General features: G+C 46.6%; 1 protein-coding gene across 1 annotated transcript; it reads left to right on the forward strand.

Annotated features, from left to right (window-relative positions):
• The first annotated feature begins 4,507 nt into the window (after window positions 1–4,507).
• On the forward strand, window positions 4,508–48,579 carry LOC130474705 (IgGFc-binding protein-like). Its single transcript, XM_056846402.1, has 20 exons — window positions 4,508–4,556; window positions 9,210–10,436; window positions 12,958–13,298; window positions 14,272–14,845; window positions 17,250–17,851; window positions 20,016–20,583; window positions 21,404–21,993; window positions 22,385–22,964; window positions 23,305–23,504; window positions 24,661–24,802; window positions 27,164–27,492; window positions 31,459–32,032; window positions 32,858–33,456; window positions 36,740–37,307; window positions 38,749–39,344; window positions 40,468–41,038; window positions 42,724–42,923; window positions 44,874–45,254; window positions 47,656–47,939; window positions 48,570–48,579. The coding sequence occupies exons 1-20, from the start codon at window positions 4,508–4,510 to the stop codon at window positions 48,577–48,579; spliced, it is 8,985 nt and encodes a 2,994-aa protein (XP_056702380.1).
• The last annotated feature ends 23,510 nt before the right edge of the window (window positions 48,580–72,089 follow it).

The following is a 72,089-nucleotide window of genomic DNA, read 5'->3' on the forward strand; positions in this document are numbered from 1 at the left end:
CTGTGGATCTACACCCCCCCTCCCCCCAGATTGGGCTCTAAGTCTCCTTCAGTAGTAAAAAAAAACAGGAGACACACAACAAGTCGAGAATTTGGTTGAAAAGGAGGAGGGTAGGAATAAATGAACAGCTTTCACAATGAAGGGGGCATTAACACTGGAGTCCCCTAGTGATTTCAATTCATGCTATTTAATAACTTGGGAATTATCATAGTGTGGAGCCAGGGTGAATGGCGAGACAGCCGAATTTTCAGATGACACTATTTGAGATGCTAAAAATCCTAAACTGTGGAGAGCAGCAAAAGGACTTTCCCAGGCTGGATGGGGAGAAGAAAGTGATGCCATCGTCTCTCTGCCTTGCAGATTGGACAGTTTGGCTTGCAGATTGGTCCAGCCAGTCACTTCAGGTTGCCAACTTCCTGGAGATTTGAGGAGCAGACTGGGAAAGTGGAGTTTGGGGAGTGCGGAGGGAGTTCTGCAGGGATGTGATCCACCCTTTGAAGCTGCCATTTCCTCCAGAGGAACTGATCTCTGTGAGTCTGGAGCTCAGATGTAATTCCAGGAGAATTCCAGACCCCAACAGGAAAGTTGGCAACCTTATGGGCGAAAACCCACGGTCGCTTTAGCCTCCTTTATTCCCTGTTTCAGCCAGGATTCAGCCAGGATCGAACACATGCGTTTCACCGAACGTGCGTTCAATCCTGGCTAAATCCTGGCTGAAACATGGAATAAAGGAGGCTAAAGCGACCATGTGTTTTCGCCCTACAATTCACATGATATTGTGTCAGGGGAACTCATAGTCTGAATTCAAAGTTTCAGATGTCCATTATGTTGATTTCATCTACAAAAATGAACCCAAAGGGGCGCACCAAAGTGTACACTCCTATCAGCACTGTGTGTGTGTGTCTGTAAAGTGCCATCAAGTCAGAGTTTTCAAAGGTTTTCAAGGCAAGAGACATTCTGAGGCAGTTTGCCATTGCCTGCCTCTGCATGGGCTGAGAGAGTTCTGAGAGAACTGTGACCGGCGCTTCATGTGGAGGAGTGGGGAATCGAATCCAGTTCTCCAGATCAGAGTCCATTGCTTTGAACCACTATACCACACTGGCGATGATCAGCACTTTGTGTGTGTGTGTGTAAAGTACCGTCAAGTCGCAACCGACTTATGATGACCCCTTTTGGGGTTTTCATGGCAAGAGACTAACAGAGGTGGTTTGCCAGTGCCTTCCTCTGCATAGAAACCCTGGACTTCCTTGGTGGTCTCCCATTCAAATACCCTGCTTAGCTTCTGAGATCTGACGAGATTAGGCTAGCCTGGGCCATCCAGGTCAGGTCAATCAGCACTTTACTACCTCTGAAAGGCAGTAAATCCATAAAAGATAAGTCCTTTTTAAGCCCAGATCTACACTCCTGTTCTAGTTGCCATGAAGAAGAATGGCAGGGACAGGACTTCAGAGAAGTGATAGACAATATAACCTGCCACTGTTCCCCTGGGTAACACGAGCATTCTGCAGTGGTCTTGTGCTATGGGACCGGAGAGTGATTCGCAGAACACTCCGATTTAAAAACCATCCTCTGACTCATGTTTGAAGGTTAACTCTGCTCCTGCCTGCCTCCCTGCCCTCTGCCCTCATTTCCACATCCTCAACACACACAGGCTTATATTATAGGTATTTACACATAATCATACTGTGATGTGCATATGTATTTTGTAGGGTTTGTCGATTGATACAGTTCTGATTAAAACACGAAAGCTATGTGTTATCAGCTTTTCCTGTTCATTACATTATGCAAAAATGTCTTCTTCCTTTCTGCCACCCTGGCTGGAATGACAGTGTAAACTATTATAAAAGCTAGCTACTCTAGGTACTGAACTAGGCAGGTGATCCCAGGCAGGTAAGTGCAATTTTCTCCTTTCTTTGCGGACCGAGTTATCATTCAATGATATGGGAGGGAAGGAAATTAGCAAGGACATAGCCTCCTTTTTGAGAATTCAGAAGCCTAATGCTAAATCAACCTGATCTCATTGGATCTCAGAAATTGAACAGGGTTGGCTCCGGTTAGTACTTGGATGGGAGACCACCAAGGAAGTCCAGGGTTGCTACACAGAGGCAGGCAATGACAAACCACCTCTGTTCGTCTGTTTCCCTGAAAACCCTACAGGTTGTCCTAAGTCTGTGACTTCATGTCACTTTCCACCCCCACCAGTTCTAAATCACAGACCCATACCCTTGCTCTAGTTTGTCAACAGATGGTGCATGATTTGTTAAAAAGAAATGATAAATCCTCCCCCTCCTCAGTTCTAGCACTATCTGTAATTGTGTATATTGCCAAAAACAAGAGCTAGTGCTGGTTTTGAATTTCAGAGTTTTGGGTTCAAATTCCTGCTTAGCACCGAATGCCTCTAGCCCTGAAGAAGTCAGTGGGCTTGGCAGGATATAACTCTGCTTAGGGTTGCAAGGAAGTTGGCTTTGGGTCAGTTTCTCCATCGTTGGGAGATGATAAAACGGGTGTAACCCCTGTATGTGCCATATGAGCTTGGAATAAAGGTGGGATTCAAATGGGATTTGTCATAAAGAAACACATTTGATTTACAAGAAGACAGCTAGCCTGTTCTAATTAATAAAATTCACATCAGCATTTTTGCAGCCTTTTATGCATGGCTGTTTCCCTCGCCGTCCCCCCTCCAACTACTTTGGGTCTTTATTTTGATTATGCATGCCATTTCCAACCGTCAAAGGTCACTTCGCTCTCCCCCGAGTTTCCCCTCATTTCCCCTGTCTCTTCAGATACCTGTTTTATCTCGAATTTGAAAACGTGAGCAAAACACGGGGAAACGCAGGGGGAGAGCCAAGCGATTTCTGACAGCTGGAAACGGCATGCATAATCCAAACAAAGACCTGAACTCATGGGAGGGGTGGCCGTGAGGGAAACAGCCATGCATAAAAGGCCCAAGTTCAGTTTCCAGTTTTATTTTAATCTTTGCACTCCAGTTGTACACTTCAGCCACGGCAGGTCTCCAAGCTGAATGGGATCAGGGGTGGGACTACCAAATATCTGTGGGCTGTGTAGGCAATCTGTATGGCTGAGCTTCCCCTAATGACAATGGGTTCTCCTGGGGCGAAGGGTACTGGCTTTTTCCTAAGCAATTTTCCAAGTTCCTGGTTTAGCACCACTGCTCTGAAAGTAAAACAAAGGGGACCATCCTCAAAAGATGCAAAAATTCTGGGATCTTGAAAGTCTATAATGAAAAGCCCTGACCTTATCATGTCTACTATTTTTATTGACTTACATATTTATGCCCTGCTTTCCCCCACAATGGGGACTCAAAGCAGGTTGCAACACCATTACCCATTCTTCTATTTTTATCTTCACAACCACCACCCTGTGAGGTAGGTTAGGCTCAGAGAGACCATCTGGCCCATGACCATCTGGCCTAAGGGTCATTGGCAGAATTTGAACCTGGGTCTCCCAGATGTTCACCATTCTAACTCTCGGTTTTCAAGAATCAAACTCCGGGTTTTTTGCATCTTGTCTCTTTTTTCATTTTCGGATTTTCTTGCTGCCACTCCCCCCTTTTGCCACATTGGAACACTGAACTGATGCACTTCTGTATGCCTGCACCCTTCACACTGACCCCCTGTAGAACTGAGCCCAGCTTCACATACACACATGGAGGTTTCCCCTTTCCTTGGGAGCACCAAGCCAAGAGACCCAAGTGCAAAGCAGAACACCACAGCTACTTCTATCGACATGTTTCCCATTATGGCAGCTGCAAAAAGCCGCCATACTTATGCATACACTTCTATGAAATCATAAATGAGAAACCCAAACACAACAGGATTTGGGCAAGGTCTACTTGAGTACAACTCCAACCTGCAGGATATGCAGTTTTCACACTGCTTGCATTGTTGTGCACCCATGCAGTATCAGAAGGGAATAAATGCACCAAAGAGAAGAGGGAAAATATTAACTTTAGCCTCAGATTAGATCGCTATATATGGCAGATGTAACATTATCCCATAGCATAAGCAGAAGGTGATTCTCTGCCCCAATGCAAGCTTAGATTTGGATTTTTTGAAAGAAAATGGAATAAAGGTTTGGGAAGCCAGCGTGGTGCAGTGGTTAAAAGTGGCGGACTCTAATCTGGAGAACGGGATTTGATTCCCCACTCCTCCACATGAAGCCTGCTGGGTAACCTTGGGCCAGTCACAGTTCTCTCAGAACTCTCTCAGCCCATGCAGACGCAGGCAATGGCCAACCACCTCTGAATGTCTGTTGCCTTGAAAACACTATGGGGGGTCTCCATAAGTCAACTGCAACTTGATGGCAGACACACGCAGCCCAGGTAAAGAAGGCATGGGAGCCAGAATTCCAGTGGTACATCTGCCATATATAATGTTCTAGTCTAAGCTCTGTAAAGGGAGGTGGGGACATTCAAGGGGTTGACGATGAGAAATGGAGGGGGACATCTTCCTCTATTGATGAATGAATTTTTTCCTCTTCTGTAGCCATGGCAACGCGATTGCTGCTGCTCGGGACCTGGCTGGCACTTCTGTCTGGTGAGTTTGGCATTAAAGGGCATACAGTTTGACTAGGGTTGCCAACCTCCAGGTAGCAGCAGGAGATCTCCCACCATTACAACTGATCTCCAGCCAATAGAGATCAGTTCACCTGGAGGAAATGGCCACTTTGGCAATTGGACTCTACGGCATTGAAGTCCCTCCCCTCCCCAAGCCCCACCCTCCTCAGGCTCTGCCCCAAAAATCTACAGGTATTTTCAACGCGGAGCAGGCAACCTATTTGTAAGGGCCATTTCAAGAAGGAGGAATGCAGTGGGATCTCTTAAGAAGCAAAGTTATTTTCGAATCCCATGAAGATCCCCCATGAAAGAGGCTTTCTGTACTTGTTCCTATGGAGCAAGCAGGGAGGTTAATCTACTTGGAGAAATGGTTGCCTGCCCCTTGCAAACTTCTCTCCTGGACAGGAAAAGGCTTCCAGTATATAACACTAGTGAAAATTGTGGCTACCTGGCACAGATCCAAGTACACTATGAGCTGTTAAAGCTCATGCAGAAAAAATTAAAAGGCAACATAACAACGGCAGCTCTTGGCCCCATAAGGCTTCCTACCTCCAGGTGGGGCTTGGAGATCTTGCCATAATGTCAACTGATCTCCAGATGACAAAGATCAGTTCCCCTGGAGAAAATGGCTGCTTTGGAGGGAGGAGTCTATTGCATTATACCCTGCTGAGATCCTTCCCTTCACCAAACCCCACCTCTCCAGGCTCCACACCCAAATCTCCAAGAGTTTCTCAACCCAGAGCTGGCAACCCAACAAGTCAGCTACTCCCAGATGGCTCTGTTCAAAGTTCAGCATCCTGAAGCCAAAATAGACACAGCTCTTCCCCACTAGGGGTGTGCATTTCGATTTACTGAAGTAAAAAAACAAAACCTGAAAAATACCTTTTCGGTATTTTTAGGGTTTTTTTCTTTTTACCAGTGTGGGAAAAGGCGGCAATAAAGGGAGCCGAATAAGCGGATTCTCAATAATGGCGACATTTTTGGCATTATTTTGCTGCTTTGGTGCTATCGCAATTTTCCGCCTGCCTCCCCCTCCCTCCCCCTTACTTTCCTGCCTCTGAATCAATTCCATTTTCCAGATTTTTTTTTTTTTTTAAATCCAGGTTTGATAAACCCGAACCCAAAAAATATCTTTTTTTTTCTTTTTTTTTTTGCACAGCCCTATTTCCCACACCTCCCATTGAGTAGTTTAGGGTCACCAGTACAGTCGTAAAAAATTGCTCCAGGAAAGTGTACCAAGACAAATAATATAATGGGAGGAAACCCCATACAAAGGGAAGAGTTCATTGGCATTGGAAGTCGATCTTGAAAGTTGTGCCTTTACGCATTTTATCTATCTTGGGGTGTAAAGATTCCCCCCCAAACTTAAAATGATTCTCAGAGTTGTGACACAAGATGCGATGGACACTTTTTCATTCACAACACAAATGGGTCTGGATTTTTCCCTGGGGGCCTTCACAAATACGTACAGGGAGCTATTCTAGTTTGAATTCTGATTTCTGACACTGTGAAGAGAATGAGTGGGTTGGAGGGTAATGTTAAACCTCACCCTTGAAAGAGCAGGGAAACTGGGGACACCCACCCACAAGTGGCTATGGGGACAATTCCTAGGGTTGCTAGGTCTTTCTTCACAACCGGTGGAAGGTTTCTGGGGCTGAGCCTGAGGAAGGCGGGGTTTGGGGAGGGATTTCAGTGCCCTAGACTCCAGTTGCCAAAGAGGCCATTTTCTCCAGTTGGAGGTTGGCAACCCTAACAATTGCATATTGGAAATTGAGGCTGATGAACATGACCAGTTTTATAGAGAGTTGTCCATGGCAGAGAGTACAGAGATTAAGGATATAAGAGAACTTTAACGATGTTATTCCTAAACCTCCCAGAGAGCATTACGCTCGGCAAACGCCAACCTACTGGTTGTCCTCAGCCTGAGAAGTGTCCAGCTGTCCTCAATCAGGGCCCTGGCTAGGACTGCCAACCTCCATGTGGTGGTTGGAGATCTCCCGCTATTACAACTGATCTCCAGGCAATAGAAATCAGTTCCCCTGGAGAAAATGGTCGCCTTGGCAATTGGACTCTATGGCATTGAAGCCCCTCCCCTCTCGAAACCTTTCCCTCCTCAGACTCCACCCCCAAAATCTCAGGTATTTCCCAACCGGGAGCTGGCAACCCTAGCCCTTGCCCCGACCTGGTGGAACTCCCTCCTCCAGGGCCCTGCGGGATTTAACGCAGTTCAACAGAGCCTGTAAGACCAAAATGTTCCACCTGGCTAGAGTTGTGCAAAAGACCAAAATGTTCTGCCAGGCTAGAGTTGTGCAAAAGACCAAAATGTTCTGCCAAGCTAGAGTTGTGCAAAAAAAATTTTTTAGTGAATTTTGGGTTTTATGGGCCTGATTTTTTTCGATAAATCCATTATACGCCGAATACCCATGCCGGTAAATTTCGGTGTTTGGCTTATTTCCAGGTTTACCGAAAAATTCAGGTCCATTATAGTCTATGGGGTTATTTTTGAAGCTCCTGTGGGGGCATTTTTGGAGGTAGACTCCCCAAATTTACCATGTGGCTGAAAGGGACTCTCCTTAGACAGTCACCTAAGTTTAATGAAATTTGGGCCAGAGGGTCCAATTTTATGGGCCCACAAAGGGGCTGCCCCCATCCTCCATGCATTTGTGAGCCAAGCTGTCCATCAGTTTTCAGGTTCAGAAGTTCAGCGTTGCTGAGGACTGGCAGAAAGAGCTGATGGGCAGGCTGGCACCTCAAAGTCTGGGGTATGATTGGCAGGCTGGCGCCTTCATATCTGGGGTGCATAGCATGATGTCCATGCAAATTAGAGAAAATTTGCTTCCTTTGGGAGCCCGACAACAAGTTCATTTGAAACAGACACTTGTTCCAGATGTCATGCAGCACTCTACTGTTTCCCTCAGCAAACATATAAACCATAGATTTTTATTTATTTATTTATTTATTTATTTTTATATTTCTACCCCTCCCTCCCCCGGCAAAGCTGGGCTCAGGGCGGGTTACAACACCAAAATTTCCAATATAACAGTAGCAATAAAACATATAAACCATAGATTTTTATTTATTTATTTATTTATTTTTATATTTCTACCCCTCCCTCCCCCGGCAAAGCTGGGCTCAGGGCGGGTTACAACACCAAAATTTCCAATATAACAGTAGCAATAAAATATATAAACCCATAAAATCACAGAACAACCTGATTAATTTAAAAGATGGTCGCCGTATATAAGTGCATACTGTAGCCGGTAAGGCCAACCATATTATATGATCGGTTTGGCTATCCACCCTCAAATAGATCATAAACTGAGAGTGGGGAGTAGGGGAGTAGGGAGGCGAGCGCAGATCTTACTTAATCTCACCTGCGGCCCTCCTCAACCATAGGTCTGACGGAATAGCTCTGTCTTACAGGCCCTGCAAAACTCCTTCAGGTCCCGCAGGGTCCTGATGTTATTCGGCAGAGCATTCCACCAGGCCAGGGCCAGGACCGAAAAGGCCCTGGCCCTAATTGAGGACAGCTGCACATTTCTCGGGCCGGGGACCACCAACAGATTATTATCAGCAGAGCGTAATGCTCTTCGGGGGGTATACCAGATGACTTCCCTGCTGCTGTCACGCACACAATACATTAGCTCAACAAAAAATGACCTCAGCAATGTTCACATCAAATGGAGAAGCAGAAATGGGATAAAGTGGGGTGGGGGTAACAAGAAGCTCTCCCACAGCATTCCCATGCAGCACCAAGCAAACCATTTCAGATGAGTTTCCCCAATGTACTTCTGACTGTCTGTCGGATGCCAGCATGGTATAATGGTTAGGAGCAGTGGACTCTAATCCGTGGAACCGGGTTGGTTTCCCCCCTACTCCACATGAAGCCTGCCGGGCGACCCTGGGCTAGTCACAGTTCTCTCAAAACTCTCTCAGCCTCACCTACCTCACAAGGTGTCTGTAGTGGGGAGAGGAAGGGAAGGAGATTGTATGCCACTTTGATTCTCCTTTAAAAAGGTAGAGAAAATCGGGGTATAAAAACCAACTCTTCTTCTTTTTCTTCCTCTTCATATCGTGCAGTTTGGCCCATCCAGAGTTTGGGTTAGCAGGAAGACCGAAGTAACTCCAGATGAAAAATGTGTCTTGGAGTCTTCTTGGGATCTTCTTGTATCAAAAAATGCCTCCAGAACATTGCTATAGATCAAGGGTACCCAACATGGTCCCCATACATGCCATAGTGCCCTCTGACTCATTTGCTGGCACCCACCAAGTGTTTCTAGGAAGTAGATGGGACCAGGTAGGGCTTTTGCCCAGCACGGCTTCTTATTGACTATTGGAGATTTGATTGGCTGGGCAGATTTTTTAAAAATGTTGCTGCCACCACAGCACAAGGATCTACACTGTATTATTAAAGTTAAGCTGTGGCGATCATTTTGTGGCTGGCTCCAAATCCTGCCGCAACCATTTTGTGGCAGCCATTTTGTTCCTGCGCCCACCATGCCATGTCAGAGTTCCAAATGTGCCCGCTAGCTCAAAAAGCTTGGGGATCCCTGCTACAGATTCATAGAAGGTCATTGTCATGGTTGCTGTATAGTTTTCTGTCCCTTTCATAATCTTTCTTTTCTTCTTTCAGGCCTGTGTACTGCCAGTTCGCGAGGAAAGGAATTTGTCACCGTGTTCATGCACAACACCTGGCCAAGCCAACCCGACCCTAAATTTGAGCTGCTTATCACCGGTTATCATCCTGCAACCACGGTCACCGTGACTGTGAACAAGTCCACCTTCCGCAAAACTATTTCTGTCAATCGGGGACAAACCATGACAGTTGAGCTCCCAACCTCTGTCGAGATGGAAGGGACAGACATCCTAGATAAGGCGGTGTTGGTCCAAGCAGACAAAGATATCTCCACCTTCTCTTTCAGCTCCAGGAGAGCCTCAAGTGGGGCCACCATAGTGCATCCCGTCCAACATTTGGGCACACTGTATTATGTGATAACCCCGGTGGGTGCATTGACCAACACTTTCAAGGAATTCACAGTTGTTACTTATCAAGCTCCTGCTAGAGTAGATATTCACTTAAAGGGGGCTGTGGTATTCAGAGGAAAGGTTTATTCTGCTGGAAGCAACCTTGTTACCAACCTCCAGGCCTTCCAAGCAATCCAGCTGCAAAGCTCGGTTGACCTGTCCGGTACCAGGGTCGAATCCACAGAACCCGTGGCAGTCTTGAGCGGGCACAGCTGTGCTGTCCAAAACACAGGCTGCGACCACGTTGTCGAGCAGCTACTGCCCGTTCCGAGCTGGGGGACTGCGTTCATAGTCCCCCCGCTGTCCTTCCAAAACAGATTCGACATCACCTATGTCGTTGCTTCCCAAAAAACCTGCATCAAATACCATTCTGGGGCCACAGAAACCACCCGTAATGTGATTGCCGGACAGGTTATCCAGTTGGAAGTGCACCCCTCTCGGCCACTTTACATCACTGCCGATGTTGGAATCCAGGTTCTGTTCTTCTTCACTGGTGCCGCAGTAGCAAACGGAGCCTACGACCCATTCCTCATTAATATTCCAGCTGTAACAAGCTACTGCAGGTTGTATCACATTGATGGGATGAAGACCTTTGATAATTACGCCGTCATCATAGCCAAAACCTCAGAATCCAATGGGATCACATTAGATAAGAGAGCCATTGCAAACATCCAGTGGAAGCCAATCCCCGGCACACAATATTCTTGGGCTCAATCCAGCCTGGGCACCGAAACTAAAGCCTCTCTCCTAGAGCATGCCAGCACTCCTTTTGGGCTCCTCATTGCTGGAGGTTCACGCTATAATGGTTATGGCTCTGTGGCCCTTTGTGCCTGTGGTAAGTATATTCTCTTTTAGTTAAGCTTTCATGCAGACAGTGAACAATTAAACTATTGGCACATGGCTTTTCGTCTCCCTAAAATCTGCAGAGCCCCGTGGTGCAGAGTGGTAAGCTGCAGTGCTGCAGTCCCAGGCTCTGCTCACGACTTGAGTTCGATCCCAACGGAAGTTGGTTTCAGGTAGCCGGTCCAAGGTTGACTCAGCCCTCCATCCTTCCGAGGTCGGTAAAACGAGGACCCAGCTTGCTGGGGATAAAGGGAAGATGACTGGGGAAGGCAATGGCAAACCACCCCGTAAACAAAGTCTGCCTAGTAAACGTCGGGATGTGATGTCACCCCATGGGTCAGGAATGACCTGGTACTTGCACAGGGGACCTTTACCTTTTTAAAATCTGCAGATAGGAGTAGGGTTGCCAGGTCCCTCTTCACCACTGGTGGGAGGTTTTTGGGGCAGGGCCTGAGGAGGGTGGGGTTTGGGAAGGGGAGGGACTTCAATGCCGTACAGTCCAATTGCCAAAGCGGCCATTTTCTCCAGGTGAACTGATCTTTATCGGCTGGAGATCAGTTGTAAAAGCAGGAGATCTCCAGCTAGTACCTGGAGGCTGATTGCAAGAAACAGCACCCAAAAAATCAATGTCATTGATTTGATACACTGAATTGTATGCCAGGATCGAAATACGGGGTTTGCACATCTGTGTATATCCCCCGTTGAATTATTGTAGGTGTTTGGTCTTTGTATTTCTTTGGTTTGTTTTGTGTTTTGTGGTTTGTTTAGTAGTATATACTGGGGTCACCATAGATCAGTTGGAACTTGACGGCATCTAAGTATGTTAAAGATGCAGATAAACCTTGGGGCTTGCTGATAGTCTATAAAGCAGCCCTTCCACTCATCTGTATACCTTTCTGGCTCATGGCAGTAGACTTTGAAAATTAAGGTTCCAGACAACACCCTTGAGTATCTGCAGAGGGACTCCAGGGATATTAATGATAACCTTGCCAGACCATGGTGAGCCATAGTTCTACCATTTAGTTGTAAATACTGACCGTAGTGGAACTGCAGTTTCTATGTCTGTATAATCCTTCCTCTGTGCCTCATTCCACCTTCCCTTTCTCACATATTTCCTTATTGACACATGCAGCACCTATTCATAATATTCACATACAATAGTCAGAGGTACATATTGCTCACATGTGCTGTTTGCATACCACATGCCTAGGGTTGCCAACCTCCAGGTGGTAGCTTGAGATCTCCCGCTATTACAACTGATCTCCAGCTGACAGAGATCAGTTCTCCTGGAGAAAATGGCTGCTTTGGCAATTGGACTCTATGGCATTGAAGTCCCTCCCTTCCCCAAACCTCGCCCTCCTCAGGCTCCCCCCCAAAAATCCCCAGGTATTTCCCAACCCAGAGTGGCAACCCTACAAATTTCTCATCCATGCAGCTATCCATACACAGTCCCTCAGCTGACCAACACAGCGGTGAAGGTACCTCTCTTCTTTGCTATACCCCTTCCCACACAGCACACAGCCCCACCTTGTGCTTGAACTACATCCACAGATATACCTTTTTTTTTAAGTCCAGAGCAAAATGCAGAATATTTACTCCATAAAACCTCAGCAACTGACAGAATGGCTAAGAACAACTCATGCCAAGCGCCTCTTTCACTGCCCATGTGTTTGATCCAATCCGCTTTCCTACTGCTGAAAAGGGGAGCAGGGCTTCCCCTTTGATTACCCAAAAGGATGTACAGAGGATCATGGGACCTCTAGGGAGAAAAAACCATGTGGGATGGGGGCCATAGTAAAAAAGGGGAACTGGACAAATTTGAGAGAAAATTTCAGCTGGATCCAACCCAACGACTACTACAGTTGCTCGCTCTGGGTTAGGAAATACCTGGAGATTCTGGGGGTGGAGCCTGAGGAGGGTGGAGTTTGGGGAGGGGAAGGACCTCAGCATGGTATAATTCCATAGAGTCCACCTTCCAAAGCAGCCATTTTCTCCAGGTGAACTGAGCTCTGTTGCCTGGAGATCAGTTGTAATAGCAGGAGATCTCCAGATCTCCAGGAGGTTGGCAACCCTAATGACTACAGAGGTTCCAAACTCTGCATTCTGCATTTCTCTCTTAATTTTCTTTTCTTTTTCATTTGTTTTTAGAGTCAATTGGCAAAGCCACTTTTGCAAATCCACAAGTCTAGCTTAGCTTTGGCAAGCTAAAGCTTAGCTTTAGCTCAGCTTTATCAAAGCTGCTAGCCACCAAAGCATTTGTGGCCTCAGAAAAGAAAATGACTTGTCACTACACTAACCAGGCCAGTGGCTGTTTGCAAGGCTGTTTTAACTTGAAACCTCAGTCATCTCTCCACAAATAGCGTAAGGCATACTAAAAGATACTCCAACACTGCCTTTCACTTCACAAGTACTTACATAGTCTAGTGTAGTTTAAAATGCCTCGTGTTTACTCTGACTACCTTCCACTGGTTACCAACATTGCTTGATTTGACAATGTTGTGGGACTCTTCTAGGCAAACCACTACCCAGCTGCAGTTCAATCCAATGCAGAAAAGAGGAGAAATGTGAGATTATCGATGGAAAGCCAGTCTGTGTGCCAAAGTCTGAATCAACCTGCTGGGCACAGGGAGACCCTCACTATCACACCTTTGATGGGAAGAACTTTGACTTCATGGGCACCTGTACCTACACCATTGCCAAGACTTGTGGGTCAGACACTTCTCTTCCTTCCTTCAGTGTTGAGGCCAAGAATGAGAACAGGGGCAATACTCGTGTTTCCTATGTTGGTTATGTGGCCGTCGAGGTCTACAACAACACCATTTTGGTTTCCAGAAATGAAATTGGATTTGTTAAGGTAAGGTTGAAAGATAAATAGTCTTCTCTTTCCCCAAAAATAGTTTTGTGTATAGCTGCTGCCCTTGCTTCTGTCTCATTGGCATGTGGCGATGGTTTCTGTCACTCTGCGTTGACAATGACCCTACCATTCTGAAGCTTCAGGTTGAAAATTGCTGCCCCCAAGCTTCCCAAATCTTAGGGCTTGACCCGATGCTTCAGGTTTCAGACTTGTTTTCATGGTCTCTAAGCCAAGAGGGCAACATTTCTGAGTGAGGAGCCAGAAGCAAGGTGGAAGGCCATCTTTCTTATTCTTTACAGTAGTAAATACATACATGGATTATCCTAAGAGTTCCACAAATTATCTTAGCTTGATATATTTGTATTGCCTCCAACTTCCTTGTCCATGAAGCTCCCCCCATACATTGCCCAACTCTACTGTCTACCACGTATAGATATTGGCTCCTTCCCTACTGAGGTGCAACCCTTGAGCTTTTATGCTCCAGCTCCTGTCTCGAGATCTGAACTTTCTAGATCACTGAAAACCTTAGGTATCCCATACTCCTTAGGTGTGTTTAGAAGAAGCTGAAAACTCTAAAACCTGGTTGCTTGGTCTCCATTTATCCCAGTCTCTTATTCTGGACCATCCATATTCTATGGAACAAAATGGGAATCTATAAAATTGGGCATACCACCAGCTCTTGTGATTCATTGTGGGGGGAGGGTTGGAGGGAGGGCTAGCAGTGTAGAATTAAGCCCTCTGTGAACTAACCTGAATTTTGGAGGGGTTGCAGCCCAATTTGAAAGGGGGTTAAATGACTTAAATTTGCCTTCAGCGTTCCCTCAGTACTACGTCTTATCTTTATTATGCTACAAATGTTTAGTCTACAAAAAGTCCCTACTCTAAATCCAAATCCTCCAGTAGAGTATATGATGACTTTCTGGAAGAAAAACATTCAACTTCTGCTGCTTCTTACATCCGGCTTATCTTGCAGGTGAATAACCAGCGTTCTCGGCTGCCCATCTCCTTGCATGATGGGAAACTGCGCATCTATCAGAGTGGGAATTCTGTCATTATTCAGACAGACTTCTCCTTGAGGGTCTCTTATGACTGGAACAGCTACCTGGTGGTGAAGATCTCCAGCAGCTTTTCAGAGAGTATATGCGGCCTGTGTGGTAACTACAATGGAAATCCGAATGATGACTTCCAGACCCCTAATGGGGTCTTGGTTCCAACCCCTGTAGAGTTTGGGCGAAGCTGGAAGGTGGAGGATGGGGACAGGTTCTGCTGGGATGACTGCCATGGGGAATGCAAAAGCTGCCCACCACAGACGGCCAACAAGTACAAAGCTGAGCCATTTTGTGGCTGGATCAGCAAAGGAACAGGGGGGCCCTTCGTCCAGTGCCATTCTGTCGTCGACCCCAGTATCTTTCTGGACAACTGTGTCTACGACCTTTGCTTGAATGATGGCTTCAAGGATGTTCTATGTGAAGCACTAAAGAACTATGCAGACACCTGCCAAAAAGCAGGAGTGACCATCTCTGACTGGAGGACACCCACTGGTTGCTGTGAGTATCCCAGAGTGCCATAGAGAAGGGTTGTTTCAGAGTTAAGGATAGCCAGGGTGGGGGATAGTTAGGGTTGCCAGCTCCGGGTTGGGAAATACTTGGATATTTTGGGGGCCGAGCCTGAGGAGGGCAGGGTTTGGAGAGGGGAGGGATTTCAATGCCATGGAGTCCAATTGCCAATGCTGCCATTCTCTCCAGGAGAACTGATCTCTTTTGGCTGCAGATCAGTTGTAATAGCGGGAGATCTCCAGCTAGCACCTGGAGGTTGGCAACCCTAGGGATAGTGATAGGAAATTATTACTTTATTTATTACTTTATTTATTGCCTTGCCTTTCCACCTTCATGAAGGCATCAAGGCAGCTCACAAATTAAAACATGCATAATAAGATAACATTCTAGGAACCATGATGACCAAGAAAAAATAATTAAAGGCTTTAAAACCAAAGCTAAAATATATACAAAAACATAAAAACAACAATTAAAAATATGGGTCAGCAAGATGGGGATCCCTGGTTCCACCCTACATACCATCAAATGCATAATGTAGATGATGACAACAATGATGGTTTTCATTTATGGTCCACCATTCTCACTGGGATCCAAGGCAGAAATAGGAAAGGCATTTCATCTTTTGTAGCTTTGGCCATATGGCCTCCATACCGATTGTAGCACAGAAGCTGAGTTCTTGAGAATAAAAATCCGCTTTTGTGGTTAAGATGATTACTAGTTCTTAGTATCATAGAGAAACATTTTAAATCTTCTCCAGTAATGGGTTGGCAGAGAGAGAGAGAGAACTTCTTTGCATGTCTACCTAGCGTTTCTATGGGTGTTTTTTTCCCCAAACAGAATTTTCTATTTGCCTAGAACTTGATGATTTCAGCTTTTTCCTTCTCCCTGAAGGAAAATTGTGAGATAGGAAGCAATATGCTGCCTCTCCAGAGACTTGCTTAAGGTGACTTGCCAGGCTAAAAACAATACAGCAGTAAACCCCATAAAAACAAAGCACAAAAATTCATAATGTTAAAAATTATAAAATATAAAAATCATAAAAATCAAACCATTAAAGCATAATCAAATGAACATTAAAGGTTCTAATTTAGAACCAGCAATAAAGCAAATAAAGAACCAGCTAGAGATCTAAATACAGAAAAAAACATAATTAACTATCTCTGGTTAATCTTTTAGCTCAGCCCTGTAATCACTAAAGGTAGAAAGCCACCCACTTTGAGCCTCAGTCCTGTATTTGCAACACGGGGAAAGCAGTACCCAACTCCTTTGCAGGGTTCTTAAGTACTTTTGAGTACAGGTTCATCCAAAATCGACTAATAATTAAATAAATAACTCATACTAATAATTAAAAACTGCAAATGAGATTAAATACCAAAATTGCATGGGGCGGTGACACTATGCTGGTATAATTTTTCTTTATAAATAGCAACAAAGGGAAGCTTTGGCTGGGGCTATTGCTCATGAGAAATGAGACATTTAACTTTCCTTCCCACGATGCTATTTTCCTGACCTCAAGCGATTGGCCCAGAACTGGTGTGGGTTCTGTTTTGGGGAAACATACCATAAAGCCATCCTCAATCAAGTGGGAAAATAGTGGCTCCTTAGCTCCATTTGAGATAGGTAAAAGAGCAGAGGGGGTGTTTAACCCCCCACCCCCATGCTGAACTCTGGTACAAGTGAAGACATCCAGTGGCTTTTGTTTATGAAGGGGAAATGCTCTGAAGATCCAATCAAATGTTCTTCTGGCATCTTGTCTGGTACAGCCCTATTACAGTGGAACAGCAGAACAAAGGATGTCCTAGAGTAGGGGAGTACTATTTATTACCTTGGTGTCACTCCAATATTTCTAACAGCACGGGTTGGTTTCCTCATTTGATCCACACAATACTTTCGAAAATATGTTAGGCCAAGAAAACCCATACCCTAATCTGGATGGCCCAGGTTAGCCCAATCTTGTCATATTTTGGAAGCTAAGCAGGGTTGTCCCTGGTTAGTACTTGAATGGGAAACAGCTAGAGTTGCCAACCTCCAGGTACTAGTTGGAAATCTCGTGCTATTACAAAAGATCTCCAGCCGATAGAGATCAGTTCCCCTGGAGAAAATGGCTGCTTTGGCAATGGGACTCTATGGCATTGAAGTCCCTCCCCTCCCCAAACCCCGCCTTCCTCAGGCTCCGCCCCAAAAACCTCCCGCCAGTGGTGAAGAGGGACTTGGCAGCCCTAGAGACCACCAAGAAAGTCCAGGGTTGCTACTCAGAGGCAGGCAATGACAAGCCACCTCTCTTCGTCTCTTGCTGTGTAAACCCTATGGGGTTGCCCTAAGTTGGCTGTGGCTTGAAGGCACTTTTCACCGCCATCAAGAGAAACCATGTCCTTTTATCTTGTCTCTCTGACAGCTTTGCCCTGCCCTGCAAACAGCCAATATAAGGCTTGTGGGTCCGCATGTCCCGCCACCTGCAACGACCAAGCTGCTCCCACCAACTGTTCCTCGTTGCCTTGCGTGGAGACCTGCCAGTGCAACGAGGGCTTCGTGTTGGACGCCGGGAAATGCATCTCCCAGTCTGCCTGTGGCTGTGTTTTTGAGGGGAAACTCTTCGCCCCCAATGAGCAGTTCTGGGGAGACGGCACCTGCACCCGACGTTGTGTCTGTGACCCTCAGTCCAGACAAGTGATCTGCCAGGTGTCCAACTGCCGGAGCGGAGAGCAATGCCAGGTGGAGAATGGCATCCAGAACTGCTACCCTACCAGTTATGCCACCTGCTCAGCTTCAGGGGACCCTCACTACATCAGCTTTGATGGCCTAAGGTTTGACTTCCAGGGCACCTGCGTCTATCAGTTCACCGGGCTTTGTGAGAACAGACAGGACCTGGTGAACTTCCAGGTGGTTGTCCAAAACGACCACCGAGGTAGCCAATCGGTGTCCTTCACCCGCGTTGTGGAGATCAGTGTTTACGACACAGTGATAGTGATCAGCAGAGAAAACCCTGCCAAAGTCATGGTGAGTTTTATGAGAGATTCGTTCCGTTTGAACGGCTGGTTGTTTTTCCATTTCGTTGGAGCGTCTCTCCCTTCCGTTCAGACTCCAGTCACCATTTATCAACGGCAAGATGTCATGAAGCTAGAGACAGACGGATAAAGCCTTTTATTTGGGAATCTGTTTGTGGATTTGATAATATGAAGGTTCTTTTAGAAGGGGTGGATTTTAATACTACATTGGCAGTGGCCAAGTTTTTTTCCCCCTCGGTTAATCAAGATTTTTAAAAATACTAATTTTCTTATGGGTTATCTAGATCAAAGCTTCTTAAACCGTGGGTCGCGACAGTAACTGAATGTTGGGGTGGCAAAAAATTTGGCAACTGTAAAAGGTTTCTTTATGATTTATTATCAGTAAATGTTAAATTTGTATACCTATTTTATATACTTATATGCCCGGGGCCACGTATAAATTTCTGGGGCAAAAAGAGGTCACCAGTAGAAAAAAGTTTAAGAAGCCCTGATCTAGATAGTTCTTTTCTTTTTTCTTTCTTTAATTGTTGATCTCAGTGTGACATTGTTCAGGGACACATTGGTCATATGAACAGGGTCATTAAAGTAAATAGCAAGATGTCCACCAAATGGTGGGAATGGCTGAAATCCGCAGAATAGTCTACGTTGCCATTTCAAATTTTGAATCCGAAGCATGCCAATACGAGAGAGAGCAGAGGAAATAACTGCTCTACTGGCTGGTGATGTCACTGTAACCCTCAACTGAGTCAAACAAGATGGTTCTTGGAGCCAGCGTGGTGTAGTGGTTCAGAGCGGTGGTTTGGAGCGGTGGAGTCTGATCTGGAGAACCGGGTTTGATTCGCCACTCCTCCACATCAGCAGCAGATGCTAATCTGGTGAACTGGATTTGTTTCCCCACTCCTACACACGAAGCCAGCTGGGTGACCTTGGGCTAGTCACAGTTCTCCCAGCCTCACCTACCTCACAGGCTGTCTGGTGTGGGGAGGGGAAGGGAAGGTGATTGTAAGCCGGTTTGAGTCTCCCTTAAGTGGTAGAGAAAGTAGGCATATAAAAACCAACTCTTCTTCATTTTTTTTTTGTTTTCTTCTTCTTTTTCTTCTTCTTCTTCTTGCTTTTCCTAGCTCAATGGTCTGCGTGGGTGGAGGTCTCCTCCAGGTAACAGGTTGCCACACGCCATTTATTACCTTCACTTTAGCTTTCTAACAGCACCATCTGATGGGAGATGTGAGTCGCCCTGAGCCTGGTCTTGGCTGGGGAAGGCAGATTCTAAATCTGATAAAATAAATAAATAAATAAATAAAACAAAGGCAAGTGGTTTGGCAAGAGTAGGTTGACAGATGTGGTTGGCCATGATTGGTCAGGTTAGGGCTATTAAGGTAGTTTGGAGATCATTCCTTGCCTCCTGCTATGCAGTTTCCACTAGAAATGTTCATTGGGGTTGCTCTGTCTTCTTTACAAAGTTTTTGAAGGCAGGTTATTATTTTTTATTTAAAATGTGTCCATAATCATATTTTGGTCAAGTTCTTTTTAAAAGGACAATTGCAATGTTGGCCTACTGTGACATAGATGACTGTTCTTTTGTTTGTACCAGAGAATGATCAGGGGCCTGAAGACCAAGCCCTATGAGGAAAGGCTGAGGGAGTTGGGAATGTTTAGTATGGAGAAGAGGAGGTTGAGGGGGGACATGATTGCTCTCTTGAGGTATTGGAAGGGCTGCCATTTAGAGGAGGGCAGGGAGCTGTTCCTGATGGCAGCAGAGGATAGGACTCGCAATAATGCGTTTAAATTGCAAGTAGAAAGGTACCGGCTGGATATTGGGGGGGGGGATTACAGTAAGAGTTTTTCAACAGTGGAATCGGCTACCGAGGGAGGTGGTGAGCACCCCCTCACTGGCAGTCTTTAAGCAGAGGCTGGACATGGATGCTCTAGGCTGATCCTGCATTGAGCAGGGGGTTGGACTAGATGGCCTGTAGGACCCCTTCCAACTATATGATTCTATTGTTCTATGAAGAAGATGAGATCAAGTATGCCAGAGTATGCATTATGGATAATTTATTTTGGAGATATAACTTTTTTTAACTAAGGAAAATGCTCTGTATGCCTCATGGAAAAACACTTCTGAAATGCCCACTTCTCCCTTTTTGAATGGTCCCTAGGTGAATGGCTTGCTGACCAACCTGCCTTACAGTACAGACAACAACAAGATTTCCCTGTACAGGAGAGGGCAAGACGCTGTAGTCCAGACTGACTTCCAGCTGACTGTCACCTTTGACTGGCAAAGCCGGGTCACCGTGACTGTGCCCAGCACCTACGCAGGAGCCCTTTGCGGTCTCTGCGGGAACTTCAACAGCAACAAACAAGATGAAATGACCATGAAAGATGGTGGAGTGGCCCCAACCCCGTTGGCATTTGGTCAAAGCTGGAAAGTTCGGGAGGTTCAAGGGTGCACGGAGGATGATAAAGGAGAGTGCTCTAATCTGCCCGCCACGGAGAGACAGCAACGGGGACTCCGCAAGGAGTGTGGGCTCATCCTGGATGAGAACGGCCCTTTCCGAGAGTGTCACAGCAAAGTTGATCCTGAGGGGTACTTCCACGACTGCGTGTATGATTACTGCTTCTTTGACGGCCAGCAAACTGTGATCTGCCAGGACATTGCCAGCTACGCAGCGGCCTGCCAAGAAGCGGGGGCGACCATCCACGCCTGGAGATCCGAGAGCTTCTGCAGTAAGTGCAACTATGCCTTGCAAATCTTCTTGGCTACAGATCAATAATGATGGGCAGTGTCTAAAGATAAATAAAGGGAAGCAAGCAGGTCATGTATTCCGTTTCGAGCAAGACCTAAAGTCTTACAGTCCCTGCGGGACCTAAGGGAGTTCTGCAGGGCCTGTAAGACAGAGCTTTTCCACCAGGCCTACAATTGAGGGCAGCCACGAAGACCATCTATACTGGCCTCCCCACCCCTCCCCCTTCATGTATCTGAAATGGTCTGGTTGAAGGGCAGCCACCTGTGTGGGCTCTTACAGAAGCGTGGGATTTATACGCCATCCATGATTCATGTTTTAATATTTGGTTTTAATGCTTGACTTTGCTGATAGTTTTATTATTATTGAACACACAAAGCTGCCTTATACTGAATCAGGTTCCACCGTGCTAGACCCATCTTTTCAGGTCTGAGAAGGTGAGCAAGGCTCACCCCGGTTAGTCCTTGGATGGGAGCCCACCAAGGAACCCAGAGATGCTGCACAGAGGCAGGAAATATCAAACCACCTGTGTAGAGCTCTTGCCTTGAAAACTCTATGGGGTTACCACAAGTTGGCTGCAACTTGACAGCTCTTACCTCCACCAAGCATGCATTTGGTGGACTATGGACCCAGAAAGAAATGGTCAAACACCTGCTCTTATCCCAGCCTAGAAGTGGCCATGAATTGGCTCGTGACAATAATACTGTCCTTGTGAGTGTGTCATTCTGAACCTTCTGCCCCCATCTACCCAGTAGGTTAAGTTCTTTTTTTTTTTTCATTTCCCCATTGATTCAAATCAACAGGTCTTCCTTGCGCTCAAAACAGTCACTACGAGCTCTGTGCCAGGGGTTGTGACCAGACCTGTGGAAGCCTGTATACCCCAGTCCCTTGTCCGGAGAAGTGCCAGGAGAGCTGCGTGTGTGATGAGAACTTTGTGCGGAGTGGCGACCAGTGTGTCCCTATGTCCCAGTGTGGATGCCGCCATCAAGGCCATTACTACTTGGCAGGAGAGACTTTCTACCCAACGTGCCAAGAACGTTGCGTGTGCCAAACTGGTGGGACTGTGAAGTGTCAAGCATTCTCCTGTGGACCTTATGAGGAATGCAGATTGTCGGGCGGGATCCTGAAATGCCACCCCATCAGCAGCGCTACCTGTTCTGCTTCTGGTGACCCCCACTACGTCTCCTTCGATGGATTCCGCTTCGACTTCCAGGGCACCTGCACATACACCCTGGCGAAGGCCAACAAAGCCGATACCACACTGATACCCTTTACTATAAATGTGGAGCACGAGGCCTGGGGGAACGGCAAGGTTTCAGTGACCAAGATGGTCTCTGTCGAGGTCTATAACATCACACTCACCTTACTTCAGAACAAGAAAGGACAAGTGCAGGTGAGTCTGTGCCACAAACTGTTAACCATTCCTTCGTTCATAAAGTCATTGCCATGGTTTGTACATTTTACTGGTTCTGCAACTCGTTATGGAAGGGTGGCACAAGCCCTTCTACTCTACCACACAGCTGGCCTCTAGTTAGGGTTGCCAGCTAGCTGGAAATCTCCTGCTATTACAACCCTAATCTATACACTGTTTTCACTCAATCTAACCAAATTCCCCTCCTTACCACAAACCCCATCCCACATGGCTTTTATCCATTCAGCTTTCATGATGCCCTGTCTGTTGGTGAAGGAGAACATCTTCCTCCCTTTTTCACCAATGGAAAAGCTGGTATGATCCAACCCACAACATAACCCTACTCAAAAGAGAAATTACCTTCTTCCTGCAGGTGAATGGTGTGTTCCAGCCTCTCCCAGTGACCCTTTCTGGTGGACAACTCCGAGCCTATCAGCACGGCACCAAAGTTGTGATCCACACTGACTTTGCCCTCCTCGTGAGCTACGACCTGCTTTACAATGTCAGAGTCACGGTCCCGGGGACTTACCAGGGCCAAGTAAGTGGCCTGTGTGGGAACTACAATGGGAGAAAAGAGGACGATTTCCTGCTTCCTGACGGCCAGGTGGTGTCTGATGCAGCTGTATTTGGTGCGGCCTGGAAAGTGTCCGTCCCTGGGGCAAGCGAAGCCTGCTCAGATGGATGCTCTGGAAACAACTGTCCGGTCTGTGAGGAGAGGAAGAAGGACATCTTCAAACAACGCAACTACTGTGGCCTCCTCACTGCTGTGGATGGTCCCTTTACAGCTTGCCACAACAAAGTAAACCCTAGCGTCTACTTCAGTAACTGCATCTATGATCTTTGCATGGGCAATGGAGACAGCAAAATCTTATGCAAGAGTATTGAGAGTTATGTATCTGCTTGCCAAGAGGCTGGGGTCTCCGTCCAGCCCTGGAGGACTCGTTCCTTCTGCCGTGAGTATCGATGATTGACTCCTGGCTGGGAGATATCATTTGAAATGTGAAATAGGAATAGCATTTGATTTAACTCTTTATCACTTCTGAGGACAGTAAAAAAAAAAAAAGGTGTTCTTACCTATTGAGTCCTAAATGGCTTTGAACCTGAGTACCCTAGAACAGGTGTCCCCAACCTCATAATAGTCATCATAAGACAGGGTGACGGAATTTATGATTTGGTCCATTACTAGTTGCTATATTTTCCTTCACTTGTCAAAACCTTGGTTGGTTCAGCTCTCTCCTCCTCCCTTCCATTTGGAGTAGCACCATATGTAATCCATACGTTCTTTTAATTTAGCTCTCAGCTGCCCAGTCAACAGCCACTACGAGATTTGTGCCAACCTCTGCGTTACCACTTGTGCCAAGATCACTGACCCGGGAACATGTCCAGAAACCTGTGCTGAGGGCTGCCAGTGCGACAATGGCTTCTTCTTTGACGGCCTCAATTGCGTTACTGCAGAACACTGTGGGTGCTTCGAGAACGGACGCTACTACAAGGTAACTGATCTTCCAAACATTGTTTTCCCACTCTCTGTTTTTGTTGCTTTCACAACTCATGACATGTCAGATTACATATATGTTGGAGCAGTGGACTTTAATCTGGAGAAGCAGGGGTTTTTTCCCCACTCCTTCCAAATGAACGGCGGATGCTAATCTGGTGAACCGGGTTGGTTTCCCCACTCTTACACATGAAGCCAGCTGACTGACCTTGGGATAGTCACAGCTTTCTTAGTGCTCTCTCAGCCCCACCTACCTCACAGGATGTCTGTTGTCGGGAGGGGAAGGGAAGGTGATTGTAAGCCGGTTTGATTCTACCTTAAGTGGTAGAGAAAGTCGGCATATATAAACCAACTCTTCTTCTTCTTTTTCTTCTTCTTCTCCAGAGTTGTCAAACTCAATTGTTACGAGGGCACGACATGACATAAATGTTACTTGGTCGGGCCAGGCCATGCCTTGCCAGCCTAGATCGGGACTGGGGGCTCGCGGGCCGGATAAGAACTCTCACGGGGCCAGATCCGGCCCATGGGCAGTATGTTTGAAACCCCTGTTCTAAGCATTTCCACATTCTCTTAGTCCCATGCTACTTCTAACCAATTATCACAAGTTCTTATGGATGTCAGGATCCATTAAATAGGATGGGGAAATAGAGTGTCTCGTGCTGTTTCTTGGATGTGTAAGAATAAGAAATATCATTTTAATCTATATTACTTCCTTGTTACAAGGAGGTACGGAAATGGAGCAATGGCAAATTTCTGAACGGTTATACAATGGGCTCCTTTGTCCGAAAAAAGCATTATGCTTGTGGTGATATGACACTATTGATATGCAGTCTGAAAATGGCTCATGGGTATCTCCTTGAAATGCGATACCACAAGAATATGTGCATGGTTTGTTACACTGTAATAACAAGGAAGACAGTATATATGTTATGTTCAGAACTACTTGTATTTTCCATTTGTGCTAAAATTATCCAAAGTGGCTTGCAAACATATTATGATTTTGAATCATTTCCAGTGTTGGTTTTGCTTGCATTTGTGAGGGATAAGAACATTCAGAAATACTGGGCATGTTTCCACTCCTAACCTACACATGTCTTCTTGAGGTAATGAAACACAGCAGTTGTCGTTATTCTTTTTTTCAAACCTCCCATCAGCCCAATGAGAAAGTTCTGCTGAGTGAGTGCGGTCAAAGCTGTACCTGCATTCCAGGCCAAGGGGTGATCTGTGAAGCCCACAGCTGTGCCGATGATGAGACCTGTAAGATTCAAGATGGAGTCATGAGTTGCATTAATAATGGTAAGAAGATGTCCAGTCAAGCACAGCAGAGACATGTTCTCCAGTAGAAGTCCTGGCCTGACGTGTGTATAGGACCACCATGATTAAGCCTAAGCCATTGTGGTATAGTGGTTAAGAGTGGTGGTTTGGAGTGGTGGGCTTTGATCTGGAGAACCGGGTTTGATTCCCTGCTCCTCCACTTGATGCTAATCTGGGGAACTGGATTGGTTTCCCCACTCCTAGACATGAAGCCAGCTGGGTGACCTTGGGCTAGTCACAGCTCTCATAGAGCTCTCAGCCCCACCTACCTCATAGAGTGTCTGTTGTGGGGAAAGGAAGGGAAGGTGATTGTAAGCCGCTTTGAGACTCCTTTTGGTAGAGAAGAGCAAGGTATAAAAACCAACTCTTCTTCCTCCTCCTCCTCCAGAGGAGAGCCAGAGTGGTGTAGTGGTTAAGAACGATGGTTTGGAGCGCTGGACTCTGATCTGGAGAACCGGGTTTGATTCCCTACTCCTCCACATGAGTGGAGGAGGCTAATCTGGTGAACTGGATTTGTTTCCCCACTCCTACACATGAATCCAGCTGGGTGACCTTGGGGTTAGTCACAATCTCTCAACCCCACCTACCTCACAGGGTGTCTGTTGTGGGGAGGGGAAGGGAAGGTGATTAAGCCGGTTTGATTCTTCCTTAAGTGGTAGAGAAAGTCAGCATATAAAAACCAACTCTTCTTCTTCTAAGCACCACAATTCAAAATATCAGGGCCTTATGTCATGCTGCTGGCTCGCTTTGGCAGCCCCGTGGCTCCTCTACAATGGCTGCTTCTCTTTCCTGCCCTAACTCAGAGACTTCCTTCTTCTCTTTTCCTGCTTTTCCTGCTTTCCCTAGCCTGGGAGGCAGAGACACCCCCCTCACCTTGGCACTCCACAGTTTCAGTTAAGAAGAGCCCTGCTGGATCAGACCAGTTGTTAGGGTTGCCAGCTCTAGATTGGGAAATATCTGGAGATTTTGGGAGTGTAGCCTGAGGAGGGCAGGATTTGGAGAAGGGAGAGACTTGAATGCCATAGAATCCAATTGCCAAAGTGGCCATTTTCTCCTGGGGAACTGAGAGATCAGTTGTAATAGCAGGAGATCTCTAGCCACCACCTGGAGGTTAGCAACCCTACCAGTGGTCTATTTAGTCAATGTAACCTATTTTGCACAGTAACCAACCAGTTACCCCAGACAAGGCACAGAGCCAGAACTTGGGGAGGATCTGTGGCTCAGTGTTAGAGCATCTGCTTGGCATGCAGAAGGTCACATGATCAACCCCCAGCATCTCCAGTTAAAGGGACTAAGCAGGTAGGTGATGACCCTGGAGAGTTGCTGCCACTCTGAGTAGACAATACTGACTTCGATGAACCAAAAAAGAATATATTTAGAGAGCAATCCTGTATAATCCAAATCCTAATTAGGTCTATTCAATAGGGTTTACAGGGTAGTGTTCTTAGGATGGCACTATTAATATTGCATTGGAATTCTTTAACAAGTAATTTCCTAAGGATGCCTCTTGGCCAACACCTATCACATGATCTTTGACCTGATGGTGCAATCGAGGGGTCCTGGTTCCTATGAAGCTTGTCTAGAAACTCTGGTTTCCAGTTGAATACAGTCACCTGGGTGGTGACTGATGCCAGGCAAACAGAGTTTACCCAATATTGATGTAATGGTATAGTGACTCCATCTGCACATAACTATCATGCTTCTGCCATTGTAGTTCTTAAGCCCTGTATGTGGAACAGTGTCTGCCTTTAACTGTTAAGTAATGAAATACATTTATTTATTTATTTACTTATTTACTTACTCTCTTACTTACTTACGACATTTCTATGCCACCTTTCCACCCTGTTCTGGGTCCCCAAGATGGGAACCATTTCAAACATTAAAGCCTTTCAAACATTAAAAAGCAGTTACCGGTAAATTACACACATATATAAAAATATTTGAACCAAATAAAGCACATAAACACATAAAAACACAGAAACAGGAAGGAGGGCTAATAAGAGTTAGTGAGAGAATACCAAACCCAACAAAAAAGTCTTCACTTGCTGCCAGAAGACAATATAGGGTGACAGACAAACCTCCCTAGGGAGGGAGATCCAATCCAAAGTTTTGGTGTCATGACCAAGAAGGCCGTTTTGGGGGGTTGCCACCCATCTAGATTTAGATGGCACCTGAAGCAAGGCCTCCGAAGTGGTCAGACCAGAATGGTCAGGTCCACCAAGTGAGAGTGGGGGGTTATTCTTGTTCTTCCACTCTCTATAGCTAAAACTGGTCTCCCTCCACCCCCCAATACATACTCTCAATGGAATTAGCCATTCACTCAAGTTTGCCCTTTCGTTTCAGATCCTTGTAAAGCCTTGAAATGTCGACTCAAAGAAACATGCAAAGTGGAGAACCAGCAGGCCACGTGCATCCCTGAGTTCACAGCAAGCTGCTGGGGCTGGGGAGACCCACACTACCATACCTTCGACGGGCTGGACTTTGATTTCCAGGGCACCTGCACTTACATCATTGCCAAGTACTGTGGAAATGACTCTACCCTGGTACCTTTCTCAGTAGAAGAGAAAAACGACAACAGGGGAAACCAGGCGGTGTCCTACGTGCGGCTGGTCAACATCTATGTCTACGGGTACAAGATCTCCATCTACAAACAGGAGACTGGGAGAATCCGGGTAGGCTGGATAGCCAAACTTAGGGGGGAATGGATCCAGACTGCATTTTCCAGTGGCAGAATAAAACTTTCCTTTCTCCCACCTCCCACTGCACTCCATGGGTCTCCATGAAACGCTGCTCCTGGGGGAAAGTTAGGGTTGTGAAATACCTGGAGATTTTGGGGGTGGGGTCTGCAGAGGGTGGGTTTTGAGAGTGGATGGACTTCAATGCCATTGAGTCCAATTGTCAAAGTGGCCATTTTCTCCAGGGGAACTGATTTCTATCGCATGGGGATCAGTTGTAATACCGGGCGATCTCCACCACCCCCTGGAAGTCGGCAACCCTAGGGATGGTGGGCCCCGAGGAATAGCATGAGGGAGGTCTGTAGATTCAGTGGAAATTGCCACTTGAGTCTGGATGCAACCCATGATACTAACTTTTGATTCTCAGCTGCTCTGAGATCCCAACTAGGGTTGCCAACCTCCAAGTGATGGCTGGAGATCTCCCAGGCTTACAACTGATCTCCAGATGACAGAGATCAGACATAATGGCCTCTTTGGATGGTGGACTATATGGCAATATCCCTCACTGATGTCCCTCCCCTCTCCAAACCCCGCCCTCCTCAGTCTCCACCCCCACAATCTCCAGGTATTTCCCAACCTGGAGCTGGCAAACCCTCATCCCAACATTAGGCTTAACATGTAGAATTACTATTTAGATATATTTATACCCCACTTCTTTCCACAATGGGGACTTAGAACAACTTACACCATTCTTCCCTGTTTTATTTCATCCTCCCTGTAGTTAAGGTTGCAAACCTTCAGGTACTAGTTGGAGATCTCCTGCTATTACAACTGATCTCCAGCTGATAGAAGTCAGTTCACCCAGAGGAAATGGCTGCTTTGGCAATTGGACTCTATGGCATTGAAGTCCCTCCCCTCCCCAAACCCCGCCCTCCTGAGGTTCCACCCCAAAAACCTCCCGCCCGTGGCAAAGAAGAACCTGGCAACCCTATCAGCATGAGAGCCAGCGTGGTGTAGTGGTTCAGAGTGGTGGTTTGGAGCGGTGGAGTCTGATCTGGAGAACCGGGTTTGATTCCCCACTCCTCCACATGAGCAGTGGAGGCTAATCTGGTGAACTGGATTTGTTTCCCCACTCCTCCACGTGAAGCCAGCTGGGTGACCTTGGGCAAGTCACATTCTCTCAGCTTCACCTACCTCACAAGGTGTCTGCTGTGGGGAGATGAAGGGAAGGTGATTGTAAGCCGGTTTGAGTCTCCCTTAAATGGTAGAGAAAGTCGACATATAAAAACCAACTCTTCTTCTTCTTCTTCTGCCTAAAATTTAGGTTAGGCTGAGAGGGGGTGATAGGCCCAAGGTCACCAATGAAACTTCCACCGCAGAGTGGGAACTTGAACTTGGTTCTCCCAGGTCTTAGTCTAACACCCTAACCACTACACCAAGCTAGAGGGCTGCCCTTAGTCAGTATTCAGCAGCTGTTGTTTATATGCAAGTATGGAATCTGTGGACATTTTTGCCCTTTACTCATGGATCCCTCGGACTGAAGTCCACCTCTGAATCCCTGCAAATTCCCCACCTGGATATAAGCAAAGGATGATGACTCAGGATCCTCGCTAAATCACATCAATAAGTTAGACTAGTATGGTCACTTGAGAGTAAGAGATGAGCTATAACTCTTCCAAGCAAGAATGTGCAAGAAGGCAATGGTGACTCAGAGAGAACAGCGATGATTATACAGAACCTCGGTGACCAAGTATGAAGACAGTCCAGGGCAAAAGCTCCATACCAAACTGAGCTTATTAGATGGGGGGGGGGACCGACACAAACACTACATTGGCAAGTTTCCCCTGAATCATTGTACATACTGAACAGCTCATTCTTTCCACTTGGAGAACATTATATCCTTTATTCTCCCTCCAAATGCAATTTTCAAACATTGGCTTGCTTCAGTATTAAATATTCCACTCCACCCTGAGGGACAGATTGTAGAAGAGTAGCCATTCAGTCTGTCATAGCTAAGTAGACAAAAAGTCCCATGGCATTAATTTATTCCAGCATAAACTTTCCTAACGGTCTCCTTCGTCAGATGCATGAAGGATTCGTTTCTTTCCTGTCAGTTATTTATTTCATACACTTTTATCCTGCCCTACCTCCAAGGAGTTCAGAACAGTGTATATTCTCTCCCTTGCTCTATTAAATCCACACAACAATCCAGTCAGAGAGAGAGAGAGAGAATGAATGAATGAATGAATGAATGAATGAATGAATGAATGAATGAATGACTGGCCCAAGGTCACCCAGTGAGCTTTATTGTAGAGTGGGCATCCAACACTAACCAGTACGCCACACCACATTTAATCTCCATCTGAATATCTGCAAATTCCCTGCCTGCATGTAAACAAAGATGGGTACCCTCTGTATGAAGGGTTTGGCACTCAGGTTCTGTAACAACTTTCACAACTGTTTATTTGGATCAGGAAGGAAGCAGAAAGATGACTTTCACTGTGAATCCTAAAATTCTATTTAAATTGGAGGAATAGTCTCTCTGGGGGATTGTCATTCTTTTGGAGGGGGCGCTAAGGATCTTTAAAGAGCCAGGAACCTCACCCAACTCCAAGGGGTATGATCCCTTGCTTTTTAAAGCAAGAATGTCGAATCAAAGAGGAACATAGAATATAATTCACAGCAGAAGGGCAACTTTCCATTACACATCGATACTGGTCAGTATCAATTGCTTGCTGCTATTTATTTATTTATAAGGAACGAGTGATTCCTAGGGTTACTGTTTTGTGTTGATGCCACTTTGATTTTTGTAGCTGCCTTGAGCAAACTCCTGAAAAGATGGGGTACAAATTTAAGAAATATGTTCATTGACATAGATTGGAATAGAGTTAATACCAGGGGCAGTGGCTCAGTGGTAGACCACCTGCTTTGCACATAGAAGGTTCCAGGTTTGGTTCCCAGCATCTTCAGCTAAAAGGATTAGGCAGGAGACCTTGACCTGAGACTCTGGAGAGCCGCTGCCAGTCAGAGTGGACTGTACTGACTGTGATCGAATAATGATGTTGGATTAGGGTTGTGCATATCAATATACCTGAACCAAAAATAAACCCAAAATTAGACGTTCTGGCAATATTTGGGCTTCGGGTAGACCAAATACCCAAACCTGGGAATCTGCCCGAAGCCGAATAGGCAATTACTGAAAATTGTTTGGCTATTCCCCCTTTGCGTAGTCTCCAATCCCCAATATCCAATCAACTTTTCCACTGGTGGAAAAGAGAAGATGGGTTCCCCTTTGATCACCAAAAAGGCTATGCTAGGGATCATGGGACCTGCATGGACAAAAGCCATGTGAAATAGTGGTTGTACTGAAGAGAGGGTTTGGGTGAGCAGTAAAGAAAACTGGCTGGCTCTAACCCATGGTCTGACTACTGCTGCATGTGTGTTCAAGTACAAACAATTCCAGTGCTAGGTCCCAGCCCTGGAAAACATGAACGAATATTAGACACTGCCTCTGAGTTAGGATTGCCAATTCTGGTTTAGGAAATGTCTGGAGATTTATGGGCGGTGCTTAGGGAGGGTGGAGTTTGGGGAAGGCAGGAAGCTCAGGAGGGGTGTAATGACATAGAGTCCACCCTTTGAAGCTGCCATTTCTTCCAGGAGAACTGATCCCTTTAGTCAGTTGTAATGCAAGAACTCTCCAGGCCATTCCTGCCGGTTGGCATCCCTACCCTTAGTAGTGGCAACATGCATAATCCCCCCACACAGCAGATCTTCCAGATGAGAGTTTGAAGTTTGGCACCTCTTAGGCAGAGATTTCCTGTGATGCCACCGTTGGCTTGCCTATTCCTGTTTCTCAAACACCAGTCTCTTGGGGTACTAAGCAGTCTTTTGAAGAACATAACACTTGGAAAACCAAAGGAAAAATTATTTTGGATTCTTCCCCCCACCCCATTCTTTCTCTAGGTAAATGATGAAATCACCAGCCTGCCTGTGACTTTGGAAAATGGCATGATCAGGATTCACTCGAGTGGCCTCAGCGCGATCTTGCAAACCAATTTTGGCCTCCAAGTTACCTACGACTGGAATTGGCATCTGACCCTAAGTGTCCCCAGCAGCTATTATGGGTCCATGTGCGGGCTGTGTGGAAACCTCAACCAAAATCCAGCCGATGACAGGGTCTATCTCAATGGCACCATGGCCTCCTCCATCATCAGCTGGGCGAGCAGCTGGAAAGTCCGGGACAGGGATCCCTTCTGCTGGGACTTCTGCCGAGGGAATTGCCCAACGTGCGATGAGAGCAAAAGGGTAGTGTACGGAGGTCAACAGTACTGTGGGGTGATCAGCCAAAGCACCAGAGGACCCTTTAGAGAGTGTCACGCCAAAGTAGACCCGGATGACTTCTTTGATAGTTGCATTTATGACGTGTGCCTAAATGGGGGCGCCAAGAACATCCTCTGCCAGGCACTGGAGGCCTACGCTACTACCTGTAAGAAGGCAGGCGCTACTGTGTATGATTGGAGGACACCCTCTGGCTGTGGTAAGAGATATACACACAGTGGCTTATATGCTTTCCTTAGGGATATAATACAGCTGGACTGGCCAGTGGATTCAACTTAGAGTGAGTCTGGAGTGTGCTGCTGTAGCATAACATGTGCAGGAATTGGAGGCAAGTGAAACAAATTGTGATCAAATTAGCAAGACTGCAGCTGGGGGTGGTTGTGCATCTCTGTGACACATCAGTGATCCACCAGCACATGCAGTGTAACTTTCTATGAAAATGGCATGTGACCCTCAGCATCTGATGTACCAGTAGGCAGAGCAAAACTTCAGGACAGGTTGAGTAGGGCTCCAAGCAGGACAAAGTAGACCAAGTGCCCATATCTTTATGGATCTCCTAGGAGCTTTCACTCCACAAACTGATTCTTTGGAAAGAACTTGGAGAAGCAGGATTGCCAGCCTCCTGGTGGGGCATGGCGATCTCCCAGAATTACAACTGATCTCCAGACTACAGAGAGCAGTTCCCCTGGAGAAAATGGCAGCTGTGGAGGGCAAACTCTAGGGTATTGCTCAGGTCTTCCTCTCCTCACACTCCACTCCCAGATTTCTAGGAATTTCCCAACCCAGAACTGACACCACTATATGGAGTACACCTCCCTCCATGCTGTTTTCCTGACCTGCAATGGTCCCAGGATGCTATCTGGCCCACTGGGGAAATCCACATGCACATTTGCAAGTGTTCCCAGTGGAGCAAACAGTGCCCCCCATGACCATTTTGGATCAGGAAAATGTTGCAGTGCTGTGGTTTTATCACATTTCATCAGTGGTTGACGTCTGTTGCTCTTCTACCCTTGCCCTTTTCCAGCCTTGCCCTGCACCGAGAACAGCCACTATGAAGCCTGTGGAAATGCCTGTCCGGCCAGCTGTTCTGACCGCACTGCCCCCTCCTCCTGCAAGGAGCCGTGCTTGGAAACCTGCCAGTGCAACGAGGGCTTTGTCCTCAGCATTGACAAGTGTGTCCCCATCGGGAGCTGTGGCTGCACATACAACGGATTCTACTACCGGCCTGGGGAGGAATTCTGGGCCGATGAGCACTGTGGCTCTCGCTGCAGGTGCGATCCCACCCTGGGCATTGTGGTGTGCAGTCCAGCTGCTTGCAAAGCCAACGAAAGGTGCACCGTGGTCAACGGGGTCCGGGGCTGTAACCCCATCAGCTTTGCTACCTGCTCAGCATCCGGAGACCCTCACTACACCACATTCGATGGGAAGAGGTATGATTTCATGGGCACCTGTGTCTACCAGCTGGCTGGATTGTGTTCCAGTGACCCAACCCTCGAAGCTTTCAGCATCACAGTGCAGAACAACAACCGAGGCAACACAAAAGTATCCTACACCAAAGTGGTGACGTTGGAGGTCTACAATACAACCATTGTGCTGAGCCAGGAGTACCCACAGAGAATCCAGGTACTGATACAGTCAAAATTGCTGGATGCATACGTCCATGTGTATTATCATTATCATCATCATAATCATCATCATTATTAACAACAACAAAACAACAACAATAATTTCACTTATATGCCTTTTATGCCTTTCCCAATTTTCAGGTCAGGCTCAGAGCACTTTACAACATTCCAGCACAGATCAAATCCCAACAAATTACAATTTAAAACCACAATATCTTAAAATTTTAGAAAATGCGCCCAAAAACCATATCACAATAAACAATAGTGGGAACCAATTCAGAGTGGAAGAATAAGAGAAGAACAATAAATTACACTCAGTAAGGGAGGGATAGGGATTAAAATAAGTAGGATATAAGTGAATAATAAAAGGAAAGGGGGGGAGGCCACCAAGATGGAAACTGTCGCTGTTCTCGAGTATTACAAGCCCTTTTGGATTTTGGTTGCGGCTATAGAGACACCCGCAATTAGCAATATTAAAGCCCAACATACAGACAACTGCTGAGAAGAGTATTGGTAGAGTGCTTTCCAGAATATATTTTGCAGGAGCTTCTGTTATACTCCCACTGAGTCATTTATGCAAGTATAATTTGTCACTAGCCATTGAAATTCTTCTGGAACGTTGGCAGAGATACGATAATGTACTGTGGGAGACTGCAGTAAATCTGTCAGGCCATCTTAACTTTAGTTGTTAGGTCTGTTCACATTCTGAATGTGGGCGAGACAAGCCAGCTACATTGCCATGAGTGGGGCGGTTAATAAAATGAATGTATTTCATTGTCAGCCAAGTGTTGGCCTCATTAGGTATCCTGACAAAAAGTCAGCACTAGACTCCACTGTGAAGTAACAGACTCACAAGCCCCTTCTGTTCTTTCTGGTTGGCCTCCACAGCCATCCCAGGTCTCCATTCAGCAACACCACTCCTTCTTTTCCCTTCCCTTCCCTTCCCTTCCCTTCCCTTCCCTTCCCAGGGGTGTCAAAAAAAATTGGGCTCCACCTACTGCCATCAATGACTCTGACAGCATCTTTTTCCAGATAGAGTCATACATCTAGCACTCTGCACATGCATTGTCATTTAGAGGCTCTGCCTAGTTCCTATGCCACCTGCTATGATCCTACAAGCAAGTATTGCAACTTTGCATTTTCGAGCTGTCCAGGTCCCAGGCCTGGCAAGCTTATCTGCTCCTCCTCCCTGTTCCCACAATTCAAATAGCAAGACCGAATAGGTGTAGTGTTTTTCCAGTGATCAGACTTAGAGCATTCGGAATAGACAAAAGTGTAATAAATGAATAAAAAGAATGTACATGTTCTGTCCAAGCATAACAGGATGAGTAAGGAAACAAAGAAAAGGGGAAAACACATAGTCCCCTCTCCCTATGCTCAGAATTTATCTTTGTTTAATTAGGATGGGCTAGCTTCACTTGAAGTTGCTGGGTATAATCTTAGTCCATTATGTCTTGGGCTCCCAAGACAAAAGCAAGAAGCGAGAGCTTTTCCCTCATGTCTTGAGTTTAAGTAACCTGTGCTTCCCATTCTCCTTTGGGATGACCTGTCCCAAGAATAGCGTTGCCAACCTCCAGGTGGTGGCTGGTTGGTGGTGGCAGGAGATCTCCCGCTATTACAACTGATCTCCAGATGATAGAAATCAGTTCCCCTGGAGAAAATGGATGCTTTGGCAATTGGACTCTATGGCATAAGTCCCTCCCCTCCCCAAACCTGCCCTTCTCAGGCTCCACCCCAAAATCTCCAGGTATTCCCCAACCCAGAGCTGGCAACCCTACCCAAGAAAGAGTTTTTGTTCCATTGCTTAAATCATCCCAACTTTATGGCTCTAGTTGTGGTTTACTAGCAGGGAGTGGGGTGGTAAACCATTGTCCTGCTTTTGTAGAGTCATTAATATAATCAAGAGCTTGAGTGCCCTGTGCTTGTAGCTTGAGGGCTCTTTCCTCCAATCCCCTCCCTTTCTGCCAACTATGAGTTTGCAGCTAGGTTCTGTATGATCCCAATGACTGAAATACCAGCAGGGATTCTTGGGTGGAGGGTATTTCTCCACACCCACTTTGGGTGTTTTTCTGAATTTAATCTTAATTGTGGGCTTCCCAATTTCTTATGACTTAAAGGGTTTGCCAACAAATCCTCTTTATTGAAACCCCTCTAGCAATGCAAACCCATGAGGTACCTGTACTACAGCAAGCAGGATACATAAGCAATACAATAAACAATGAAATAAAAATGACCATGTAGGAATGCCAATTAATTGGAATGCCAATTAAATATAAGAACATAAGAAGAACCCATCACACCAGTGGCCCATCGAGTTCAGCATTTTGTTTCACACAGTGGCCATCCGGTTGCCTGAGAGGACTAATAATTGTTCATTCTGTCTCAGTGAATTCCCTTCCTTATTACATCCCCTGTCCCACATGGTTTGTGTCCATGAAGATCCCCCAGCATAGTCTAGGTGGTCAAAGTGGATCCTGCTTTCCTTTTTCACCAGTGGAAAATGTAGTTGGATCCAATGCATCTGATCAGCTACTATTAGCCTCCTGGTGTTGCTTCCCAGCAGTGGTCTTCAGAAGCTTACTGTCTATGAATATGGAGGTTACCTTTAGACACCATGGATAGTAGCCACTGATGGACCTCTCCACCTTGAATGACTTTCGCATGCATTTTCAAAATCATACATTTTACATGGGCATCTTTAATTTGGGGAGTGGCTATGGCTCAGTGGTAAGAGTATCTGCTTGCCATGCAGAAGGTCTCAGGTTCAATCCCCAGCAACTCCAGTGAAAAGGGTCAGGTGACAAGTGATGTGCCTCTGCCAGACAGAGTAGACACCATTGCCCTTGATGGACCAATGGTCCGATTCAGTATAAGGCAGCCTCATGTGTCTGGCATTCAGGTATGGGTTTTGAGATATGTTCCTAAGTTCAGTTCTCAAGTCAGTCTCTCTGTTGAGTCATTTTACCACAATTTAAGAGTGTATATGCACAGAGAAGTAACCAGATGTATATCAGATAAGTGGTTTAGTGGTTAAGAGCGCTGGACTCTAATCTGGTGAACCAGTTGGTTTTCCCACTCCTCCACATGAAGCCTGCTGGGTGAGCTTGGGCCAGTCGCAGTTCTCTCCAAACTCTCTGAGCCGCACCTACCTCACAAGGTGTCTGTTGTGGGGAGCGGAAGGGAAGGCGATTGTAAGCCGGTTTGATTCTTCCTTAAGAGGGTACAGAAAATCAGGTATAAAAACCAACTCTTATTCTTCTTCCTGTTGTGTCCTGTTCCAGGTCAATGGAGTCTTTGTGAACCTGCCTTTCTACCAGGAAGGCAAGCTAAAGGCCTACATCAGTGGGGCCCATGCCTTCGTCAAGACCAACTTTGACCTGACGGTCACCTTTGACTGGAACAGCTACGTCCAGGTCATTGTGCCCAATACCTATGCCAATGCTAGTTGTGGCCTCTGTGGCAACAACAACTTGAACCCCAATGATGATTTGGCCATGAAGAATGGGAACCAAGCAACCAGCATTTCCCAGTTTGCAGAGAGCTGGAAGGTGGCTGAAGTCCCCGGCTGCTCAGTGGGATGCACTGGGGGTGATTGCCCGGCATGTGAGGAGGCGGAGAAACAGACTTACAAAGATGACCAGCATTGCGGGATCCTCACCAAAAACGATGGGCCATTCAGGCGATGCCATGGGACCATTGATCCGGTGTCCTACTTTAACGATTGCGTCTTTGACTCCTGTCAGTACCACGGACAACATAGTACTCTGTGCAATGCCATCAGTACCTACATGGCAGCCTGCCAAGCCCTGGGCATCCAGATTGACCAATGGAGATCAGACACCTTCTGCAGTAAGTATTCTCTCTTGAATCCATCCAGCGTGGTGTAGTGGTTAGGAGCGGTGGACTCTAATCTGGAGAACAGGGTTTAATTCCCCACTCCTCCACATGAGCGGCAGACTCTAATCTGGTGAACCGGATTGTTTCCCCCACTCCTGTACATAAAAAGCCAGCTGAGTGACCTTGGGCTAGTCACAGTTCTCTCCAAAGTCTCTCAGCCCCACCTACATCATATGGTGTCTGTTGTGGGGAGAGGAAGGGAAAGAGCGTGTAAGCCAGTTTGATTCTGCTTAAAAGGTAGAGAAATGTGACATATAAAAACCAAGTCTTCTTCTTCCTCCATTCTGTAGGGAAACTGCCAAGGGAGTGCATATAACACACACAAAATGCGGAGAGTTACCAGAACTTGAAATTAAATTCATTGTGAAGGTTGACATTTGGGTTGAGAGTTTCCCCTCCCCACATTTATTCCAGCTTTAAACCAGTATATTTGAAGATGTCAGACCATGGACATATGGAACAGTGGCATTTGTGTTGGGGTGATGTGGAGGAAATAAAGTTCACATAGAGCTGTTTTTACATTTGGTAAAGAAAAGATGAGTCCTTTATTTAAAGGAACCCCATTCAGGCTAGGATAGAATAGAGACAGCCTTCTAATCTAACTAGCTATACTAGGATGGACAGAGATGCACAAGGCATGTCCTGCAGTCATGTCTGCAAGATGGAGAGAGAGAGAGAAGGTGATAGCTGGAAGGAAGGAAGATTCCCTGAGAGTAGCAAACTACATAACAAAAGGACAGGATCAGAGAAGGAGAAAGGAAGGACACAGGTCCTGACCTATCCATCACTCTAGCTCTCTACAGTCATCCTCGGGGAACCAGGGTGGTGGTGAAGTGGTTAAGACTCTAATCTGGTGAACTGGGTTGGTTTCCCCACTCCTCCTCATGAAGCCAGTTGGGTGACCAACCCTCTACGTCATAGAATCATAGAGTTGGAAGGGACCACCAGGGTCAAGTCCACCAACCTCACAAGGTGTCTGTTGTGGGGAGAGGAAGGGCAGGAGATTGTTAAATCGGTTTGATTCTCCTTAAAAGGTAGAGAAAGTTGGCATATAAAAACCAACTCTTCTTCTTCTAAAGTCTGATGCTAAGAGACAGTGCAAAGTCCTTCACGTCCAACACAAACAATGCAAAAAAAAAAATGCAAGAAAAAAAAAAACTCCGCCTGAGCCCCTGGAGAGCCGCTGCTGGTCTGAGTAGACAATACTGACTTGGATGGACCAAGGGTCTGATTCAGTATAAGGCAGCTTCATGTGTTCATGTGTGTTCATGTGTAGCTTTTTTCTATAACCTCTGTCTGTTCTATGGACCAAGGAGGACCAGCAGGGGCTCAACATGTCCAAAGTAACATCTAGACCACCTTGAAACTGATTCCGGTTTGTCCTCTCTCCCAGGTCTCAGATGCTCACGTGACTCTCACTACGAACTCTGTGGAAATGGCTGCCCTGCCACCTGCCTCGGTCTCTCAGCTCCAGAGGGGTGTGAAGCATCTTGCAAAGAAGGATGCTATTGCAACGCTGGGTTTGTCCTGAGCGCAGACCAATGTGTTCCTATCGGGAACTGCGGCTGTGTGCACCAAGGCCAGTACTACAAGAAGGAAGAGGAGTTCTACCCCACCGCCTCCTGTCAGGTGCGATGTCGCTGTGCAAACAGCGGAGCCGTTGAATGCCGGAACGTCTCCTGTGGGGCCCACGAAGAATGTAAGGTGGAGAATGGCATCCGGGGCTGCCATCCCGTGGGCTGTGGCCAATGCAGCTTGACCGGTGGCTCCCACTACCTGACTTTTGATGGGCGAACCTACGACTACCAAGGCGCCTGCACTTACACTTTAGCTGAAGTCCTCAGAAGGGATTCTCAGCTGGCAAACTTCTCTGTGTCGGTGGAGAACAAGCGTTCTGATGATGGGCGTATCACTTTGTCCAAGGCAGTTGTGGTGTTCTTGCATGGGTACACCATTGTACTCGAGAGGGGAAAGAAGTGGCAGGCCAAGGTATGTCCCGTTCTTAGCTTGAGTTCTTTGGTTGTGACTTACACTGTGGCTATGTATGTTGTGACTTACACTGTGGCGCAGAGTGGTAAGTGGCAGTACTGCAGTCCAAGCTCTGCTCACGACCTGAGTTCGATCCCAACGGAAATTGGTTTCAGGTATCCCGGCTCAAGGTTGACTCAGCCTTCCATCCTTCCGAGGTCGGTAAAATGAGTACCCAGCTTGCTGGGGGTAAAGGAAGATGACTGGGGAGGGCACTGGCAAACCAGCCCATAAACAAAGTCTGCCTAGGAAACGTTGGGATGTGACATCACCCCATGGGTCAGGAATGACCCGGTGCTTGCCCAGGGGACCTTTACCTTTATGTATGTCATTAGAAGCACCTGTACACTCTCTTTGCTGGTCAAGTTCTTTATTGTTACAGTTATAGACCACCATACATACAAATTACAGTCAGTAATTTGTAAAAAGGGGAGGACTATAAAAGGGGGGACTATAAAATCAGAAACTAAAAACCCTTATTGAATATATAAGCTAAGGGTAGCTATATGGCTAACATAAGTAAATTCTGTGAACCTCAGCTACAATATAGGTTAGTGTATCTAAGGCCATTAATCCACCTCCTTACTTGTGAGTGCGTTTATCTTCTTAATAGATAAAAAGCAGAATTTTGCCAATGCGTGGGATACGGCAGCCTCCTTATCCTCAAGCAATAGTTTGACCAGGGCTAAATCAGTACACTGCCCCAAAAAATTACAGATGCTTAAAATGAGATAGCAGAGGGGAAATAGTATTTGTTCTGATTTCATCATTAAATTCACAGTGCAGCACTATGTGTGATTGATTCAACTGCATTGGCCGAACAGGGGCAACACCGTTGCTCCATAGGCAGATTTTGAAACCTTCCATCTACAATGGCAGAAGGTAGGGCGTCAAAGCAGGCTCTGGAAAAAGCCCATCTATATTTGGCGTGAGTAATGTGCAGTGAATAGAGGGCCGCAGCATTTCTTGACCATGGTTTTAGTGCACTATAAAGCTTTGGCAGTAAGGGCAGCTCAGTTTGACTTTCAGTGTCCAAGAGCCGCGGTTGGACTAGTGATTTCTCTCTTTGCCGTTGTTCATACAGATAGATGGAGAGATCTATACCCTACCATTGAGAAAAGATGATGGGAAATTCTGGATCAATCAAGAAGGGAACAATATCATTGTGCATTCTGACTTTGGCCTCAAAGTCCTTTACGATACCTCCTCTTACATCTTAATTTCGGTGCCCAGCAACTATCAAGGACACGTGAACGGCCTCTGCGGCAACTTCAATAGAGACAAGACCGATGACTTCCATCTGCCTGACGGAAAAAGCACCCAAAACGTGGAGGAGTTCGGGGCCTCTTGGAAGGTCCCCATCGATGGTGTTGAGTGCTCAGACGGCTGCGGCGAGAAATGTCCCGTCTGTGACTCCACCAAGACAGCACCATACCGACCGGAAAATTCCTGCGGATTGATCCAAGCTGTATCGGGCCCGTTCAAAAAGTGTCACTCCTTGGTGGCCCCGGCAGAATATTTCAACCGGTGTCTGTATGACATGTGTGCAGCCAATGGGGCCGGGCAGTCCCTCTGCCAAAGCCTTGAGGCATACGCAACTGCATGCCAAATAGCCGGGGCTAAACTCGGAGCCTGGCGAACAAACAGCTTCTGTTGTAAGTTTCCACTGATATTGGCAGTTTCACTTTTTCCAACCCATTTCCCCATATCAATGCTTCCTATATTCACCCTGTTATACTGAGAAAGGGGCTGGTAGATACCATTTGGATCAGTGCAATGTGGGGAGGGGGTGCCAGAGCTGTGGGCAGCGGGTTAGTCATTTCCCTGACATTTCTTCTATCCCTGAACTACCATGATTGTGTTGATGTGGATTTTTCCATGGTATCTAGGACATTTATGCTGGACATTTCCCCGCGGTCACCCCCGCCGACTCCTTGGGGGGTTCCTTTTGATTATGCATGCCTTTTCTGACCGTCAGAGGTCACCTCGCTCTCCCTGTGCATTTTGCCCACATTTTCAGGATGCTGTTTTAGCCAGAATCTGGAAAATACAGGCAAAATTTGCAGGGAGGACGAGGTGATCTCTGACACTGGGGAAAGCATGCATAATCAAAAGGAAGCCCCGAAGCAGTCGGCAGGGGTGACTGTGGGGAAACATCCCTGCAAAAAAAGGCCCTAATTTTCATTCTGCAGAATCTCAACATTCACTCTGCAGAATCTCAACATTTAAAATAAAAAAAACAACACTTGTAGTGTTCCTGACCAAGGAGATATGAATGGGAAAGTATTGTTGGCATCAGAGTATGGCTCCAGCATTTAGAGTATACATCTGCTGTTGCTTACAATATTTTTTGTCTTTTCCCACCCAAACAGTCATAAAATCATGATTGTATCTTGTACTGCTGTCTCTTATCCATCCCTCTTCCCTTGTTAACATATTGCTCTTCAACAAACAAACAAACAAACATCCAGATCACAATGAAGTAGGCAAGCTAGGGGGGAAACTGATGGGAGAAAGAAGCCCATTTTCATAAAGATTTTTCATTGATTCTAGAGAAGGAGGGAGGCCAGCAGGGCAATCCTAAGAAGAGTTATTCCCTTAGAGGTAACTTTGCCTAGTATTTCACTAATAGTTACAGAATAGTTACAGGCTAGCCCAATCTCATCCAATCTTGGAAGCTAAGCACGGTTGGCCCTGGTTAGTACTTGGACGGGAGACCACCAAGGAAGTCCAGGGCAGCAGGTGACAACAAACCACCTCTGAATGTCTCTTGCCCTGAAAACCCTATGGAGCCACCATAACTTGGCTGCAACCTGATAACACTCTCCACCACCATCAATATATACCGAATATAGTCAGGCCCTGCTGTTAATGCAGCTAGAGATTACAAAATAAAACCAGAATTGTCATGTGAGATAATTCTGTCCCATGAACTGGAGCAAAGCTAGATGGAACCAAATTGCGGGAATGAATGAGGTGTTTTACTGAACTCCTGTAAATTTTTTGCATCCTGACCTGGATGTCCCAGGCTGGCCCAATCTTGTCAGATCTCAGAAGCAAAGAAGGTTCAGTCCTGATTAGTACTTAAAGGGAAGACCCCCAAGGAAATCCAGGGTCGCAACGCAGAGGCAGGCAGTGGCAAACCATCTCCGTTCATCTCTTGCCTTGAAAACCCTACGGGGTGATCATAAGTCAGCTGTGACTTAACAGCACTTTCCAACTACGTCATGTTTTTCTGGTACTCAATATTCTGTAGAATGCTGGTGAAATGTTTGCCAGAAGTTCAGAAGAGGCCTGTTCCTGCCCACTTTCACCATTGGGATTCTTCCTTTCTTTTCAGCTCTCACCTGCCCACCCAACAGCCACTACGAATTGTGTACCAGGACCTGCGATTTCACCTGCACCAGCTTGTCCACTCCAGTGCAGTGCGCAAAGAAATGCTTTGAGGGCTGTCAGTGTGAAAGCGGCTACCTCTTCGACGGTGATGCGTGCGTAGCGATCAAGAACTGTGGCTGTGTGCACGACGGGCGATACATCAAGGCAAGAGTTCCAGCCCCGGCTGCATCACATGTGTTTACAACACAGACCACCATCTGTACCTAACTGGGATGATTGCAACTTTAAGATCTAGTGTTACGTGCCTCTTCAAGAATCTTTGTGGCTCTGCAGAACGCTGCTCTCAGAGCCCCTCCTCTTTTGATTTAGGTGTCTCCTCATTAACCCTCAAAACTTGTTAGGCCCGTGGGAAGAAATAACGATAAAGGACCAAAACATCTAGCTCAATTTCATGAAAGCCAAAAAAAGGGGCCAAAATGAATAGCTTTGAGGATCAGGGGTTGTTCAGTGACATCATGAGCAGAACACCGATGCTTAAGAGCCATGCTCCATCTTTCCCAGAGCAAATTGGGCTCTCCCTACTCTCCTACTGAATGACTCCTCTGCAGGGTGTAATGAGAGGCAGTGCAGTGTAGTGGTTAGAGTGCTCGACTAGGATCTGGAAGATCCAGGTTCAAATCCACACCCTGCCATGGAAGTAGGGTTGCCAGTTCCCTCTTCACCATCAGTGGGATTTTTTGGGGGCACAGCCTGAGCAAGGCAGGGTTTGGGGTGTCGCACACAGTGTGTCTGGACTTCAGGAGTTCACCTGGTAGCAACTTTACACCATGCAGTTCTGCTATGTACAGACATATGTTGACATGGGGAGGGGAGGGACTTCAATGCCATAGTGTCCAATTGTCAAAGCAGCCATTTTCTCCAGGGGAACTGATCTCAATCAGCTGGAGATCAGTTGTAAAAACAGGAGATCTCCAGCTAGTACCTGGAGGTTAACAGAAAATATGACACCCCTGTGTTCTATGTTAAGAAACAAAGCAAATCCAACACAGGGCATACAATGACCACAATTCAACAATATAATTTCCACTTATCAGTACACATCAAAGAATCTCAAATATTCTATTCATATCCACAACAACATTCTCTAGTTATTTAATTGTAACAGTTGAAATTTATGAAAACAAAATATAGTCCCTTATTCCATAGGGTGCAACTAAGCACCCTCTATGGAATGAGGGTTTGAATGACTTTCATCTACGCCTATCAGCACGTCAGCATATTCTGAAGGAGACTTCTCACCTGTGTGGATCAGCAATCTCCTTCAGACAGCCCCCGTGGTCGAGAGTTCGGCTAGCTTTGATCTCAGCCCCCCCCCGAAAACCTGCTCTGAAACTGAAGTTTGCCCCTAGTAGAGGCTACGTTTCCCCGCACCATGACCATCTCTTTTCTGTGTCTTATTTTTCTTGCATTTAAGCCTTTTTCCTCAGTTTGGAAGCAAATTTGCATGCACCCCTGATACATCATGCTATGCACCCCAGATACGAAGACAGCCCCCAGACTTTTGAGGTGCCAGCCTGGCAATTGGCTCTTTCCACCAGTCCTCAGCAATGCTGAACTTCTGAACCTCAAAAACGATAGACAGATCAGCTTGCAAATGCCTGGAAGATGGGGGCAACCCCTTTTTAGGCCCATAAAATTGGACCCCCTGTCCCAGACTTCACCAAACTTTGATGTCCATCTAAGGATAGTCCCTTGCAGCTATGCTGCAAATATGCCCCCATAGGAGCTTCGAAAAAGTCCCCATAGACTATAACGGCCCCAAATTTTTCAGTAAACCCAGAAATAAGCAGAATACTGATATTTACCAGTATGGGTATTGGGCTTATTCCGGGTTTACCAAAAAAAATCAATAAACCCACACCAAAATTTACCAGGATATATATATATATATATATATATATATATATATATATATATATATATATATATATATATATATATATATATATATATATATATATATATATATTTGCACAACCCTAGTTTTGTTCTGTTTTCAGCAATTGCAGGACATGTGGTATTTACCTTACTACCAATTAACTAATGTTTGCATTTTTAATTCCCCATCCCTCTCTTTTGTGGTAAATCTTACAGGTTGGAGACAGCGTCATCTTAGACGGCTGCTCAGAAAAATGTACCTGTGGTGCTTCAGGTCAGCTGGTCTGCGAGGAAACCAGCTGTCAGGCAGGAGAGATATGCACTGTCCATAATGGTGTGCGTGGCTGCATAGGGCAAAAAGGGGAGTGCACGCTCACCCCTGGCGCACGGCTGACCTCTTTCGATGGTGCCTCTGGAGAAATACAGCACACGGGAGTTTACGAGGTGGCCTCCCATTGCAACGAGAGCGACCCTTTTTGGTTCAGAGTCGTAGCTGTTGTCCAGGAATGCGGCAGCTGGGATGTGGATGCTGTATCGACAGTCCATGTATTCTTCCAAGGGTTTTTCATCACTCTGAAAAAGGATAAGGAGACATGGGTAAGGGCCAGTGGCATGCACATACATACATAATGATACTCTTCGTACATCCAATTCTGCCCTGAACAATGTCACACTAAGATCAAAATTATATATATATGAGATAAAAACTTGGCAACAGCCAGTGTAGTGTTAAAATCCACCCCTGCTAAAAGAACCCTCAAATTACCCAATTCACAAATAGATTCCCAGATAAAAGGCTTTATCCATCTGTCTCTAGCTTCGTTGAGCAGGTTGCAGCTAAACAAGGAATGCTGAAGAGTGTCTATTTGGCCAGAACCACATTGACATACCCTCTCACAATATGGTACTAGCTGCATGCAAGAATGGACGGCGGGTTTAAATAGGATCCCTTTCTAAAATTACTAAGTCAGACTTGAAACTTTGAAAGACCCGGGTGCCAAAGAAACGAAGCAATCTGCTTTGTAGTCAAGGCCAGTCCGAAAAGGCTGTATATGCATTTCCAGCCTCAGACAGGATCTAATAGATATTATGCCTAACATCTCCCCCACACACACACACAGTCTGGCCTGGCCAGTGGTTTTTGAGCCTACAGGGGGGTTTCCTTGGTTTGCAGCCCTCCTGCCCACAACCTTGCAATGCGTGTCTCCCTTCCCTTGTTGGGGTCCTGAGATCCTGCTGTCCACTCCCTTTAACACCATTGTCTACTACTCATTTCTGTTTATCACTTGTTTATAGGGTCGCCAGCTCCGGGTTGGGAAATACTTGGAGATTTTTGGGGCAGAGCCTGAGGAGGGCGGGGTTTGGAGAGGGGAGGGACTTCAATGCCATAGAGTCCAATTATCAAAGCAACCATTTTCCCCAGGGGAACTGATCTCTGACGCCTGGAGACCAGTTGTAATAGCAAGAGATCTCCAGCGACCACCTGGACGTTGGCAACTCTACTTGTTTACTATTCACATGGTGCAGAGAGTACTATAAAAGATATGTAAATCTTTCTGCTTTACCCCTGGTGGCAAGAAGGCCAAGGTATCTACTGGTGGCAATTTCCCCCCTGTTCTCAGGCCTGAGCAGCAATTCCCAAATAAGATCAGTTTTTCAGTGACTCCAAGAGGTCTCTCATTTTTGAGGAGAAGTGGAAATGTTGTCCTGATAGAAAATTACACTTAATCTCAATTGTGAATGAAGGCCAGCATTCTTTTCCAGAAGTGGTGGTTTAAAGGGCGTGCTGGAAAAGAAAAACCCAATTGTAGCAGTTGGGATTCGGCAGCAGCATCAACATTACATATATTCTTCAAAGGCAAAAACTCAATTGGTGCATGAAGGACTTTCTCCCTTAGGGTTTCTGGGGGCCAGCTTTCCTTCCCAGAAATAGACGTTTAAGGAAGGCTCTGATCAGAATGTGGGAAACTATACTTCAGCTTAGGTACCAAGGCAGCTTCTCAACAGCCAGCCCCTCAGGTGAACCTTTGTCTTCCCCAAAGAGGTCTTCACTCTCATTTCCCTCACCTCAGAGAAACCAGTCAGGACTCTTGGTTTCTTCTTTACACCATGAGTGATTAAAATGTAGAATTTGCTGCCAGAGGATGTAGTGATGACCACAAGGGTGGACAGCTTAAAAAGGGAATGAGACAGATTCATGGACGACAGCTCTATCAGTGTCAACTAGCCATGGTGACTAAAGGGAACCTCCACATTCAGAGGCAGTAAATCTCTGGACACCAGTGCCAGGAGGCAACATCAGGGGAAGGCCTCAGCCTCTAAGCCCTGTTGTTGGACCTTCAGAGGAACTGGTTGGCCACTGAGTAAGACAGGATGCTGGACTAGATGGCTCTTCTTATGTTCTTATGTTCATTACTTAGTATCTGTACTAAACTGACCACTCAAGGATGGTTTGCGAAATCAGGGACTGCCAATAAGCAAGAGGGGTTAGACCAGTGGTGGCGAACCTATGGCACGCGCTGTCTCCCCAGCACATCTAGAGAGTTGCAAATGTTAATGTATGAGCTGTTTTTTCTAAACGAAAACCTCAGTATTCAGGTTAAATTGCCGTGTTGGCACTTTGCGATAAATAAGTGGGTTTTGGGTTGCAGTTTGGGCACTCGGTCTCTAAAAGGTTCGCCATCACTGGGTTAGACTGAGACAAGTTATGTTCCAATAGAAGAAAGCTGCAATGGGTTCCTGAAGGAAAACGCTAATTAAGAACAAATGCTCTATGACAATATCCCAGAATTGCATGAAAATAGCCTTTCAATCTGGATGGGCCATGCTCCGAATTAGTTCCTCCTTTGGCCCTCAAGAAGATGCAAAGAGATCAGGAAGTGGATCTCCACTTTATAGAAAACCAAACTTTTGCATCACTTGCAGCAGGCTATTTAAGATGCCCGTGCATCTTTCTTCTTCCACACAACACCAACACACTCATCCTTCTTCCTTCCAGGTCAACGGGCATCGAGTACAGCTCCCAGTGGCCTCTGACGACGTGACCGTGAGCCTCTCCCAGGATGGGGTTTTGATTGATTTGGCCTCTGAAGTTCGCATTCTCCTCAGGCCTTGTGGGGAAGTGACATTGAAAGTCAGTGATCGCTTGGAGGGAAAACTATGCGCCTCCTGTGGGAACTTCAATGGGAATCGTGTGGATGACCTGCAGCTGCCCAGTGGGAAAGTCGCAGGAAGCATTTCTGATGTCATCGATGCCTGGAAGGCCAAGGAATTCTCTGGCTGGTAAGTGGGTGCTCTTTGAGACCCAGCGTGGTGTAGTGGTTAAGAGTGGCAGTCTCTAATCTGGAGTACCGGGTTTGATTCCCCGCTCCTTCACATGAGCGGTGGACTCTAATCTGGTGAACTAGGTTTGCTTTCCACATTGCTCCACATAAAGCCTGCTGGGTGACCTTGGGCTAGTCACAGCTCTCTTAGAGCTCTCTCAGCCCCACCTACTTCACAAGGAGTCTGTTGGGGGGAGGGAAGGGAAGGAGATTGTAAATCACTTTGAGACTCCTTAAAGGTAGAGAAAAGAGGTGCATAAAAACCAACTCCTTTTCTTCTTCTTCTTCTTCTTCTTCTTCTTCTTCTTCTTCTTCTTCTTCTTCTTCTTCTTCTTCTTCTTGGTGATAGAGAGGATAAAACAAGCACTTAAACTAACCGACAGATGGACATCTGATATCATTTGGCAGCACATCGCTAATGTGGGTACTTCAGAAGGAATTAATGAATACCTCCGGGGTGAAATATCCGTAGTTGGAAAAAAAATATGTTTAAAATACAATTACACAATGGTCTGGAAATGGTAGTGGGAAGAGTCTCACTTAGGCATATGTTAGCTACTAATTCTCCCTTCGTGCTTTTCTCTTCCAGTGATTCCTAAACACCCAGGCAAGCCACTGTGGGCCCCGCCCTGTGCTGCTGAGCATTGGTAGCAACTGTTTGACCTTGGAGAACAATGTTTCCGTGTTGAGTATTCCCTGGTGCCATGTTTAATACGGGTCAGCCACCCATCAAGCATACTCTGATTACCAGTGGGAAAAAAAACCTTGGAAACCTTTTTCCTAAGAATCAATAAACCCTTTTTGGAAACCTCTCTGAGTGAGGTCATTTTATTGGCAGGATTTTGCTCTCCATGCATATGCAAAAGTAGTGCACAGAGCTGGTGCCACCTTACAGTGGCTGCAGACAAGCGAGGAATGTGATCAAATGGTATAACCTAGTTGAGAACAAGAGCGGTGTAGTGGTTAAGAGCAGTGGTTAAGAGCGGTGGACTCTACTCTGGAGATCTACACGTGAAGCTAGCTGGGTGACCTTGGGCAAGAAGAAGAAGAAGAAGAGGAGGAGGAGGAGGAGGAGGAGGAGTTGGTTTTTATATGCCGACTTTCTCTACCACTTAAGGAAGACTCCAACTGGCTTACAATCACCTTCCGTCCCCCTCCCCACAACAGACACCCTGTGAGGTAAGTGGGGCTGAGAGAGTATGACTAGCCCAAGGTCACCCAGCTGGCTTCGTGTGTCGGAGCGGGGAAACAAATCCAGTTCACCAGATTAGCCTCCGCCACTCATGTGGAGGAGTGGGGAATCGAACCCGGTTATCCAGATCCAGGTTCACCGCTCCAAACCACCGCTGTTAACTACTACACCACGCTGGCTAGTCACAGTTCACTCCAAACTCTGTCAGCCCCAACTACCTCACAAGGTGTCTGTTGTGGGGAGGGGAAGGGAAGGTGATTGTGTGCTGGTTTGATTCTACCTTAAGTGGGAGAGAAAGTCGGCATATAAAAACCAACTCTTCTTCTTCTTGAGTGATCATCCATCTAGACTCAAGACTATGCTCTGCCATTGACTATTTGGACAGCCTTGGTCAAATCACAGTTTTGTCCTCTATTACCAACATGTGAGATTGAAAGAAAGGGGGGAAAGTACATTATCTTAGAACTGTAAGGACCTTATGAATCAAACTAACAAAGTGTACCAGCCTCAATTTTGTTCTCCTGGAATTACAACTGATCTCCAAGCTGCAGAGAGCAGATCCCCTAGAGATAATGTCAGCTTCAGAGGGCCAACTCTATGGTATACCACAGAGTATAGAAGAAACAGACGTTCTCCAGTGACAACACATCCTCACTGTGTTCCCTCCACTTCCCAAACACTCCTCGCCCTAGACACCACCCCCGGATCTTCAGGAATTTCCAAAGACATAGTTGACGCCCTAAAAATTATATGATGTTATGATGGCCAGTCTTCCAGTGTCTCTTTCTTTGCTACTCTCTAACACTACTCCTCTAGAACAATACAGAGAACTACCAACTGGGAGACTAGCTTTGGGAGATGCATTCCTCACCTGGGTTTTCCTGAAGCCAGTTCTTGGAACCAGCAGGGAATCTGCCAGGATGTAGAAACTTTACATGGATCAGAGAAGTGTTCCAAACTGAGCACAGCCAGGGATGGAGGAAGGCAGTGTCCCAGTAGGGTAGGCGATAGGGTTACCAGCTGTGGGTTGGGAATTGCCTGGAGATTTTTGGGGTGGAGCCCGGGGAGGGTGGGATTTGGGGAGGGGAGGGACCTGAGCAGAGTATGACGCCATCGAGTCTACCTTCCAAAGCCGCCACTTTTTCCAGGGAAACTGAACGTGGTCATCTGGACATCAATTGTAATCGTGGCAGGCGTCCAGGGGCCACCTGGTGGTTGGCAACACTAGCAGGCAAGCATCTGGGCAGGGAATGCTCAGGCTGTGCTTAGGAGCTTTGGGGGGAAAGGGAAGGATCATAACCATCACCACCACCCGCAACTGTACTTCACTTCATTTGGAGCGAGAAAGAAATAAAAATTCAACCAACTAATAGGCATTTAATATACTCAAATCAAAACTAACCCATCAACTCCTTCCAGCTTTCCTGACATGGAAATGTGGCATTAGGGAACATTTCTCCATTAGAAATGTTCATATCCCCCCCCCCCCAATTGCTGATCTATTGGGTACCACTTCGTTGATGTTGAAATTTCTACAGATGTTTTGCCCTTGGAATGCCTTCAATACAATTCTTATCACTATCAATGGTTTACTCCTCTCTTAATCAAATTACCTGCCACCATAACAAAAGATAATATAATCCCCTTTTTGCTGGCAGATAGAGACCCAAGAACAACATTGGCAGTAGCCAAGTATCTCTCCACCATATTTTCTTTAAAGAAATAATGGCTCCCCTTCAAGACCTCTGGGTCAAGGGAGCTTGAAAGAAGGAAGACAAAGATGTTTTGCCCAAGATATACCTTTCACATCTGCCTCAAATTTCATACGAAGTCACCTCAAGCTGATTTTCCATATTTTTCCTGAATTGTTTTGTCATGTTCAACATTACTATTTGTTACCCAGTTCCCCCAAGGCCCCATCTGGTTCCACACCCTCTCATGTTGGCTATTGGTCCTAATATCCAACAAAAACCTTGGACTCGTTCTCTGCTGTACAATCCAGGAAATCCTGAAATTTCTTGTAGACAAACATGAAATTTGGCTTCCACATTTATTGGCAAGTACCTCCAAGGAGCCTCCGTTCTGCCGGTTTAGGATGAGAGACTTGGGCTCAACCCAGTCTTCAAAATGAAGTTTCTAATCACCCTTTAATATATCAGTTTGAATTGGCCAGATGCTGACAATATTGCTGCCCCCAACACCCAATAAATTATTTTGTCTCCATCTACAACGGTCATTGAAATGGCTGGGCATGATGTCAACTGTGACCAGGTGATGGTTGGTTTTTTGAGAATGCCAGAGCAGCCAATACTAACTTGTTCCTATTAATCACCACCGGCCTCCCAAGAGCCGGACGTTACACAACAAGAGCTATTACCACAACCTCATCAGAGGACTGGGCCAAAAAACTTGATCCCACTCTTGCTCATCGTCTTCACGCCCCACTTTAAGTCAAGTGTTTCATAATAATAAAAAAGACCCAAATCCCTCTGGAGTTAGTGGGAGTTTTCCCAAAGAGTTCCCAGAACTGGCACTTGAAGTACACTATATAAATGGAAGCTTCGGAAAGGGGGAAATTCACAGGGAGGGGATACAACGGCACCATATTCCTTGATCCCAGTACATCAGAGACCGAGAAGATCCAAAGGTAAGAAACTTTGCATTGTCTGTTATTACTTCCAACTCTCGAGTTTCAACATGTTCTGGAAATTCCAAACCCATAGGGAAAATAATAACAAATCTGATATGTTGGATCCAACTAGCTTTCCCACTGGTGAAAAAGGAAAGCAGGATCCACTTTGACCACCTAGACTATGCTGGGGGATCTTCACGGACCCAAACCATGTGGGACGAGATATAATAAGGAAGGGAATTCACTGCAACAGAACGGACAATCTAGCTGGATCCCACTTGATTGGAAGCACTGCTGATACTTTATTTAGGTCAGTATATGGGAGGGTTTCTGAATTCATACAGACCTCCATGTTGTAGCTCTGGATTGGCATCTTTCCCTCCAGCAAAGATGTACAACTAAACAGAAATTCAACAGGCGGGGATCTTCCCAGAATGGAGATTCTGTGACACGTAAAATTTTGCCAGTTGAAGTTCTGCTTCCCGCTGCTAGAAAAAAGAGGGTGGTTCAACCTATAGGCAATATCTTTGTTACTGAATGCCCCAGGGCCGGTCTAGGCAAACCTAGGCAATTACCTAGGATGCCGGAGGGGGTAGCAAAAGAGTTAGAAGGCACAGGCAGCTCCAGAGGTCCAGAGTGCAGGACAGAGAGGGAGCCAAAACAGTGATCTTCCTTTGCATATCTACCATGCCTGCTCAGAAATAAATCCCACTCTGCTCAATGGGATTTACTTCCAGATAAACATGCATAGGATTTAAGCCTTTGGAATAATCCCATTGATTTTTCATTATGGTTGTGTATGTGTATGGAAATGGGGAGCGTACCAAAGTCATTGTTTGCCAAGGGTGCCCAAAACCCTGTAGCCGACCCTGGACCTAGGGTTGCCGGCTCTGGGTTGGGGAATACCTGGAGATATTTGGGGTGGAGCCTGGCAGGGTTTGGGGAGGGGAGGTCTTCAATGCTGTAGGGTCCAATTGCCAAAGTGGCCATTTTCTCCAGGTGAACTGATCTCTGTCAGCAGGAGTTCAGTTGTAATTGCAAGTGATCTCCAGCTAGTATCTGGAGGTTGGCAGCCCTACCTGGACCCACCCCCCCGCATCAAGTGTCCTAATTATACTTCCAATACACCTCCCTTTTTTCCCTTTAGCTCTACAAGAAAAGACACTTAAAGTAGCACCTGCAAATTCACTGTAGCATAGAACCAACTGAGAGATAGGGTTGCCAACTCGTGGTTGGGAAATTCCTGGAGATTTTGGGAGTGGAGCCTGGGGAGGGCAGGGTTTGGGGAGGGGAGGGACCTCTGGCTATAATGCCATAGAGACCACACTTTAAAGCTTCCATTTCCTCCGGAGGAATTAATTTTCGTCAACTGGAGGTCACTTGGAATACTGGAAGATATCCAGGTCCCACCTGGAGCGTAGCAACCCCATAAAATGATATTTATTGAAACTATCACCTTAACACTGACTAAGAGCAATCTTGTGTCTGAGCTACACTGGGGAGGGGGGGCTGGGAGTATCATGAGCACAAAGGCAAGAGCAAATATTTTGTTTGTTTGTTTGGGAGCTTTTAGTCCACTTTTCTCCACGTAGTGTAGACACAAAATAGCTTACAAGGTTAAAAATAACAACAGACATCCATCAAATACTACAGGTATTTTAATGCCAGTTACTGAACAAGCCAATCTACCTACCTTAGGTGCTTTGGAACACAGGCAGGATAAGGCTGCTGCAGTCGTCTTGTAGGGCTGTTGAATTAAAAAAAATTCGGTATAGTTCGGATTCGGCTGAATTCGGCCCGTTTAGATTTGGGATATGCCGAAGTCCGAACTCCCCCATTTCGGGTCTGTGTAATTCGGCGGGAATTCAAAGTTCGGGGAAAAAATTCGGCCGAATAAAGCCATTAAAAACACAACCGCGCCTTTCCGCGGCTCTGGGGGGGCATTTTTGGGGGTAGAGGTCCCAAACTTTCAGAGGAGCTTCAAAGGACCCTTCTTGCCAGACCTCCCAAGTTTTGTAAAGATTGGGTCAGGGGGGGCTGAGATATGGGCCCCAAAAGGGGTCCCCCCCAGCCTTAATGTGCATCTCTGAGCAGAGCTTGCCGCCCATGCACAAAGCTCCCAGCCCCGACAAACAGCTAATGAGAGCAAGGGCAGGGCAGATGCTAAGAACTTTGCAAAGCAACACAACTGAAAAGCAACACCTTTGCAAACATGCAAAGGGCGGGGCAGGTGTGAAGAATTTTGCAAAACAATACAACTGCAAAGCAACACAAGCACGCAATGCAACACCTTTGCAACAGTGCAAAGAAACACCTGACACCTGGGAGTTTGCAAACCATGGAAACGGACAGAGGCAGCTAGCTATGCATAATGATCAGGAGGGGGTGGAATTTCTCCTTTTGCATTGGACTTGGGACCAGGCAGATGCATTCTTTAAGTCACCATTTGAAAACCAGTTTTGAGCAAGCATCAAAATAACCTAACTGATCTTATGAATGAGGGAAAACCTGAAGACATAAAAATGAAGCCCCCCCCCTCAAACCAGGGAGAGAGAGACTGGAGGGGGAACACACACCCCAGGCAGAACTGGCAAAAGCCCCCTTTGGCTCCCCCCCCCACCCACAGAAACTGCTCCCTCGCCACACACACACAGACTCTGCTTTCCCCCACACACACACACACAGAAAAGAAAAATTACAGATTAAAGCCCCCAAAGGGGTCTTACTGTGGCTGTCTTCTGTTCCATCAGGAGGGGCTGGGAGGCTGGGTAATCCAATATGATTCCATTTGTATCCAATATGAGATCCATATGTATGCATCTCTCGAGGGTGATCCATTCATCCCAATAGGGAAAAGGGGAAAGCCCATATCTCGGGGGCCCTGACCCAATGTTTACAAAACTTGGGTGGTCTCTTAAGAAGCCTTGTCTGAAGCTACGCTGAAAGTTTGGGGTTGGCACACGCAAAAATGCGCCCCCTGCAGCCACGGAAAGAGAAAAGGGGGCGATATTTCTGCCCCCACTGAACCCATCTTTACAAAACTTGGGTGGTCTCTTAAGAAGGATTGTCTGAAGCTATGATAAAAGTTTGGGGGCTGCACCCCCAAAAAAGCACCCCCTGCAGCCACGGAAATGGAAAAGGGGGAGAGGAAAAAGGGGTGGAGCCCATATCTCGGGACCCCCTGACCCAATGTTTACAAAACTTGGGGGGTCTCTTAAGAAGCCTTGTCTGATGCTCTGCTGAAAGTTTGGGGTTGGCACACCCAAAAATGCACCCCCTGCAGCCATGGAAAGAAAAAGGGGGGAGCCCATCTCTCGGGACCCCATGACCCAATGTTTACAAAACTTGGGTGGTCTCTTAAGAAGGCTTTACTGAATATCCCCTGAAAGTTTGGGGTCTGTACCCCAAAAAATACGCCCCCTGCAGCCACGGAAAGGAGCGAATGTGCACAAGCACCCCCGCACACACACAAGAGGATTTCCCTCTCTCTCTCTTTCCCCGGCCGGGCCACACATCAGCTGATTCCTCCAGTACTCAATCCTGACTGATTGGCTAGAAGAAGACCCAGCTTGGCCACCGATTGGCCGGGGGAGGAGAATGCTGCTTACTGAAGGTTATGCTGCTTACTGACGGCCCCGAATTGGCCGGATTTATTCGTGAACTCCCGAACTCGCTGAATTCGCCCCCCCCCCGGTTGCCCGCCAGTTTTGAGTTCGGTTCGTCCCGAACTAAAAACCACTGAATCAAGGGAAATTCGGCTGATTTTCAGTTCGGGCCGAACCGAATCAACTGCCCTATCGTCTTGTTTGTGGGCTTCCTAGAGGCAGCTGGTTGGCCACTGTGTGAACAGACTGCTGGACTTGATGGACCTTGGTCTGATCCAGCAGGGCTTTTCTTATGTTCTTACCTTCAACGGATTAGTCCACCGGGTGGAGAAGGAGGTCGGGATGCCAGGTTGTTCAGCACTTTGCATGTTTCCTTTCTTCGGCATGGCAGGGTTTTGCAGAAATCTGCAGTGGATAACAAACAAAGGAATGTTAGATAACCTGTAGTAGACTTGGGGGTTTGCTATTTCGCCCATTGGGGGAATTCATCTGGGGGTAAGGCTAGGGCTGCCAGGTCCCTCTTCGCCACCGGTGGGAGGTTTTTGGGGCAGAGTATGAGGAGGGTGGGGTTTGGAGGGGGAGGGGCTTCAATGCCATAGAGTCCAATTGCCAAAGCGGCCATTTTCTCCAGGTGAACTGATCTCTATCGGCTGGAGATCAGTTGTAATAGCAGAAGATCTCCAGCTAGTACCAGGAGGTTGGCAACCCTAGAAGGAGGGCAGAGCAGGTGGTAACAGCTCAGCTCTTGATGGCAATCTTTCCCCAGGTACTAACAGTCATATCTTAGTTACAGGCCCTTAATACAATGTTCACATTATTTTAACAAACTGCAGATGTCAAACGGGAAGTGTCACATGTCATATAGTCCATGGTGTATTTATTGTGTGATAAACAAAGGAGGAGACCACTGCTTTTTAATGTCTCTCCTGCCCTTCCTCCAAGGAGCTCAGGGTGGTGGACATCTGTCTCCAGTCTTCCATTTTCCCTTCACAACAACCCTGTGAGTTAGGTTAGGGCAAGACATTCTTTTTTAAAAGAATATTTCAGTACACACACAAAAAAAAACAACCATATAAACATAAAACATAAGCAATCATGTCCATACAATTTAACTGGAGCTTTCTTTTTAAATTTACGTTCACTTCTTCTTGGCCATTTATGAATGGGAGGTTTCGCCTTGGATTTGCCACTCTCTAGATGCACATTTCCCCCGCCTGAATTCTCAAAACTGCATGGGGGCTTATTGTTGAGTTTTGAGAATTTGGCTGGGGGAAATGTGCATTTAGAGAGCTGCAAATCCAAGGCAAAACCTCCCATGCGTTTTTGCCCCTTGGGTTACATTATTCTATCTTCTCAATATATCCTCATACCTAATCACATATTTGTTGTAAAACATTATCACCTAAATCTTTCTTCTTCTGTTTTGATTTATTTTTAATCTTAATTTTCAACTACATAATTTAAAAAGACATTCGATCTTTTCTGAAATTCTGAAATGTATCTATTATGTATAAAGGATGTTAGTTTTGCCATAGTCACAGCCTGATTGGCTCAAGGGCACCCAACAACTTACGTGATATAGTGGGGATCTGAATCAGAATTTCTTAACTCCTAGTTTGGCACTTCAACCACTACCCCAAACTAACTCCCTTCTCTCTCCAGCTTATCCTGAATATAACCCAAACAGAACAGTCTGTATTTTCCTTGTTGCAATCAATATGAGTCAGCCTTCCTAGTAATTCTGGCATGTTGAACAACTCTTACAAATGCTTTCTCCAGATCATGACTCACTGTTGTGAGATTTAACAGAAGAATTCAGATTGGATTGAATGAGGATGAAGTAAATGCTGCAGGCACGTACTACTAAATGTTTGTGGCCCTCGGGCCTATGGAAGAGGGACATGGTTGCCAACTCCGGACTGGAAAATTCCTGGAGATTTTGCTAGATAAATATAGCAGTTAAAAAAAAATACTAAAATGTAGAAGATAGATATACAAGAACATTTGGGCAAACTGGCAGACAGAATAGAGGGGACTGTACTTAGCGGAGATACTTTTTGTGAAGAGATCGTGAGAGATTGGGTGTAGATTTGCAACAAGCAAAAGAAATTACTCGAGATTGTGTCTGTAATCATTCACACACACTTCAATGAGGAAATCCCATTTTACTTACTTACTTACTTACTTAGAACCATAGACTCATACAGTTGGAAGGGGCTATAGAAGCCATTTAGTCCAACCCCTTACTTAATGCAGGATCAGTCTAGAGCATCCCTGACAAGTGTTTGTCCAGCCTCTGCTTAAAGTCTGCCAGTGAGAGGGCGCTGCTCACCACCTCCCTAGTGATTCCACTGGCTTTTGGGTTTTTTTTAAATACATTTTTATTGTTTGTGTTACAAGACATGGGAAAAGGGAAACAGGGAAAGGGATAATCAGACTGTATTCATTTTCATTTCTATTACACCGGAGTACGGACATTCTTTGTCATTATCTCTATCATAATCTTACTTTCTCTTCTATTACTATTATATCATTTGTATATCAGTCTTCTAATATTATTTTTGATATCTTTAGTGTTGCCTTTCAATCTATTACAAAGAACAATCGCTAATTTCACGACAATATTATCTGAAATACAGTATATACTTATGAACTATCATATTTCTCATAAAAGGATTGCCATTTCTGTTTGTGCTCCACGTACATTTCATGATGTAGCAAGGTAGAAAGTTTTGACATCATTGCATATTCATGCATTTTTGTAATCCACATCTTTAAATCTGGTATCTCCTTATCTTTCCATTTTTGCGCTAGTAACAATCTCTCCACTGTTGTTGCATATAGGTACAGCTCTCTTTCTAGTGCTTCCACTGTTGAACAACTCTTACTGTAAAAAACTAATGTCCTGCCGGTACGTTTCTGCCCGCAATTAAAACCCGTTATTGCAAATCCTATCCTCTGCTGCCGACTGGAACAGCTCCCTGCCCTCCTCTAAGTGACAGCCCTTCAAGAGAGCGATCATGTCCCCCCTCAACCTCCTCTTTTCCAGACTAAACATCCCCAAGTCCTTCAGCCTTTCCTCGTAGGGCTTGGTTACAAGGATGCAAAAGTCTGCATGCTTCTGTATCCCATAAACCCCTGTTGAACTGTGTCCGCTTGTTCAACGCTCATGGCATGTTTCTATGAAAAACATGTAACCCTTTTTCATCTGCCAAGTATTGGATGGGTGGCCGACTCCTTGGAAGAACCAAATGTTCCAGGCTAATCTCAAAACTTATTTTGCAGCCTCTGTCCATCTGTGGTCCAGCGTGTGGATGATGGAACTCTGGGCCAAATTACGTGTACTGTGGGGTAAGTACCTGTATTCATTAGTGTCTTCACAAGGCATCCAAGAGAGAGGGCTACTGGCTGGAGAGATAAAGCGGAACACTTTGGTCCCATGTCAGTTCCCTGGGAACAGGCCCAAGAAGCCTGGCTGCACATACTGTAGGATTCCTGCCAGATCAGAATTGCACAAAATCAGCACCATTTGGCAGACTGTTCAATTCACACATCTATACCCAGGGGCAAAAGGAGGCAAGACAAAATTACTCACCTCCATCAATATACGGAATACAAACTGCAGGCTTAGGAAGCTTCAATTTGCCTTAGGGTAATGCAAGGAAAGGAGAGGGCATTTAATGCTTCAGCTTCCTGGGGGGGAGGTTGTGAATTTCCTGCATTGTGCAGGGGGTTGGACTAGATGACCCTGGTGTAGGGTGGCAAGCTCCAGGTTGGGAAATACCTGGAGATTTTTGGGGGTAGAGTGTGAGGAGGGTGAGGTTTGGGGAGGGACTTCAATGCCATAGAGTCAAAGCTGCCATTTTCTCCAGGTGAACTGATCTCTATTGGCTGGAGATTGGTTTCTAACAGTAGGCGGTCTCCAGCTAGTACCTGGAGGTTGGCAACCCTAACCTGGTGGTCCCTTCCAATTCTATGATTCCTGTGGGTTTCACAAACTGAACCCATGCTTCTGTGCTCTTCGGTTAGCATTTTAAAGAGTGTCCGTCTAGACATTAGAAAGGATTTTCTAACAGTTAGAGCCGTTAATCAGTGGAGCAGACTTCCTTGGGAGGTGGTGGGTTCTCCTTCCCTGGAGGTTTTTAAGCAGAGGCTAGAGAGGACCATTCGTCAGCAATGCTGGCTCTATGACCATAGGCAGATCATGAGAGGGAGGGCATCTTGGCTATTTTTAGGGCATGGAGTAGGGGGTCACTGGGTGTGTGGGGGGGGGAGGTAGTTGTGAATTTCCTGCATTGTGCAGGGAGTTGGACTAGATGACCCTGGTGGTCTCTTCCAACTCTATGATTCTATTATTCTATGATTCTAAAGGTAAGGGAATGTGTCCTTAAAAAAAAAAGTTTTCAAATTAATATACTCACAGCAGAGCAGGAGACCAGAGTTTGAGTTATCAAGAGAAGTTGAAAGGTTATATTTCCCCAGGGAGGACCAAGGAAGCGGAGGCTGCACAAGCCAGCATTTTTCATTTTACAAGAGGGGGTGCCTTGAAACCCTAGTAATGACACTCTCTCCCTTATGGTACATAACATTTTTGATCATTTTTGCCCTGCCTTCAATAACATGCATATTCAGATAACGTCACCCCCTTTAATCCTCATCCCCTTTAGAGGCTACTCTAATCTGAGGCTGCCTAGGTGGCTGGGAGAGGCCTCCAAGCCATCAGCCCACCAGGAAATTTCTACCAGGGAGCCAGCATGGTACAGTGGCTAAGAGTGGTGGTTTGGAGTGGTGGACTCTGATCCGGAGAGCTGAGTTTGGTTTCCCACTCCTCCACATGAGCGGCAGACACTAATCTGAGGAACCGGGTTGGTTTCCCCACTCCTCCACATGCAGCCAGCTGGGTGACCTTGGGCTAGTCACAGTTCTCTCTGAACTCTCTGAGCCCAACCTACCTCACTGTGTGTCTGTTGTGGGGAGGGGACAAGAAGGTGATTGTAAGCTGGTTTGATTCTTCCTTAAGTGGTAGAGAAAGTTGGTATATAAAAACCAACTCTTCTTCTTCTTCTTCTTTTGGTGGCCATAATGGTCAATCCTCTCCACACACGTATTCCTTCCCATAAAGCATAGTCACACTCATTTGATGACCTCCTAAATCAGAGTGAAAAATTTATTTAGAGCTCTCTAAAAGCTTTATTTTTCCTTGCTAGGGATGTCGATTGCTCCTGCCTTGGTGATAGCCAGCCTGATCCCAAGGACGTTTTCCTCGAGTCCTTTAGGAAAAGAATTTGCCACAGCTTTCATGCAGAATGGCTTGCAACAAACATCGCAGGGGGATTTCACGCTGATAATCTCAGGTTATGCTCCTGACACATCTATCATGATCTATATGAAGCGGCCAGCATTGAGGGCGGAGACCAGGGTGAATGCCGGTCAAACCCTGTCCGTCAAAATCCCACGTGAAGCAGAGATGGTTGGAACCGGTTTATTTGACAGCACACTCACTCTCCGAGCCGACAAAGACATCTCTGTCCTCTCTGTCAGTAAAAAACCTAACTCAGTCGATACTGCTATTGTCTATCCGGTGACAAGCTTGGGAACCGAGTACTACGTTGTCACTCCAACCGTAGGGACAGATCGCTACCGAGAGTTTGCCATCATTGCCTGGGAGGAGCCCACATCTGTTGACGTCTACCTGAAAGGGACTGTGACATTTCAGGGGCAAACATATTACCATGGCAGCAAGATTTCCATTGCGCTCAGTCCTTACCAAGCTGTTCAGCTACAAAGCGAGGTGGATGTCTCCGGCACGAGAATAGTCTCTCAGAAACCAGTGGCTGTCTACAGTGGCCACACTTGCGTCTCTAGACAAGTCAGTTGTGATCATGTTTCTGAGCAGCTGTTGCCTGTTTCTAGCTGGGGCACCAACTTCATTGTCCCCTCTCTACCCTTTGACATGGAGCATGACATAGTGTATGTTTCCACCTCCCAAAATACTCAAGTTGTTGCTCAGACTGGAGGAAGCAAGAGCAGCCGAAACTTGGCTGCTGCTCGAACGACCCTGTACGGCATTCAAGGCTCGACTGTCATGTCCCTCTCAGCTAGCTCGGGCATTCAAGTTACCTTCTTCAGTGACGGCGGCACTCATGGTAACTTTCACTATGACCCTTTCTTCATGGCAATCCCCGCTGTCTCTAGCTATTGTCAGGCCTACAACATCTATGCGCATGACCAGCTTGAGAACTATGCCCTGATCATTGCCAAATCGTCAGAGACATCTGGGATCACCTTGGACAAGAGACCTCTGAGAAATCTCCAGTGGAATCCAGTTTCTGGCACTGAATTCTCCTGGGCCTCACATAGCTTAGGCCGCAGGTACACAGTCCATGTCGTGGAGCACCCCACCTCCACCTTTGGGCTGCTGAGTGTTGGGGTTGGAAATCAGAAGGCATACGGCTCCCCAGCAGTTTGTGCCAAAGGTAATGGCAAAGCACCAGTCCCCTTTCTTTCCTATCTCCCTTCTTTTATCTGTTTACCAAACTTTGTCTAAGAATGACAGACCTCAGCTCTGGGTTGGGAAATACCTGGAGACTTAGGGGGTGGGGACTGAGGAGGGCAGGGTTTGGAGAGAGGAGGGTCTTCAATGCCATAGAGTCCAATTGCCAACACAGCCATTTTCTCTAGGACAGGGGTCTACAAACTGCGGCTCCCGAGCCACATGCGGCTCTTTGGCCCATTGAGTGCGGCTCTCCGAACTTGGTTCGGAGCCCCTGCTCTCGTGCCCGCTTGCACCGGCAGCCGGGCTGCGGAGCCGGCGCGCCTGAGGGAGAGAGAGAGAGAGAGAGAGAGGGAGAGAGAGAGAGAGAGAGAGCAGGCGAGCGGAAGCACTGTCTCTCCCCCCCCCCCCCGCCGTGGAGAATGGCCGGGTCCCTCTTTCCCTTGCCCTCAATGGTTGGGAGACTAAAGCCTTCCCTCCCCTCTAGCCGCGCAATTGCTGGGCGGGCGGTTCGGCGGTTCCTGCCCCCCCCCCCGCCCGCCTATCAGCTGTTGGGTGGGGCAGGCTTCCTTTGGTAGACCTGGCCTCCGGCTGAGTCCCATTGGGAGGCCATGTCTACGCACTGGTTTTCTTGGCGGTAGACCTGGACTCAGAGGAGGGGGGAAAGTCTTCTATGGGCCTCCGGAGGCTAGGTCTACTGCCAAGAAGGCCAATGGGTAGACCTGGCCTCCCAATGGGCCAGGTCTACCAATAGGCTTTTATGGCGGTAGACCAGGCCTCCAGACGAGGACTCCAGATGGGGAGGGGGAAATGGCAGGGACTTACAATTAAATTTTTATCAATAAATAAGATCACTATTAAGTATGATATCAAGTTTTATTTAGTGTACCTATAGTTTAATTAAGACTTAAAACTTTAATTAAAGTTTATTAAGTTAATAAACAGTGTACCCACCTATATATTTTAAGTTTAAGAAATTTGGCTCTCAAAAGAAATCTCAGTCATTGTACTGTTGATATTTGGCTCTTTTGACTAATGAGTTTGCCAACCCCTGCTCTAGGAGAACTGATCTCTGTCGCCTGGTGCTCAGTGGGAGATCTCCAGCCACCTCCTGCAGGTTGGCAACCCTGCAGGGAAGGCTGAGGGCCATTTCACTCTTTATATTTTTACATGTACATTTGTAGGATAAAATGCAACACAGAACGGAGATGAGCAAATGTGTTTCAAAATGGATGTGTCATACAGGTATACCCAACAGAGAGGATGATTCATACATTATGGAGAATCCAGGTTGGCTCCTGTGTAACAGTCACATATAGGGTTGCCGGGTCCCTCTTCACCACTGGTGGGAGATTTTTGGGATGGAGCCTGAGGTGGGTGGGGTTTAGGAAGGGGAGGGACTTCAATGCCATAGAGCCCAATGGCCAACGCAGCCATTTTCTCCAGAGGAACTGATCTCTATTGGCTGGAGATCAGTTGTAATAGAGGGAGAACTCCAGCCACCACCTGGCATTAAAGTCCCTCCCCTCCCCAAACCCCACCCTCCTCAGGCTCTGCCCCCCAAAAACCTCCCACTGGTGGCAAAGAGGGACTTTGCAACCCTAGCCTTACCCCCAGATGAATTTCCCCAATGGGCCAAATAACACACCCCCAAGTCTACTGCAGGTTATCTAACATTCCTTCGTTTCTCACCCAATGCAGACCCCTGCAAAATACTGCAATGTCGAACAAAGGAAATATGCAAAGTGCTGAATGGTCAAGCAAGTTGTGTCCATGAGTACATGGGGACCTGTCAGGGCTCCACAGCCCAAGATGTCCGGACTTTTGATGGCCTTATCGTAGACCTCAAAGACTCTTGCTCCTACACCCTTGTGAAGTCCTGCAGTGGCGACCCAAACCTTGTACCTTTCACAGTTAAAGAGGAAAGCAGCCGCAAGATGCAGCTAACCCATATCAATGTGTACGACTACAACATTACAATTAGCAAGGGAGAAGGTGCCCAAATCATGGTAAGAAAGAATCCAGGAGCCTTTGTTAAATGTGTTTCCATTTACAGTTGTAGGAGGCAAGCCAAGAGTGGGTAAAAAGTTGGCATAACTGCTGAGGAAAAGTCTAGGAACCCCAGTGAATCAGCTAAACACCTAGAAATGATGCATTTGATGATCCCAGCAAATAGCTCAGACGTTCTCACAATGCAAAAAGCTGGGCTCAATGGAGAAGAAGGTAATCTGGGATTAGGAGAAAGATGACATGCAGGGCTAGCTCAGCACCTTTTATTGTTCTGTTGTTTCCTTCTCACATCCCATTCTCTGTCAATTCCAAGGTTGGCTGATGAGGTGCTCTTTGATCCACGTGGCTCTCAGACCTTAAGTATTGGCAAATAGGGATGACAGGCTATTCATTCATTCATTCATTCATTCATTCATTCATTCATTCATTCAGTGTGTTTATATACTGCTTTTTTTGTTGAGGCATTCAATGCAGGGTGGCATCCACACATCACTGGATATTTTGCTATTGCTAAGATAGAGTAAAGGTCCCCTGTGCAAGCACCAGGTCATTCCTGACCCATGGGGTGATGTCACATCCCATCGTTTACTAGGCAGACTTTGTTTACAGGCTGGTTTGCCAGTGCCTTCCCCAGTCATCTTCCCAAAGAGCCCCTTGGTGCAGAGTGATAAGCTGCAGTACTGCAGTCCCAGCTCTGCTCACAACCTGAGTTCGATCCCAACGGAAGTTAGTTTCAGGTAGCCGGCTCAAGGTCGACTCAGCCTTCCATCCTTCCGAGGTCGGTAAAATTAGTACCCAGCTTGCTGGGGGTAAAGGGAAGATGACTGGGGAAGGCACTGGCAAACCACCACACAAACAAAGTCTGCCTAGTAAACGTCGGGATGTGTCGTCTCCCCATGGGTCAGGAATGACCCAGTGCTTGCACAAGGGACCTTCACCGTTATGATAGAGTAATCTGACAGACCTGGATGGCATAGGCTATCCCAGTCTCATCAAATCTTGGAAGCTACACAGAGTCAGCCCAGGTTGGTATGTAGATATGAACAATCCAAGGAAGTCCAGGGTTGTTACATGGAGCCAGGCCATGGCAAACAACCTATGTTCAACTCTTGCCTTGAAAAGCCTATGGGGTCGCCAGAAGAGGAAGAAGAGTTGGTTTTTATATGCTGATTTTTTCTACCTTTAAGGAGGATCAAACCGGCTTACAATCTCCTTCCCTTCCTCTCCCCACAACGGATACCTCAGGTGAGACTGAGAGAGCTCAAAGAGAACTGTGACTAGCCCAAGGTCACCCAGTTGGCTTCATGTGTGAGAGTGGGGAAACCAACCCGGTTCTCCAGATTAGAGTCCACTGCTCATGTGGAAGAGTGGGGAAACCAACCCGATTCACCAGATTAGAGTCTGCCATTCATGTAGAGGAGTGGGGAATCAAACCCGGTTCTCCAGATTAGAGTCCACTGCTCCTAACCACTAAACCACGCTGGCTCTCAAGCTGGCTACAATTAGACTGCTCTTTCCAAAACCACGATACAGTAATCATTCCTAATTAGTTTGGCTTGGCCACACAGCAGAATCTGGAGTGAATGGCTGGTATAGTGCAACATTGCACACTATCCAATGATGCGCAATATCCAATGATGTGAGCATGCAGCCCAGTTTACAATACAAAATGTTTAATACGGTCCCAGACCAACAATAAAAAACTTTTAACAATAAAAAACTTTTAAGCCCAGTTTACAATTTCAAAATATTCTGAGGCAAAATTGGTGGTCTCTTCAGGATCTGATGGCATGAACGTCTCCTGATGTTTCAATGAAAGCCATGTGTCAGAAATATTGTCCTTTCCTTCCATAGGTAAATGGTGAAGTGGCCAGCCTCCCGGCCACTCTGGAAGATGGAAAAATCAAAATCTCCAAGAATGACGGCCTGCCCATCATTGAAACAGATTTTGGTCTCCGGGTGATGCATGACGAAGACTTCACTATAGTGCTGACTCTCCCCAGTAGCTACTACGGAGCCACCTGCGGACTCTGCGGGAATTTCAACGAAGACAGAGATGATGACCTGACTTACCCCAATGGTACCCAAGCCTCTTCCATTAAGGACTGGGCCAGCAGCTGGGAAGTCCCGGACGCTGCCTGCGCAGAGGCCTGCCAAGGACTTTGCTCAGCCTGTGCTGAGGGGCAGGAGGAGCTGTACGGCCAGGAAAAGTATTGCGGTGTGATCAGCAGATTCTCAGGAGGGCCCTTCAGAGCGTGCCATTCCACAGTGAGTCCCTCTGAGTACTTCGACAGCTGCGTCCGTGAAATGTGTTTAAGCAGCGGGGACAACGATACGCTGTGCCGAATAGTAGAGGCCTATGCCACCGTTTGCCAGGAACAGGGCATCACTACAGCTGATTGGAGAACAGCATCTGACTGTGGACTGGCGCATCCCGTCCGTTGGACGAATGAGACCCTCATCCCAGGTATTGTCCCAGGTATATTCCTTAGTCAGCTGGCTAATAGAGAGGAGACCTATAAAGACTAGGACATGGACAGAAGTGTTTGGGGCCTAAGGACAGACATAGGGTTACCAGGTCCCTCTTCGCCATCGGCGGGAGATTTTTGGGCGGAGCCTGAGGAGGGCAGGGTTTGGGAGGGGAAGGACTTCAATGCCATAGAGTTCAATTGCCAAAGCGGCCATTTTTTGCCAGGTGATCTGATCTCTATCGGCTGGCATAATGCCACAGCTTGCTTGACCATTCAGCACTCTGCATATTTCCTTTGTTCGGCATTGCAGTATTTTGTAGGGGTCTGCAGTGGGTGAGAAATGAAGGAATGTTAGGTAACCTACAAGCCTTTTTCACTATTCATAAAATCTAATCCATTCTTACCCCCAAAGCAGTCCACACCTGCCCGGACTACAGTCACTACGAGGCCTGCGGGAGTGGCTGCCCGGCTACCTGTTCTGACCAATCTGCTCCTTCCACCTGCAAATTACCCTGCCTGGAGACCTGTCAGTGTGACGATGGCTATGTCCTCCATGACAACAAATGCATCCCCGTAGAGAGCTGTGGCTGCATCTCCAGCAGCATCCACTACACGCCTGGGGAGGAGTTTTGGGCTGATGAGAACTGCCAGTCTCGTTGCAAGTGTGACCCTAACCTGGGCAAAGCGACCTGTTGGAAAGCCGGTTGCAAAGCCAGCGAGAAATGCGCCCTGGTGGATGGGGTGCGGCGCTGCAAGGGAACAACCTACTCCACCTGCATAGGAACTGGAGACCCTCATTACACCACCTTTGATGGAAGGAAGTATGACTTCCAGGGTAGCTGCGTCTATCAGATGGCTGCGGTCTGCTCCCAAGACCCCACCCTCACTCCATTTTTGGTCACTGTAGAGAACAACCACCGAGGCAACAAGGCAGTGTCCTTCACCAAAGTGGTGACTTTGGAGGTCTACAACATGACCATCAGCCTAAGCCAAGACTATCCACGCAAGATTCAGGTGCAAATACTGGGGTATGGAGAAACCTGGGGGGTTGGGCAGGGGGATGGGTTAAATAATGACCACAGCTGGGCAGAGATTCTTGGGGATAAATTTCACAGCTAGCCAGACCTACTGGGGGTGGGGTAGACATATTCATAGAGGACAAATCTATCAACGTCTACTAGCCATGGTGAGTAAAGGGAATCTCCATGTTGTGTGTGTAAAGTCCCTTCAAGTCACAGCTGACTTATGGCTACCCCTTTTTGGGGGGTTTCATGGCAAGAGACTAACAGAGGTGGTTTGCCAGCGCCTTCCTCTGCACAGCAACCTGGTATTCCTTGGTGATCTCCCATCCAAATACTAACCAGGGCTGACCCTGCTTAGCTTCTGAGATCTGACAAGATCAGGCTAGCCTGGGCCATCCAGGTCAGGGCAACCTCCATATTAAGAGGCAGTAAACTTTGGAGAACCCAATTCTAGGAGGCAGCATCAGGGGAGGGTTTTGCATGCAATCCTTTTTCGTTAGCCCTCCAAGGTAACTGGTTGGCTGCTGTATGGTACAGGATTCTGGACTATATGGACCACTGTTCTGATGCAGCAGGGCTGCCTACCCACCTTAAGTTCCATGTGTTCCTATAAGTTCTATCACAACATACTCTGGTGCAAGGGGTTAAGGGTGCAGCGAGGCAGGGGCAACAGTAGAGGAGGATGCCGCCCACCAAATGTGGCGCCTGTGGCTACCATCTCACCATCTCATAAGAGTCAGCCCTGTATGACATTATAATTTTTAATCTGGTCGTACTCCGCATTTCTTTAAAAGCAGGTTTTATTCCTTATGGTTTCTTCTCGTCTGCTTCATCTGCAGACTGCCACCCTTTTTCATCGTCTCTCTCGTGCTCAGTTACCTTCTTTAGCTACCAGATTAATTATACCATTTGTTTGTGACAGATGTTGTGTTTCTTGGCGAGGGGGTATTTTTCCACCAGGCATTGTATTTGGATCTAGCGATGCATGAACGGAAATGTAAACTCATTTGTGGTACTGCTAGATATACTTCAATATTTGTTGATCCCAGTGAGTTCTCGCATGACATGTTGTGCAACCTGAGATGCATGTTGGGATGTAAGTGTAATTTATCACAAGCTGCCCTTGTGGTCTTTTTAGTATGCCATACAGGATCTAGTGCATGAAGAAATCTTCCCCCGTAGCCAATCAATTTTCCTTTAAATTCTGGGCATCAGGTTTCAGCTCCTGAATATTTCACCCATGAGTACTACTCATCAACACTGAAATGACACACTTTTCCCGACGGAAGAGGTGGATTCACACAGCCCACTGAAGTGCTGATTAGTTTGTGGTGGATAGATGCTTCTTGCATGGGCTGAAGAAAATGCATCCATTTATATTGCCCAGAGAAGGAAACTTTTTTTTAAAGAAACCAGAATATCATGCAATAGTTGCCACCCTCACATGGGAAATACAAGTCAAATTTAAGATGGCTAGGAGAACTGAAAAAGCCTCCTTCAAATATGACTACCTGCCACCTTCTCCTCCAGGATATGATTTCCATAGTCCAAATTCCTATGTTGTCAGTGTTCTGGCCTACTACTGCTCATCCCCCAGTGGCCTGTGTGGTGGAGCCAGCATGGTGTAGAGGTTAAGAGCGGTGGTTTGGAGCGGTGGACTCTGACCTGGAGACCCGGGTTTGATTCCCCACTCCTCCACATGAGCGGCGGAGGCTCATCTGGTGAACTGGATTTGTTTCCCCACTCCTACACACAAAGCCAGCTGGGTGATCCTGGGCATGTTACAGTTCTATTAAGAGCTCTCTCAGCCCCACCTACCTCACAAGGTGTCTGTTATGGGGGGGGGGGGAGGGAAGGCGATTGTAAGCCGGTTTGAGTCTCCCTTAAGTGGTGGAGAAAAGTCAGCATATGAAAACCAATTCTACTTCTTCATCATCATCATTTCCTTCCTCAGTTAGGTCAGGAAGCTATTCTTAAATTTGGAACTGGTTACCCAGTAGGGCTCAGCTAATGTTACACAGCCTAGTCTCTAAATTAACTGAAAGCCCTTGGCACTCTCTTTCCCCATGTCTCCTAGGTCAATGGGGTCTTTGTGGACCTGCCCTTCTCCTATGAAAATAAGCTGAAGATCTACATTAGTGGAGTCCATGGTTTCATCAAAACAGACTTTGATCTGAGAGTCAGCTTCGACTGGTACAGCTATGCCAGGGTCATCATACCTAACACTTATGCCAATAGTATATGTGGACTCTGCGGCAACGCCAATCAGGATCCCAGCGATGACTTCACCATGAAAGATGGAACCCAGGCAGTTGATGAAATCCAGTTTGCAGAGAGCTGGAAAGTGAAGGATGTCCCCGGGTGCTCAGCGGGATGTACCAGTAACTGCCAAGTGTGCGGGGAGGCAGAGAAACCAACCTACAAGAGTAATAAGTATTGTGGGGTCCTCATTCAAAAAGATGGTCCATTCAGGCAGTGCCATGAAGCCATTGACCCAACGTCCTTCTTTGATGACTGTGTCTTTGACACCTGCCTGTACAAGGGTCACCATGACACTCTCTGCAGCGCCATCAGTGCCTACGTGACGGCCTGCCAAGCTCAGAGCATCCAGGTTGGGCAATGGAGATCGGCCACGTTCTGCAGTAAGTGTCGGGGCTCCTGAATCCCTTTTCATTCAGCACTTGGTAAGGATTCTCTGCATGGGCCCGTGCTACTGGCCATTCCACAAAATGGGGAGATCTCTGTAAAAGTAAGGGACAGCATCTCAGTGGTAGAACATCTGCTCAGTTAGCAGGGCTAAAAATGCCTTACTTGGTCAGCCAGTGGGCAAGATGGACAGTGGTCTGATTTGTAAGGCAGTTTTGTGTGTCCTATATACAAAGAATTCACACCCGCAACACTGGTATGATGTTATCTGTCTTACACAGAATGGGACATTCCTTGGCCCTCCATGAAAACATAGTTTGAGCAAAGATTATGATCGCACAACCTTCCAAATGTTGCAATGAAAGACTACATTCCTATTCTTTTTAAAACTATCTTCTGGGAAAATGGCATGAAACTTTTGAAATGTATGTTGATTTTGCATAAATAGGTTTTGCAGATTCTGAGCACAGAAGAAAAGGTCTGGCTTTTGAAAACATAAACTACGGTGCACAAGCCATGACCAAAACTAAGCCCCAGTACCATTTTAACCCCAAACTTTATCTCCTTGGAAGCTTCCATTTCACTTCCTTCCTCTTCCTTTTTTTGGGGGGAGGAGGGGGAGGTGGGACTGATAGCTATATAACATCAACCCCATTATAGGATGATTTTTGCAGACTTACAGAATGCTGTCTTGAAGTCTATTCAAGTATTTCTTTAAAATCCGCATTTATGATATGCGACAAGGCTTAATTAGTGATTAATCTTACATTAATCTTTCTGCTGTTTGGACTTTACATTGCATTTTAAAGCAAACTACTAACTACATTATATACTACCAATTGCCATTCGGAAACAGAGCTTGTTGCTGCTACCGTGAAGAGTTTCCCTTCCAGGAAATTCTCGAGGAAAACTCTCTCAGGATTTGCTCCTCTCCTCCCAAGCAGCTCCCCCTTCTCCAAATACCCTGTTATTTCTCTGACTTCAGTGCATTCTAAGCAGTTCTGTCAGGATGTTACAGTAAAGTACAAATCCATCATGCCAAGCTTGCACTTGTCCCCAGTGTCCAGTTCCAACCATGCAACCCAATTTCCCTTCCAGTTTTAAAAAAAAGAACAAACTAGTAATCCTAACAAGTATGTCACTAAATCTCAGATGATGGTTCCCTCGCCTGCACAGAAGCGCACTAGAATTTCTGCTGATACCGTTATTGACTGAAATGTACTACCTAAGCTGGAATGCCTTCTTGTTGTTCAGTCCCCAACACTTTCCTTGTGTTCTAACCTTCCAGGTCCTCCCTGCCCACAGAATTCGCACTATGAGCTCTGCGGGAATGGTTGCCCTGCCACTTGTCATGGCCTCTCAGCACCAGAAACATGTGAGGCTGCTTGCATCGAAGGATGCTTTTGTGACTTGGGATTCATCCTCAGCGGGGATCAGTGCGTCTCTCTTGCAGAGTGTGGCTGCGTGCACCGTGGCAGATACTACAAGAGGGGAGTGGATTTCTTCCCAGACTCTTCCTGCCAAGAGAAGTGTAGCTGCACGAACCATGGAGCTGTTGAGTGTGAACAGTTCTCCTGTGGAGCACATGAGGAATGCAGGGTGGAAAACGGCATCCAAGGCTGCAACCCAGTGGGATACGGAACTACTATAGCATCTGGTGACCCTCATTACATTTCCTTTGATGGGCGAAGTTTCAATTTCCATGGCTCCTGCACTTACACCTTAGCCAAAGTGTGCAGTGAGGATCCTCAGCTAGAGAGCTTCTCCGTATTGGTGGAGAATGAGATGTCCAATAACAGCCCAGCAGTTCGCACAAGGAAGGTCACGGTTTCCATTCATGGGTACACTGTTGTCCTTGAGAGAGGAATGAAGTGGAAGGCGATGGTATGTTCCTTGCCCACGAGAGCCTGCTACATATCTGTAGATTATCTGTGAAAAATACCACATGCACAAAAACGTCTCTGTGTATGAGAGAAGAACTTAACCCCCTATTGAAATTTATTGTTGTTGATGCAGGTGGATGGTGAGCTGCACACCC

Source organism: Euleptes europaea, chromosome 3, assembly GCF_029931775.1.
Source record: "Euleptes europaea isolate rEulEur1 chromosome 3, rEulEur1.hap1, whole genome shotgun sequence".
Taxonomy (NCBI): domain Eukaryota; kingdom Metazoa; phylum Chordata; class Lepidosauria; order Squamata; family Sphaerodactylidae; genus Euleptes; species Euleptes europaea.

What these genes read in the sequence shown, in the direction of transcription:
- LOC130474705 (XM_056846402.1), top strand. Translation starts at nt 4,508, where the DNA reads ATGGCAACGCGATTGCTGCTGCTCGGGACCTGGCTGGCACTTCTGTCT. An exon ending in GAGGACTCGTTCCTTCTGCC is followed by an intron (nt 22,965 to 23,304) that starts GTGAGTATCGAT and finishes CTTTTAATTTAG; the next exon opens with CTCTCAGCTGCCCAGTCAAC. An exon ending in CATGAGTTGCATTAATAATG is followed by an intron (nt 24,803 to 27,163) that starts GTAAGAAGATGT and finishes CTTTCGTTTCAG; the next exon opens with ATCCTTGTAAAGCCTTGAAA.